The 60,948-nt window shown below is 45.3% G+C and overlaps 1 long non-coding RNA gene across 1 annotated transcript; it reads left to right on the plus strand.

Annotated features, from left to right (window-relative positions):
* The first annotated feature begins 41,849 nt into the window (after positions 1-41,849).
* On the plus strand, positions 41,850-60,668 carry LOC139357939 (uncharacterized). The gene is made up of 3 exons (XR_011612013.1): positions 41,850-42,287; positions 46,939-47,104; positions 51,008-60,668. It is a non-coding gene; the product is annotated as an uncharacterized lncRNA (long non-coding RNA).
* The last annotated feature ends 280 nt before the right edge of the window (positions 60,669-60,948 follow it).

The following is a 60,948-nucleotide window of genomic DNA, read 5'->3' on the forward strand; positions in this document are numbered from 1 at the left end:
GCAGCAGCATTTCAGAGAGGCCACTCTTCTGGGGATCCCTCCGGTCAAACCAGGTACGTAGGTGATTGTTTACTGTATCTCAGCAGAATTTCAAGGGATTCAAAGGTGTGTGGTGAAACAGCACACTGTGTAGTCATTAAGGAGACAAAAGAATCAGAAGCTCAGGGACTGACTGGCCTTTGTGGTTCCTAAAGGAGAAACTTTCACTCAACTAAAGGTTGTGAAAAGAAAATAAATCTCAGGACCCCAAAGTCACTCAGCCAAGAGAAAAGTCAAGCTGGGAACGATGTCAGGCAAACCTGCCTCCTATTTTATTCCTAAATAAGATAGCTACAAGGATACCTCCCTCACAATTTGCCTACAGGAAATTCCTTGTGGACAAAGGGCAGACAGAACTCTAGAAGTCATCCCTCTAAGGCTCACCCAAGACACGTGTGTATCTGATCGCTTCTTCTGCCCTATTGTTCATGTAAAAATGCAGATTCACTGAGCCAGATTAAATTGTGTATTCAGTGGAAGGCTGATCAAGGACTCAAAGGAATGCAACCTTTTGTCTCTTATCTACTTCTGACCTGGAGGCCCCCCACTTCCCACCTTACCAGGCCAAACCACTGTACAGCTTACACGTACTGATTGACGTCTCATGTCTCCCTAAAATGTATAAAAGCAAACTGCACCCCCGACCACTGTGGGCACGTGTTGTCAGGACTTCCTGAGACTGTGTCACGGACGCGACCCTGGCAAAATAAAGTTTCTAAAGTGACTGAGACCTGTCTCTGATATTCTGGGTTAACAAGGTTCAAAGGGAAAATCCCTATAAGAGAAAATAATTTGTTTTTTCCGACTCGCCTTGTATGAAGAAACTGCCCCCAGTTGCAGGAGGAGCTCCTCAGGGGGTTTGGGGTCCTGTGCTTGCATCCTGCCTCTGCACAAGGGGACGGATCTTCCCAGTCTCTCTTTCTGTAAAGCAAGCGGCAAGGCTGAGCCCGGAGCCCGTCTCCTGTGAATGCGTCTCCTGCACCTTCAGCCACTGCTTTCCCTCAGCCACGAGAGGCTGTGAGGTTGAACCTCCCTCCTTTGTAGTTTCTAAAGTTTGTGTCATTCACAAACACTCTTTTGCCTTTGCCTTTCCCTAAACTCCCCGCTTTCCTCCCACATCACCTTCTGACCTGTTGCTGGGCCATGTCCTTCCGGGGAGGAGTCACCACATCTGCCCTCTAATGATATTGACTCCTCGGATCTGTTGAGTTTTTCCTTATCTTCTCTGCTTGCCGAGTCTTCATGAGAAGTTTTGTATTTGCATGGGCTCCACGAGGTTTACCAGCATCCCCCATAAGACTGCCACGTATTCACATTTGGTTGCAAGTGTGAAAGGAAAATATCTTGGACCCCCCAAATCACTAAGCTGAAAGGAAAATTCAAGCTGAGGACTGCTTAGGGCAAACCTGCCTCCCGTTCTATTCAAAGTTATCCCTCTGCCCACTGAGATAAATGCATATCTGATTGCCTCCTTTGGTAAGGCTGTTCAGACACTCAAAAGAATGCAACCATTTGTCACATATCTGTGACCTGAAAGGTCCCTCACCGCTTCCTTGCAGTCTCCCTGCCGTCGCTTGGAGTTGTCCAGCTTTCCAGACCAAACCAATCTACTTCTTACATATATCGATGTCTCTTGTCTCCCTAAAATGTATCAAATCAAGCTGTGCCCCAACCACCTTGGGTACGTCATCAGGACTTCCTGAGGCTGTTTCACAGCCTCACTGCTACCAACCTTGGCAAAATAAACTTTCTAAATGAACTGAGACCTGTCTCAGATTTTCTGGGTCCACACAAGTGTGATCATTAATGTTTTTACTGACCTTGAATGTAATAAAAAACATTCCGGACACTACACACTGCTCAACTATAAATGGACTTAAGATTTATTTTTGGCAAGAACTTTTTAAATGGGGAAAAACAACATAAAAGTAACCATTAAAAAATTATCCAGAACGTCAGCCTCTAAGATAATCTGCTACAGGAACTATCTTCCTGCCATAAAAACTTAAACAAACAAAATAAATGAGTGCTATTTTCAGAGATTGGGCAACAGGCAGTGCAAGGAAGCAATTCCTGAGAGAAGAGAAACAAACCAGATAAGCTCTATGATGCCTCGGCTTACTTCCCGGAGGCAATGTCTAGGCTGCAGCACGGGGCGGAGAAGCTGAAGAGCCATCCCCTCCGCCAGTCCCCCGCCGAGGTCTCACTGAGCCGAGAAGCTGAGAGAAAATCACAACACAGCTAACAGTTGACCCCGAACAATAAGGGTTTGAGCTGTGCATGCCACACATAAAAGGATTTTCTTCTGCCTCTGCCACCCTTGAGACAATGCAACCAACCCCTCCTCCTCCTTCTCAGCCTATGCAACATGAAGATAATGAGGATGAAGACCTTTACGATGATCCGCTTCCGCTTAATAAAGAATAAATGTATTTTCTCTTCCTTATGATTTTCTTAGAACATTCTTTTCTCTAGCTTACTCTATTGTGAGACTACAGTATAAAACACATATGACACATCAAATATGCATGAACTGTTCTGGTCATTGGTAAGGCTTTTGGTCAACAATAGGCTATATTAGTTAAGTGTGGAGGAAATCAAAAGTTATATGTGCATTTCTGACTGCACAGGGAGGCGGGTGGGGGTCAGTCCCCCTAACCCCGCATTGTTCACGAGTCAACTGTAGAATGAAGAGACCAAGACAACTAGAGTACACAGAGCAGAGTACTAAAGAAAATGCGCAAAGAAAGGGCGTTCGGAGCTCTGCAGAGGCGTGCCCTCGATCCTTTGAGAACTGACTAGTGCACGCATGGAATGACATTCCACGGGCATGAGAAAGAACTGCCAGAGAGCAGTAGGTGACACGACTGCCACAACCCACATAGGCACGTAAGGAGGCTTCAGAACCTGGGACACAGAGTCCTCAGAAGAGGCACACCTTACAACTGGGGTTAAAGTGGCTCTAGAACAAAGGCTGCCTTACACTCACTCAAACAAACCTTTCCAACCAACCCACAAAAATATCTGCAGGGAATTTAACTGCTTGCCAAACAAAGTACAATGCTTTTTTTTTTTTTTTTTTTTTTTTTTTTTTTTTTTTTTTTTTTTTTTTTTTGAGACAGTCTCACTGTGTTGCCCAATCTGGCACAATCTTGACTCACTGCAACCTCTGCCTCCTGGGTTCAAGAGATTCTCCAGCCTCAGCCTCCCAAGTAGCTGGGACTACAAGTGCGTGCCACCACGCCCAGCTAATTAATGCTCTTTAAAAGAATACAAAAAAACTCCAGCATGTAACAATGTAAAATTCACAAATACAGCACCTAAATTTAAAAAACAAAAAAGCTGTCATGCAAAGAAGGTAAAAATGGTGACCCGCAACGAGGAGGAAAATCTCAATTAATACAAACACACCAGGAATTGACAGAGATGATGGAATGAGCATGCAAGAACCTTAAAATGGGTAACTCTAAATATTATAAATATATTCAGGATCTGTAGAGAAACATAAGTAGAAAAACACAAATTTTATTTTATTTTATTTTTTTCTGAAATGGGGTCTCACTCTGTCATCCAGGTTGGAGTACAGTGGTGTGATCTCGGCTCACTGCAACCTCCACCTTCCAGGTTCAAGCAATTCTCCTGCCTCAGCCTCCTGAGTAGCTGGAACTGTGAGCTCATGCCACCACACCTGGCTAAGGGAAATAAAATTTTTAAATTTCAAAGGCATAAGTGGACCATTTGACACAGTGTCTAAAATGAACAAATAACACTAGGTTAGATTAACGGCAGATTAAACACTGCAAAAAAAAAAAAAAAACTGGGTTAATTTATAGACACAGTAATAGATCCAAAGTGAAGCACAGGCTGGGCGCAGTGGCTCATGACTATAATCCCAGCACAAGGAGGCTGAGGCAAGTGGATCAGTGAGGTCAGGAGTTTGAGACCAGCCTGGCCAGCATAGCGAAACCCTGTCTCTACTAAAAATACAAAAATTAGCTGGGCATGGTGGCACATGCCTGTAATCCCAGCTACTTGGGAGACTGAGGCAGGAGAATGACTTGAACCTGGGAGGCGGAGGTTGCGTTGAGCCAAGATCGCACCACTGCACTCCAGCCTGGGTGACAGAGCGAGAGTCCATCTCAAAAAAAAAAAAAAAAAAAAAAAACCCACAACTTTAAACTAACATCACACTTAATAATGAAAGAATAAATGCTTTCCTCCTAAGATAATGAATAAGGGAAGGATGTTTTCTCTCACCACTTCTAACTAACATTTTACTGGAGGTCCTACCTAGTACAACAAAGCAAAGCAAAGAAAGAAAAGGTAAGCAGATCAGAAAGAAAAAGCGAATACCCTAATTTGCAAATGGCATGATTGTCTATATAAACCATTCCAAAGAAGTTACAAAAAAAGATACTTAAACTTTTGAATTTGGCAAAATCACAAGATACAAAATATTTACACAAAAAATCTATTGTAGTTATATATACTAGCAACTAACATTGAGAATTTTAAATTCAAGGGAAAAAAGCCTTTTTTTTTTTTTTTTTTTAAAGACAGAGTTTTGCTCTTATTGCCCAGGCTGGAGTGCAATGGCACAATCTTGGCTCACTGCAACCTCTGCCTCCCAGGTTCAAGAATTCTCCTGCCTCAGCCTCCCAAGTAGCTGGGATTACAGGCATGCACCACCATGCTAAGTTTTGTATTTTTAGTAGAGACAGGTTTCTCCATGTTGGTCAGGCTGGTCTTGAACTCCCAACCTCAGGTGATCTGCCCACCTCGGCCTCCCAAAGTGCTGGGATTACAGGAACGAGCCACCGCGCTCATATTCATACACAAATATGAAATGCCTAGGGCTAAATCAAACAAAAGAAGTGCAAACCTGTACATCGAAAACTTCAAGACACTGAGAGGAACTTTTTTTAAATTTACATAAATGGGGAAGTGTAGTGGCTGACACCTATAACCCCAGTACTTTGCAAGGCCAAGGCAGGAGGATTGCTTGAGTCCAGGACTTCTGGACCAGCCTGAACAACATAGTAAGATCCTATCTCTACAAAAAATGTAAAAATTAGCTGGGCATGGTGGTGCACACCTGTGGCCTCAGCCACTCAGGAGACTGAGGTAGGAGGATCACTTGAGCCCAGGAGTTTGAGGCTGCAGTGAGCTGTGATCATGCCACTGTACTCCAGCCTGAGTGACAGAGTGAGAGTCTGTCTCAAATAAAAGATTTATATAAACGGAGAGGTATACCATGTTCATGAATTACAATACTCACTATTGTTAATAGGTCAATTCTCTCCAGTTGATATATAGATTTAATACAAATCTGATAAAATCTCAACAGGTTTTTTTAAACTTAAGCTTGCATGAAATTGTAAAATATTTAAAATAGGCAAAACAAGTTTGAAAAAGAACAATGGTTGGAGGAATTATACTAACCAATTTTAATATCAAGAAGCTAAGGTAGTTAAGACTTTAGGAATGTCATAAGAGTAGGCATGTAAATCAATGGAACAGAACAGATTCCAGAAATGAACCCACATATTTCATCTCTGACAATTACGCCAAGGTGACACAATAGGCAAAAGATAGTCTTTTCAACAAATGGTGATGAAATAATCAGATATCCATAAGGAAGCAAAATGAAACTCAACCCTTATTTCACATATATAGAAAAAGTAATTTGAAATATATCATAGACCTAAATAGAAGATATAAAATTATATACTTCTGAAGAAAATCTGGGCGGAAGTCTTTATGATGTTGGTTGGGCTTGGTGGCTCGTGCCTGTAATCCCAGGACTGTGGGAGGCTGAGGCGGGCAGATCATGAGGTCAGGAGTGTGAGACCAGCCTGGTCAACATGGTGAAACCCCGTCTCTACTAACAATACAAAAAATTAGCCAGGTGTGGTGGCAGGCACCTGTAATTGCAGCTACTTGGGAGGCTGAGGCAGGAGAATCACTTGAACCTGGGAGGTGGAGGTTGCAGTGAGCCGAGACCGGGCCACTGCACTGCAGCCTGGGCAACAGAGTGAAACTCCATCTCAAAAAAAAAAAGAAAGAAAAAAAGAAAGAAGAAGAGAAAGAAAAAGTGAGAAAGGAGGAGGGAAAGGGAGGGAAGAGAAAAGAAAAGGAGCTGAAGGAAAAAGAGAAGGAAGAGAAGTTCCCCCCAAATCCTGTCCTCCCTAAGTAAAGTGCTGAGGAAAATGTGGCCTAACAACAAAAAAACCTTTTCGGCAAGTTCTACCACACTCCAGCTAAAAGTTAATGGAAAACCTGCCCCTGACAGTTTTAGCAAAACTGAGTAAGAAGCTGGTCTTTCCCCCATACCTCTGTCCCGTGGAAGAAGGTGTCAGTGCTCCAATTTCCCTATCTAGTGGTGTCAGCAGAGCTGAGCAAAGATTTGATAGCTGAAGCAAAAATCATTAATTTCTATCTATCTCCTATCTGATAGAAGTAGGTGATACCCTGATTTTCCCACCAAGGTAGTATCAGTGGGGTCCAGCATCAATCAAGCTGAACCACCACCCCCACTGGTAGCACCTGCTGGTTCCATGTTTGCTGAGATGGTGTTGGCAGGACCCATGGGAAGCGGAATTCACAATCATAACCTTTCATGCTGCATCTCAGCCAGGGACTACTGGGTAAATACAAAGAGATTACGGAGGATCCAGAGTCTCAAAATGAGTATCCAAAATATCCAGGATAGAGTTGAAATTATTAATCAAACCAAGAAGCAGGAAAATCACAACTTGAATGAGAAAAGTCAACAGACATTAACACCAAGATGAAGCTCACGTTGGAATTATCTGACAAGGGTTTTAAAGCAGCCAATATAGAAATGTTTCAACAAGCAATTAAGAATTCCCTTGAGAAAAAAAAAAAATCTTTACACAGAACGATAAATTATAAAAAGGATTCAAATGGAAATTATGGAACAAGAAAATACAAGAAATGAAATTTTTAAAACTCACTGAGTGGGCTCAACAGTATAATGGAAATGAGGGGAGATACAATCTGAGAACAAATCAGTAGAATTTACTCAATCTGAGCAATAGAGAAAACAGACTGGAAAAAAAGGGGAACAGGGACCCATATGACAATAACAAAAGAACTAATATTTCTATTGGTGGAGTCATAGAAGGAAACAGAAGGTGGAACTGAAAAGTCTTTGAAGAAATAATGGCCAAAAACTTCCCAAATCTGTAGATACACACACACACATACACACATACATCCCTATGGCTATATACATACAGATTGAGTATCCCTAATTAGAAAATCCCAAATCCAAAATGCTCTAAAATCCAAAACTTCTTGAACGCCAACATGATGCTGAAAGGAAATGCTCACTGGAGCTCTTCACATTTCGGGTTTTCAGATTAGGGATGCTGAACTGATAAGCATAATGCAAATATTCCAAAATCCAAAACTAACACTTGTGGTCCCAAGCTTTTCAAATAAGGTGTAATAGGCTGTTCTCACATTGCTCTAAAGAAGTACCTGAGACTGAGTAAATTATAAAGAAAAGAGGTTTCAGGATGGGCACAGTGGCTCACACTTGTAATCCCAGCATTTGGGGAGGCTGAGCCAGGCAGATCACAAGGTAAGGAGATTGAGACCATCCTGGCCAACATGGAGAAACCCTGTCTCTACTAAAAATACAAAAATTAGCTGGGCGTCAGTGGTGTGTGCCTGTAGTCCCAGCTATTCAGGAGGCTGAGGCAGGAGAATCGCTTGAACCCAGGAGGCAGAGGTTGCAGTGAGCTGAAATTGTGCCACTGCACTCCAGCCTGATGACAGAGTGAGACTCCATCTCAAAAAAAAAAAAGGTTTAGTTGACTCACAGCTCTGCCGGCTGTAGAGGAACCATAGCAGGCTTCTGATTTTGGGGAGGCCTCAGGAAGCTTCCAATCATGGCACAAGGCAAAGAAGAAGTTTACCTGTCACATTGCCAGAGCAGGAGCAAAGAGAGTGAAGGGGGAGGTGCCACACACTTTTAAACAAACATAGTGAGAACTCATTGTCCTGAGGAAACTACCAAAACAAGATCCTAACTCTCTTCAATTCTATGAAGGCTGAGAGAGGTGAGGAAACCACAGGAAAATCTTTGAAGCTAGCAGAGATTGTTCATGAGGTTTAGGAAAAGAATCCATCTCCATAACACAAAAGTGCAAAAGGAAGCAGCAAGTGCTGATGTAGAAGCTGCAGCAAGTTATCCAGAAGATGTAGCTAAGATCGTCGATGAAGGTGGCTACACTAAACAGCAGATCTTCAGTGAAAACAAACCACCCTTCTATTGGAAGAAGATGACATCTAAGACTTTCATAACTGGAGAGGAAAATATTTAAATGACAGCTTGCATCCTAATATATCCATAATTGCCTTAAATATAAATGGTCTAAATATACCAATGAAAAGAAAAAGATTGGCAAGTGAATTTGAAAAATCATATAATATGTTGTCTACAAGAAAATCAAATACAACATAGGTAGGTAGAAATAGGCGTACCATACAGAAATTAATTTTTTAAAAATCAGGAGTGCCTATATTAATATCAGATAAAGTAGACTTCGGAGCAAAGAAAATTACCAGAGAAAAAAATAGACATTGCATAATGATAAAAGATTCCAGAAGGAAGACTTAATAATCCTAAATGTGCATGCACTAAACAACAGAGCCTCAAAATACTGACAGAAGTAAAACCTGAAAGCTGAAAGAGAAATAGACAAAGCCACAATTACAGTTGGAGACTTCAACATCTCACTCTCAGCAACTGATAGAATTATTACACAATCAACCAACAGAATCAAATTGACCTATATAGAACATTCTATCCAACAACAGCAGAATATATATATATATACATATATATATATATATATATATATTTTTTTTTTTTTTTTTTTTTCTGAGAAGGAGTCTTGCTCTGTTGCCCAGGCTGGAGTGCAGTGGTGCGATCTTGGCTCACTACAACCTCCACCTCCTGGGTTTAAGCAATTCTCCTGGCTCAGCCTCCAGAGTAGCTGGGATTACAGGCATGTGCCACCATGCCTGGCTAATTCTTTTGTGTGTTTTTAGTAGAGACGGGGTTTTACCATGTTGACCAGGCTGGTCTCAAACTCCTGCCCTTATGATCCACCTGTCTCACATTCCCAAAGTGCTGGGATTACAGGCATGAGTCACTGCACCCGGTCCCAGAATATACTTTTTTAAAGCACCCATGGAACATTCACCAAGAGGAAGCATATCTTGGTGTCTTCATCTATTTTCTGTTGCTATAACAGAATACTGGAGACTGGGTAATTTATAAAGGAAAGAAATGTGTTTCTCACAGTTCTGGAGACTGGGAAGTCCAAGATCAAGGGACAGACATCTGTGAGGATCTTGTTACTGCATCATAACAAGCGGAGGACATCACACTGCAAGAGTGGGCAAGAGTATGCCAGTTCAGGTCGTTCTTCTTGAAAGGGCCCCACCCTAATGACCTTATCCAATCCTAATTACCTCTCAAAGGCCCCACCTCCAAATACCATCAACACATGAATTTGGGAGTTAAGTTTCCAACATACGAAATCTGGGGGACACATTCAAACCATAGCACTTGGGCCATAAAATAAAAGTCCATAAATTCAATAGAAATTAAAACATAGAGTATGTTTTCTGACCATAATGGAATCAAACTAGAAATGAGCAAAACAACAGAAAAATCTCCAAGCATTTGGAAATTAAACAATGCACTTTTAAATTATCCAAGCATTAAAAGAATATCAAAAATAATTTTATAACACATAGAATTGAGTAAAAATGAAAATAAAACATATCTTAATATGTGGGATACAGTTAAAGCAATGCTGAGAAGGAAATGTATACTATTAAATACTTGAAGAAAGTTCTCAAATAAATGGACTAAGTTTCTACCTCAAGAAACCAGAAAAATAAGAGTGAAAAAAAAAAACAAAAAAAACCCTCAAAGCAAGCAGAAGGAAGGAAATACAAATAAGAGTTTGGCCAGGCATGGTGGCTCACACCTATAATCCCAGCACTTTGGGAGGTCAAGGCAGGAGGATTGCTTGAGCTCAGGATTTCAAAACCAGCCTGGGCAACATAGTGAGATCTCATCTCTACAAACAACAACAACAAAATTAGACAGGCATGGTGGCATGCGCCTGTAGTCCCATGTAGTCCCAGCTACTCAGGAGGCTGAGGTGGGAGGATTACTTGAGCCTGGGAGGTTGAGGCTTCTGTAAGCCAAGATTGCACCACTACACTACAGCCTGGGTGACAGAGCAAAACCCTGTCTCAAAAATAATAACAGGCCAGGTGCAGTGGCTCATGCCTGTAATCCCAACAATTTGGGAGACCGAGATGGGTGGACTACTTGAGTCCAGGAGTTCGAGACCAGCCTGGGCAACATGGTGAAACCCCATCTCTACAAAAAATACAAAAATTAGCTAAGCATGGTGGTGCACGCCTGTAGTCTTAGCTACTTGGGAAGATGAGGTAGGGGATCACCTGAGCCCAGGGAGGTCAAGGCTGCGGTAAGCTCTGATTGCTTACTGCACTCTAGCCTAGGTGACAGAGTGAGACTCCATCTCAAAAAATAATAATAATGATAAGAGCAGAGATCAATAAAATAGAAATTAAGAAAGCTATAGATAAAATCAACGAAACAAAAAGTTGGCTTTTTGAAAAGATTAATAACATTGATATGCCTTTAGCAAGACTGTCAAAGATTAAAAGTAAGACACAAATCACCGATGTCAGAAATGAAAGAATATCAGGAATGAAACACTTCAGATCCTGCAGATGTTAATAGGATAATAGCAACTGCTACAACTTCATGTTCATAAACTCAACAAATTAGGCCAGGCACAGTGGCTCACACCTGTAATCCCAGCACTTTGGGAGGCCAAGGTGGGTGGATCACGAGGTCAGGAGTTTGAGACCAACCTGGACAAGATGGTGAAATCCCGTCTCTACTGAAAATACAAAAATTAGCCAGATGGGGTGGCAGGTGCCTTTAATCCCAGCTACTCTGGAGGCTGAGACAGGAGAATTGCTTGAACCTGGGAGGTGGAGGTTTCAGTGAGCCAAGATCATGCTACTGCACTCCAGCCTGGACAACAGAGCAAGACTCTGTCTCAACAAAAATAAATAAAATAAAATAAAATAAAATAAACAAATTAGAAATAAAACCTATTCCTGAAAAACCACAAAGATAAAATAGAAAACTTGAATAGTTCCACAATCATTTAAAAACTGAATTCATAATTTAAAAGCTCTCAAAAAAGAAATCTCCACCCCTGGATGATTTTGTTGGAGAATTCTACCAAAACCAAAGTAAAAATGAATTAACACTAACTTTATACAACCTCTTTCAGAAAATAAAAAAGGAGGGAATACTTCTCAACTAGTAATTTTCTGTCACCTAAGCTAGAGTGCAGTCACACAATCTCGGTTCACTGCAGTCTCTACCTCCTACGCTCAAGTGATCCTCCCTCCTCAGCCTCTCAAGTAGTCAGGACCACAGGCACATACCACCACACCCACCTATTTTTAAAATTTTTTGTAGAGATGGGGTCTCATTATGTATGTAGCCCAGGCTGGTCTCAGACTTGGGGCTCAAGTGATTCTCCTACCCTGGCCTCCCAAAGTGGTGGGATTACAGGTGTGAGCCACTACACCTGGCCCAGCTAATTTTTTGAGAGGGACGTTAGCCCAATACTCAGCACAATAAAGACAGGACAAAAACAGAAAACAATACACCTCTCTCTCTCTCATGAATTAGATGCAAAAATCATCAATAAAATATTAACAAAAAGAATACAGCAATGCATCAAATGCATTATATACCACAAGCAAGTGGTATTTATCCCAGGTATGGAAGGCTGGTTCAATGTTCAAACATTATTGTAATCTACCGCATCAACATATTAAAGACAAATAATTACATATTTACATTAATTGACATACAAAAAGCATTTGGCAAAATTATTATAAAATTATTATAAACTCTCAGCCAATGAAGAATAGAGAGCAATTTATTCAACTTGATAAAGAGCATCAACAAAAATCCTACCGCTTACATCCCAGTTAATGGTGAAATATTTCCCACAAACAGAATGCTTTCCCCCTAAGACTGGGAAAAAGCCGAGCATGTCTGTTCTCCCCACTTGTATCTATTATAGTTCTGAGAGTTCTAGCCAGAGCAGTAAGGCACGAAAAAGAAATAAAAGGCAGAAGCCTAGAAAGGAAGAAATGAAACTGTCCTACCTGCAAATGACAGGATTGACTACATAGAAAATCCCAAGGAATACACACACACACACACACACACACACACACACACACAAATACACTACATAATTGTTTTGTTAGACATGTAATTCTGTACCCTGAAAATTACAAAATCCTGATTTAAAAAATCAAAAAATGACCTAAGGAAAAGGAGAGACATGCTGTATTCAAGGATCAGAAGGCAAAACATAGCAAAGATGTCAATTCTCTTCTAATCCATGTAGCAGTGCAATGCAATTCCTACAGAAATCCCAGCAAAGGTTTTTACAGATATAGAAAAATGTATTCTAAATTTTACTTTTTATTGTATTTATTTATTTTTTAGAGATGGAGTCTCTCTCTGTCACCCAGGCTGGAGTGCAGTGGCATGATCACAGCTCACTGTAGCCTTCAAGTCCCAGGTTCAAGTGATCCTCCCACCTCAGCCTGCAGAGTAGCTGGGACTACAGGCATGCACCACCATGTCCAGCTAATTTTTTAAAATTTTTTATAGAGACAGGATCTTGCTATGTTGCCCAGGCTGGTCTCAAGCTCCTGAGCTCAAGCGGTCCTCCTGCCTCTGCCTTCCAAAGTGCCGTGATGACATGAGTGAGCCACTGTGCCCAGCCTATTCCAAAATTTAGAAGGAAACATGCAGGATGTAGGATAGCTAAAACAATTTTGAAAAAGAAAATAAAGTAGAAGGAATGAACCTGTCTGACATTAAGGCGTAATCTGTAGCTATGATAATGAAGACAATCTGACATTAATGTAGTGATAACTATATAGATCAATACAACAGAATAGAGAAATCAGAAATAGATGGGCACCCAAATGTGCCCAAATAATTTTTTACAAAGGTAGAAATGCAATTCAAAGGGGGAAACAACCTTTTCAAATGCTGCTGGAGCAACTGGGCATCCATAGGCTGCACCCCCAAAAAAATCTCATTCTAAAATTAACTCATAATGGATCACATACTTAAATGTAAAAGTGTAAAACTTCAAACAGTTTTGAGAAAAAGCATGGGAGAAAATCTTCAGAACCTAGGGTTAGGTGAAGTGTTCTTAAACGTGAACCCAAAATATGATTCATAAATGGAAAAATTGATAAATTCGATCTCATAAAAATTAAGTTTTACTCCATGTGATACTCTGTTTATTTTTTTTTTTTTCTTTTTTGAGATGGAGTCTCACTCTGTCACCCAGGATGGAGTGTAGTGGCCAGATCTCAGTTCACTGCAAGCTCCACCTCCCGGGTTCACACCATTCTCCTGCCTCAGCCTCCCGAATAGCTGGGACTACAAGCGCTCGCCACCACGTCTGGCTAATCTTTTTGTATTTTTAGTACAGATGGGGTTTCACCGTGTTAGCCAGGATGGTCTCGATCTGCTGACCTCGTGATCTGCCCGCCTCAGCCTCCCAAAGTGCTGAGATTACAGGCGTGAGCCACAGTGCCCGGCCTCTCTGTTAAGAGGATAAAAAGACAAGCTGAGGAGAAAATATTTGCAAGCCACATATCCAACAAAGGAGTTGTATGTAGAATTATAGAATATATACATAACTTTCAAAACTCAACAATTAAAAAAAATCCAACTAAAAAATGCCAAAAGACATGAAAGACACATCACCATAGAGAATATACAGATACATGACATGAAAAGATGTTCGGCATCATTAACCATGAGGGAAATCCAAACTCCCAACACAATCAGATACTGCTACACACCTATCAGAATGACTAATTTAATATATTAAATTTAAAAAATTATAATACTAAATGCTGGTAAGGATGTGGAGGACACTGGGTCACTCCTTGCTGGTGGTAATATAAATGGTACAGTCACTCTGGTTTTAAAAAGTATGGTAATTTCTTTAAAGCTAAGCATGTGTTTACCATATGACCCAGCAATCGCACACTTGGGCACTATCCCAGAGAAATGAAAACTTATGCTTACACAAACACTTGTACACAAATGTTCAGAGCAGTTTTATGTGTAATAGTCAAAGACTGCAAACAGCTCAATGTCCTACAGTTGGTGAGTGGTTAAATAAACCATGGTACACCCATCCCAGGGAACACTACTCAGCAAGAAGGAGAAAACAATGAACACACACAACCTGGACAGATCTCAGGTACCACACTGGATGAGTGAGAGCCAGCCTCATAAGGTCACACACTGCATCATTCCACTTACTAAACATTCTTGAAATGACAAAATTATACAGGCAGAGAAGTGATTTATGGTTGCCAAGGGTTGAGGAAGAGTGGGGGAGGGGCAGCAGTGAGTGTGGCTGTAAAGGAGTAGCACAAGAGATCTTGGCCAGGAAAATGTTCCATGTCCTGACTGTGTGGTGTCACAGGAATCTACATGTGTGATAAAATTGCAGAGAACTAAGCATACACAGACAAATGAATGCCTGTAAAATTGGTGAAACTCGGCTGGGTGCAGTGACTCATGCCTGTAATCCCAGCACTTTGGGAGGCCAAGTCAGGTGGATCACCTGAGGTCAGGAGTTTGAGACCAGCCTGGCCAACATGGTGAAAACCTTCTACTAAACATACGCTGGGTGTGGTGGTGCACGCCTGTAATCCCAACTACTTGGGAGGCTGAGGCAGGAGAATTGCTTGAACCTAGGAGGCAGAGGTTCCAGTGAGCCTAGATCATGCCTCTGCACTCCTGCCTGGGCGAAAAAGCAAGGCTCCATCTCAAAAAAAAAACAAAAACAAAGAGCAAAAAACTGGTAAAACTCTAATAAAGTCAATAGATTTTATCAATGTCAATGTCATGGTTGTGAAGATGTTACCATTGGGGGAAACTGGGTGAGGGGCATATGAACTCTGTAGTATTTCTTACAACTGCATGTAAATCCACAAATTATCTCAAGGTAAAAAGTTAAAAAGAAAACAATTCATCATTGAAGTGTATTTGACTCTATAAAAATGAACTTTTAAAGCATAACTATAGTTAAAAGTGGAGAGAAATAAATATTTGTAATCAAAGGTTAATAGCCTTAGTAATTACAGTTCTTGTATACCCTTAATTTAAACATAAAAATCTAAAAATACGTGTAAAAGATATGATTAGAAAATAAAAATGTGAGTCATTAATAAACACATCACCTGTTTTAATACATAGTCAACTTAACTATCAGATTGGCAAAAATGTTTACAAATGCCAGAACTACCATTGGCACAGGTGTAAGGAAAGTAGCCTCTTGGTGAAGGCTTTTTGGAAGGTAGACTGTGCGTGTGTGTGCACGCATATATAATTATATAGAGTTATATAATTACATCTGTTAATAGCTAATGTATGTATCCATTTGATCCAATAATGCCACTCTTAGGAATTTCTTCTCTGGAAATATCCAAACAAGTGTCAAGGCCTGATGCTCACGGCAGCACCGTTAATCCAGTAGTAAATGGGACCCAGCCTACATGTCCCTCAGTTGGGCTTAATTAGTTCATCCATTCAATGAATTATCATGTGATCATTAAAAATGTCTGTGTCAGCATGGTGGCGCATGCCTGTAATCCCAGCTACTCCGGAGGCTGAGGCAGGAGAATCGCTTGAACCCAGGAGGTGGAGGTTGCAGTGAGCCAAGTTGCGCCACTGCACTCCAGCCTGGGCGACAGAGCAAGACTCTGCCTCGAAAAATAAAATAAAATAAAATAAAAATTGTCTATGTCGAACTGTATATACTGACATGAATAGAAAGAAGGTTATGTTGTTAAATTTTATTTTATTTTATTTTATCTTTTTTTTTTGAGAGGGAGTCTCACTCTGTCATCCAGGCTGGATTGCAGTGGTATGATCTCGGCTTACTACAACCTCCACCTCCCAGATTTAAGCAATTCTCCTGTCTCAGCCTCCTGAGTAGCTGGAACAACAGGTGCACACCACCACACCCAGCTAATTTCTTTATTTTTAGTAGAAACGGGGTTTCACCATGTTGACCAGGCTGGTCTTGAACTCCTGACCTCAGATGATCCACCCACCTCGGCCTCCCAAAGGCTGGGATTACAGGTGTGAGCCACCTGTAATTGTTAAATTTTAACAATTTAAAATTGTATTTTACAATTTTTTTACAAAAATTGTTTACAAAACAGTATTGTTTACAAAAATTGTTTTTGTAACAAAAATTTTTTTTTTACAAAAATTGTTTACAAAACTGTAAAAAAAAAAATTGTGGAACATGACCCTGTCTCTGGATTAAAAAAAAAAAAAAAAATCTGTGTACATATGCAGAGAAAAAGCCTGGAAATCAGGACAACCAAACACCAGTAGCATTTTTGAGTGGCTGGGGAATAAGTGATTTTTTTATTTCTGTATTTTCTGAAATGTTTGCAGTGGACATAGATTATCTTTATTAAAATAAAGCCATAAAACAAAGAAATAAATGATATTACAATAAGTATTTGATTAAGGATACTTCCTTTTAAAGATATGAGATGTATGTTTCCTAGAACTAATTATTTTTGTGATATATTATATACAATATTAATCAGAACCTTGATGAGGAGTACAGAAGTTACTTTGACTAAATTTAGTGTTACTGACTGAAATTTGGATGTAATCCACTGGCAGAAGGGGACATTCACAGAAATGCCTGATGAGTTTACAGTGAATTTATTGGGAATACATTAAATCATATTTCTAACTCTATCTTTTTTTCAATAGCACCCACATCCATGAATCTTAAAGCCCTTCACTGCCATAATAAATAAATCTCCACATTATTCCTTCAGAGGGAAGAAAAAGAAATGCTGTCACGATTTGGGGGGTGTTCAGTCTGAGAGGCAGGATAGTTAGACCTGGCTGGTTGGAGTGTCCTGGCCCGTCTCCTCCATCATTGACACGTCCAGGGTCTGCGGGCAAGACCCCTAAGCTTGGATTTTAATTCTTTGTTCATAAAATAATGGAAATAATCCTTCCCATTCCTTTCCTCACAAAGGCGTTGAAGGGGTGGTCTTAGTGGCTTGAATGAAGGTGCCATTTCAATATATTCAATGCTGGACTTTGTCATTAGAAGTACATGGAGGTTAGTACTGGCGATTGGCTCCAACTGTGGAACTCACAAAGTGGGCCTTCTCCTTCACATCACTTCACCATTTTTGTCCCTGAATCCAATCATAATTCTACCTGAAACCTCAGCGCTGGATGAGGGGCCTTCCAAAATACACAGTGAACAACTCGAATCTCCGTATTCTTGCCTGCTTCTTGGAGACAGCCCTGATAATTACCTGATCTCTGTCTGAGGTGCTAAAAGACTTGAGCCTGAAACACACTTTTTTGTTTGTTTGTTTGTTTGTTTTTGAAACGGAGTCTCGCTCTGTCACCCAGGCTGGAGTGCAGTGGCGCCATCTCGGCTCACTGCAACCTCCGCCTCCCAGGTTCAAGTGATTATCCTGACTCAGCCTCCTAAGCAGCTGGGATTACAGGTACCCACTACTAAGCCTGGATAATGTTTTGTATTTTTAGTAGAGATGGGGTTTCATCATGTTGGCCAGGCTGGTCTTGAACTCTTAACCTCAGGTGATCCACCCGCCTCCGCCTCCCAAGGTGCAGGGATTACAGGCGTGAGCAACCATGCCTGGCCACCTGAAACACACTTGGAACTTCTTGCTGAGAAATAGCCATTTTTAGTTTTGAATTATGACCAGAACATCCACAGTGAAAATACGTGTTTCTTGGCAGTGAGCATATTGGAAGTGTAGATTAGGGAGAGAGGGGAGACACAGTAGCCAAGAGCAGGCCAATGGGGGGAGGAGGGGAGAAGGAAGGGTGAGGGGACAGAAGACAGGGAAAGGAGGGCTGTGTCACACCGAGCTGGGCTCCTTCTGCCAGAGCCTGCCAGGCTTTGTGCACACCTCCTGCAGCCTGCATCCTCCCTGCATTCTGTACAGGGCTTTGGTATCCATTTTGGTACCTAAAATGAAATAACAAAGAATTTTTTTTTTTTTTAAAGATGGAGTTTTGCTCTTATTGCCCAGGCTGGAGTGCAATGGTGCGATCTCAGCTCACTGCAACCTCCGCCTCCCAGGTTCAAGTGATTCTCCTACATCAGCCTCCCAAGTAGCTGGGATTACAGGTGCCTGCCACCACGCCCAGCTAATATTTTTTGTATTTTTAATAGACACGGGATTTCTCCATGTTGGTCAGGCTGGTCTTGAACTCCCAACCTCAGATAATCCACCTGCCTCGGCCTCCCAAAGTGTTGGGATTACAGGCATGAACCACTGCGCCCGGCCTCAAAAAGAATATTTTTAAAGAGTCGGCCCAATATATGTGCTGAAAGACAATTAAGAGAGTCTTTCTGTAGCCAGGTTGGGGAACACTTCTCTCCCTCCTTTTCTGGGCTTCACCAGCAATGGGCCAAATAGCCCAAGAACAGAGAGGCTGCCCTGAATTTCTTTTTTTGAGATGGAGTCTTGCTCTGTCACCCACGCTGGAGGGCAGTGACGCGATCTGGGCTCACTGCAACCTCCATCTCCCAGGTTCAAGTGATTCTCCTGCCTCAGCCTCCCCAGTAGCTGGGACTACAGGCTGACTTTTGTATTTTTAATGGAGATAGGGTTGCACCATGTTGGCCAGGCTGGTCTCGAATTCCTGACCTCAAGTGATCCGGCCTCCTCAGCCTCCCAAAGTGTTGGGATTACAAGCGTTGAACCATCACACCTGGCCTGAATTTCCCTGAGTCTTTGTCTGCCTCAAGCCAACACTTCATCTGTTTCTGTTTCTGGGATCTTGGTATTGCCCTTCCTCTTGGGGTTTTCTGGGTGTAACTAATTATCCTATTTTTAACTACAACAATCACAACCCAGGGAAGCATTTCCTAAATGAAACACTGTCAGAATATTCACTCTCTGGCCTCAGTCTATTATCACTTGATCCAACTACATCCACCCATTTTCCTCTGGAAAAAGTAAGTATCAAAGGCAGAACGATGCTTCCCCAGCAGGATGGGTCATGTTCCTGGATTATAAGACCTGGGCAGGGCAGGACACGGGTTTCCAATATCTCAGGCATCCTCTTCTTGCTAACGCTCTGTCTAATCTTTGCAGTGTCTGCTCGGAGAAAGCCCCAGTCCCAAGCCCAGCCCAGCTGTCCTCAGCAGAGGGACACAGCTCCACTTCCACCCCAGCCCTCTGCCTCTGCAAGGCCTCCCTGGCATGAAGTGACAGGAATAGGACAGGATGTGCTCGAACTTGAGAAAATTCCCCATGTGTGTAAAGACTAGTGATGCTGAGGGCTGCAGGCCAGGAGGTCAGAGGATAAGACCCATGGGAGCCCTGATGAGCAGCACTTTCTCCCCACCAGGCATGGGTGTGGGAGTCCTCGAGGAAATGACGAGCCTGGGCTGGGTCCCGAAGGACTGAAGGCCGTGGGCTGAACTGGGAGGGAGGGGCGGAGTGTTCCAGGCAGCAGCGGGAGCTAAGAAGTGTGGGCACTAATTGAGAGGTTTATAACCAATGCAGGCCAGTGGGCACTTGGCACAGGAAAGGGAGCAAGCAAGGCTGGGTCAGGAGGGCTTAAATACCATGTCAGGGACTCAGACTGCCCGCGTTGGTGAGACATCAGGAGTTTTTAAGTCAGGGAGGGTCTGATTGTTTGTTCTTTCGTTTCTTTTCTTTCCTTTTTCTTTCTTTCTTTCCATCTTTCTTTCCTTCTTTTCTCTTTCTTTTCTTTCCTTCTTTCTTTTTTCTTTCTTTCTTTCTTTCTTTCTTTCTTTCTTTCTTTCTTTCTTTCTCTCTCTTTCTTCTCTCCCTTCCTCGCTTCCTCTTTCTCTCTCTCTCTCTCTCTCTCTCTCTCAGACTCTCACTCTGTCGCCCAGGCTGCAGGGCATTGCCATGATCTCAGCTCACTGAGACATCTACCTCCCGGTTCAAGCAATTCTCCTGCCTCAGCCTGCCAAGTAACTGGGATTACAGGTGCCCACCACCATGCTCGGCTAATTTTTTGTATTTTTAGTAGAGACAAGGTTTCATCATGTTTGACCAGGTTAGTCTCGAATCCCTGACCTCAGGTGATCCACCCAACTTGGCCTCCCAGAGTGCTGGGGTTACAGGCATGAGCCATCGCGCTGGGCCAATAAAAGACTTTCATAACCAACTCGAATTTGGCTTCCTCCATTAAGCTTTCCCAACCCACTGCAAAATGAGGGCCGCCCTACACTATGGATGGACCCACTTTGACTGCAGTGAGACCACAGCACCCGCACACCCAGAGTGCGGTAGATTTTTGAGCCCATGGGTTCCCGCCTGTGGGAGTTGAATCATCCAATGACGGATGGCCCTGGCTGGCGTCACCCACTAGGCACTTGGGAGGCAGATGACAAAGGAATTTTTCCCAAAGTCTGCAGCCTAGACCTAGAGGTGTTTCCAGTCTTCTCATAACCTCATCCTAGATGCCAATTATCATCCAAGTGTGAATTCCTTTCATCTAATTTGGTTTTCTTCCTAATCTGTCTATGGAGATAGACATACCAAAAAGAGTCAGCAAACTAGGTTTCTTTTTTCTTTTTTTTTTTTTTTTTTATTTTTTTCTTTTTGAGATGGAGTCTTGCTCTATCACCCAGGCTGGAGCGCAGGGGCGCGATCTTGGCTCACTGCAAGCTCTGCCTTCAAGCGATTCTCCCACCTCAGCCTCCTGAGTACCTGAGATTTCAGGTGCCCGCCACCACACCCAGCTAATTTTTTTGTGTTTTTAGTAAAGACGGGGTTTCCCCCATCTTGGTCAGGTTGGTCTTGAACTCCTGACCTCATGATCCACCCGCCTCGGCCTCCCAAAGTGCTGGGATTACAGGCGTGAGCCACTGAAGTCCGCCTCAAACTAGGTTTCTTAGAAACAGCCCTCAGCCTGTCTTCCAGGAAAGGGTGCATGGATCACCACTTGGGGTGTTCTCAGCTGCAAGCAACAAAGAGCTGCTCTTACAGTGGCTCTGACCACAAGAAAATGGACTGGCTCACAACCGAGGAGGCCCAGCAGGGCAGCTCCAGGCATGGCATGATGGAGCCTCCTCTTGGTATCTCTGTCCCTCTCCCACTGTGGCTTTGTCTTCGGGCCTCCTTGCTTCTGCCACACCCACCCTAACATACAAGCCCTCGTGCTCCCCACCAATTCTCACACCAACAATAGCAGCTGGAGGAATGCCACGCCCTGACCGGCTGAAGCCCAGATCCCTGCACCCCTCACAAGCAAGGGGCGGTGGGATTAGCAAAATGGTCAGATCCTCTGGATGGATCAGAACGAGCTCCTGGAGCTTGGAGCTCCTGTGGTCGCTTCTCAGTCACTGCAAAATCCAGATTCTAACTGGAAAGAGGAAGAACACAAAGGATACTTGGCAGACACTGAGAGCTTCCAGTACCTTCGGAAGAGCAGTAACCATTATCTGTCAATCCCCTTCGTTCTTAATTTCTGTGTGCCCCCTGTGGGGGGTCTTCCTGAGACTTTTCAATAGTACCCCATGGAGGTTCCTCTCCTCAGTGCTGCTCACCAAGTCTTTGTCTGAACAGAATCTTGCTTCTGCTGTTATTTCACATGTTGTCTCTCAACTCAAATGTTCACTGTCTGAAGACAGGGCTGGGTCTCATAAAAACAAATGCCTTGGCAAAGAGCATGCTTTCCAAAGACAGTGCACAGTAACTAACACAAAACCTCAGCCAAGAGGTGGAGAGATATGAAGCATAGGGTTGCAGTCTAGAACAAAAAGCCCATCGCCAAGACAGCTTTAGAAATCAGGAGTTGCAGGCCGGGCGCGGTGGCTCATGCCTGTAATCCCAGCACTTTGGGAGGCCTAGGCAGGTGGATCACAAGGTGAGGAGATCGAGACCATCCTGGCTAACATGGTGAAACCCCGTCTCTACTAAAAATACAAAAAATTAGCCGGGCGCGGTGGCAGGTGCCTGTAGTCCCAGCTACTCAGGAGGCTGAGGCAGGAGAATGGCGTGAACTCAGGAGGCAGAGCTTGCAGTGAGCCGAGATCACGCCACTGCACTGTAGCCTGGACAACAGAGCGAGGAGTTGCAATTCTTTAGCTCTCTTTATGCTAGATTGACCATCAGATGCTTAGCTCCCATCATGCCACCCTCCTGCTCAAAATCCTTCCCTTGCTTGGGCACCTCTGAGCCTGTCCTCAAAGACTTTGTCCTCACTGATCTTTCCAGCCACTTATGCAGGCCAAGCAGCACTCACCCCTGCCTCCCTGCCTTGCCTTGTACCATGCCTGCGTTGGAGGCTTCCTTTTCCATCACTCCTCTGTGAAGTCTTCAAGGCTCAATTCAAATGCCATGTCTTCCCTGAGGAGTGGGGCTGAGACACAAGAGTATGCCTTCAAAATCACGCTCTGTACATGCATATTCTACATTTAGTTTGTGGACACAGGGAGAAGATAATTTTATGTAAATAAATATGAAGCTATTTCTTGATATTTAATGTAAGGAATTTAGCAACATGGATTTGGTCCAAGATAATATAACTGATTTAGAGCGGTTTTCCCTTTATAATTTTCCTTTCTCATAACTGGATAGTCACCAAGAATAATCACAACATGTATCTGATATGGATAGTCACAAGTACTTGTCAGTGAGTTTGCGTCTTCCGAACCCACAAAACAAAATTGTAAATAAGATTTCTCGACTGGGTGCGGTGGATCATGCCTGTAATCCCAGCACTTTGGGAGGCCAAGGCAGGCAGATCATGAGGTCAGGGGTTTGAGACCACCCTGGCCAACATGGTGAAACCCCATCTCTACTAAAAATACAAAAATTAGCCAGGTGTGGTCGTGCACGCCTATAGTCCCAGCTACTTGGGAGGCTGAGGCAGGAGAATCGCTTGAACCCTGGAGGCGGAGGTTGCAGTGAGCCTAGACTGCGCCATTGCACTCCAGCCTGGGCAACAGAGCAAGACTTCATCTCAAAAAAAAAAAAAGGACCAGGCATGGTTGCTCACACCTATAATCCAGCACTTTGGGAGGCCAGGGTGGGTGGATCATCTGAGGTCAGGAGTTCCAGCCTGACCAACATGGAGAAAACCCGTCTTTACTAAAAATACAAAATTAGCCAGGCATGGTGGCGCATGTAATCCCAACTACTCAGGAGGCTGAGGCAGGAGAATCGCTTGAACCCAGGAGGTGGAGGTTGCGGTGAGCCGAGATCGTGCCATTGCACTCCAGCCTGGGCAAAAATGAAACTTCATCTCAAAAAAAAAAAAGATTTCTCATGAACACTTTTTCTGTAACTTTTCAAACTAGAGAAACAACTTTACTGGAGTTTCAGAGAAAAATAATCTCGTCGTCTTATTACTGTGTATTTGCTTTGTGATATATTCCAACCATGATTCATCTGATTAATGGTAGCAATGGGCTACCCAACCAGATCATTGGAATCAATTTCCGCAACATTAACCCAACATGAGTTAGCTAGTACTGGTTCAGTGTTTCCTGAATACAAAATATATTCATCGATAATTGACTTTCAGTAAATGAATCTTGGAGGTAAGTTCCCAAGAGAGCAGAAATAAAAAGCTCCTCCTATTTTATGTTGTTTCAAACTAAGGTAGTTTGTGGTTTTTTCTCACAAAGGACAACATTTTATTCTGTTTTTTGTTTGTTTGTTTGTTTGTTTGTTTTGAGACGTGCCCAGGCTGGAGTGCAGTGGCACGATCTCAGCTCACTGCAAGCTCCGCCTCCCGGGTTCACGCCATTCTCCTGCCTCAGCCTCCCTAGTAGCTGAACATTTCATTCTTTACCAAAAAGTGTATACAATCTTGAGTCTTCTCTGCATCAATTGTACTAGGGAAGAAAAAACACTTTCGTTGTTACATATGTCAGCAAGGATAGGAACAGCTTCAGACAGAAGATTCTGCAGTTTAGATCCGGTCCTCCACTGATCTCCTTGGAAGCAAGGATGAATCACTTAGCATCAGGGCTCTCTGGCTCTGCCTTTGGATTGTCAACAAAAAGAATCTAACTCTGTAAAATATTTGAAGAGGTGTATTCTGACCCAAATATGAGTGACCAATGGCCCATGACACCATGACATAGCCCCAGGCGATCCTGAGAACATGTCCCCACGTTTTCTTTTTTTGAAATGGAACCTCGCTCTGTCACCCAGGCTGGAGTGCAGTAGTGCCATCTTGGCTCACTGCAACCTCTGCCTCCCAGGGTTTAAGCCATTGTCGTGCCTTAGCCTCCCAAGTAACTGGGATTACAGGTGTATACAACCATGCCCAGCTAATTTTTTTTTTTTTTTTTCTGGCTGGAGTGCAGTAGCGCGATCTCAGCTCACTGCAAGCTCCGTCTCCCCAGTTCACGCCATTCTCCTGCCTCAGCCTCCCGAGTAGCTGGGACTACAGGTGCCCACCACCACGCCTGGCTAATTTTTTTTTTGTATATTTTTTAGTAGAGATGGGGTTTCACCATATTAGCCAGGATGGTCTCCATCTCCTGACCTCATGATCTGCCCGCCTAGGCCTCCCAAAGTGCTGGGATTACAGGCGTGAGCCACCACACCCGACCTAATTTTTGTATTTTTAATAAAGATAGGGTTTCGCCATGTTGCCCAGGCTGGTTTCAAACACCTGGCCTCAAGTGATCTGCCCATCTCAGGCTCCCAAAGTGCTGGGATTACAGGTGTGAGCCACTGCACCCAGCCGGTTGTATACACTTTATGGAGACACGAGACATCATCAATCAATACATATAAGGTGTACATTGATTCTGTCCAGAAAGGTGGAACAACTAGAAGTAGGGGGCTTCCAGGTCATAGGCGGATCCAAAGATTTTCTGACTGGCAATTGGTTGAAAAAGCTATTATCTAAAGACCTGGAATCAATAGAAAGGAATGTCTGGGTTAAGATAAGGGATTGTGGGCCGGGCATGGTGGCTCACACCTGTAATACCAGAACTTTGGGAGGCCGAAGCAGGTGGACCACTTGAGGCCAGCCTGGCCAACACAGGGAAACCCTGTCTCTACTAAAAACAGAAAAAACCAACCGGGCATGGTGGCACACACTTGCAATCCCAGCTTACTCGGGAGTGTGAGACGTAAGAATCACTTGAACCCAGGAGGTGGAGGTTGCAGTGAACTGAGATCGTGTCACTGCACTCCAGCCTGGGCGATAGAGTGAGACTCCCTCTCAAAAAATAAAAAATAAAAATAAGGGGTTGTGGAGACCAAGGTTTTGTCAAGCCAATGAAGCCTTCAGGTAGCAGGCTTCAGAGAGAATAGACTGCAAAAGTTTCTTACCAGACTTAAAGAGTCTGCTCTATCAGTCTTAAGGTCTCTTTGTTGATGTTAATGCTGGTAAGCTGTGCCTGAATTCCAAAAAGGGCAGACAGTATAATGAGACATGTCTGACCCCCTGGCGGGCACCTGTAATCCCAGCTACTTGAGGGGCTGAGGCAGGAGAATCGCTTGAACCCGGGAGGTGGAGGTTGCAGGGAGCCGAGATCGTGTCATTACACTCCAGCCTGCGGGACAAGAGTGAGACTTCATCTCAAAAAAAAAAAAAAAAAAAAGAAATACGAGTTGAATGAGTGACAGTTAAAAGACGAGGAACGAGACGCATGTGGGCCCTTCACTCTGCCATAAATTCAGAGGTGAATTTATGCAGGCAGCCACTTAGCTGCTTCTTGGAAACCCAAATGATTGACTTAGGGAAAGGAGAAATGGCACCGGGCCGCAGTGGGGAGAGTGGGCCTCCCTCTCGCAGTCTTCCTCGCTTTCTCCCACATGGCCTCAGCCTCCAGCTGAGCCAAAACCGAACAAAAAACCAAGGACTTTCCTAACAAGGAGAGACGTGGACGGCCTCTCAGCTTGGATTTTGTTCCTCTCAGGTCTGCTCTCACATTTGATTTTTATTGAGATATAATTCGCACACTATAAAAACCACCCCCTAAGGTAAACAACTCAGTAGTTTAGAGTCCTTCTCAGAGTTGTGCATCTGCCACCACGGTAACCACTTTAGAGCACTTTATTACCCCAGGGAGATCTGCCACCCCTCTGCTGTAACCCCAGCGCCCTCCCCACCGCCCCCAGCCTGAGGCAACCCCCTCTCTGCCTTCTGTTTTGTGTGTTTGCCTGTCACGGACAGTTTCCCCAAATAGAACCAGGCACCATGTGGCCTTTTGTGTCTGACTTCTTTCTGCTGCCACATTTGATCCACTCCTGATTCAGAACCCAAAAACCTAAAATGTGTAAGGGATGGATTTGGGTTTGATAGGCAGAAATTGAAAACTGATCACGGGCCGGGCGCGGTGGCTCACACCTGTAATCCCAGCACTTTGGGAGGCCGAGGCGGGTGGATCATGAGGTCAGGAGTTCAAGACCAGCCTGGCCAAGATGGTGAAACCCCGTCTCTACTAAAAAATACAAAAATTAGCTGGGTGCGGTGGCGGGCACCTGTAATCCCAGCTACTAGGGAGGCTGAGGCAGGAGAATTGCTTGAAGCCGGGAGGTGGGGTTTGCAGTAAGCTGAGATCGTGCCACTGCACTCTAGCCTGGATGACAGAGCAAGACTCTGCCTCAATAAAAACAAAACAAAACAAAACAAAACTGATCATGAACTTTCCAGTGGGCCTACGGATGGAGGCGGAAACAGGGCTGCATGTGTCCAGGGCCCCCACAGAGGCTCTGCTTTACTCTACAGATTTGTGTTCTAGTTGCTTGTCCCTTCCTATCCCCTCCTTACCCTTTCTGGGGGCAGGTAGGGGCAGAAAGAACCAGAGCTTGCAACCCAGGAGACCACCTGAGGTACCCCCAAGTCCCGTTTCTGGAGGTCTGGCGGAACTCTCGGAAATTCATTCTAGACCTGGCCTGGCCTCTGAAGCTAAGTTGCCCTAGCCAAGTGCAGGGTAGTCCTGGGCGTTCCTGCTTGGATCCAGCTCAGAGCAGAGCTCTGGAAACAGGCCTGGGTGAGCTCAGAGACCAGCCCCACCAGGCCCCGGTCCACCCAGCCTTATGCCTGGCAGCACTGATTGATCGCCGACCTGTGGCTCTGGGTGGCTCTGTCCGCATGTCCCCGCGTTCAGACCGAGACCACTATTACTAATGTGGTATCCACTAAAAACCTGTCATCTAAGGGAAATTTATCTCCCGATAATCCATGGCCGATGATGAGGCCTGGTTGTGTTGCTTGAGCATCAGTGCAGTTTTCCATTTTTCTTTAAACACACTTGCTAGCTTCTGGCAAGGGCTATCGTAAACACTTCCCATCATTCCTATGTATTTTTAGCCCCAAGTTCTGCAGTGCCAGGAGAGACCCAAGATCTTTGCTCTGTCATTTGTAAAGAACCTGCCTTGCAGCAGGACAGAGCCGATTGCTCTGGTGTTTATGGTTGAACATTGTCAAACCTGCAGAACTGGCTGTCCCTGACCAGGAGGTGCCCTGTCAATGACACGAGAAAGAGAAAACAAAGCCAGGACTAGGCTGAGAAGAGATAATCACAAGGTCAATGTCCAGAACTCCCTGGTTACTGAGTGTACAAGAAGGAAGAAGGTGGGGCAAAGGGAAAAAACAAAATCAGGAAGGGTAGGCCTAGGCTTAGCAGAATTCTATGCCCACCCCCACCCCCCCAACCCCAATCCAGCCCGGCACTCTTCTTCGATATCCAAGGTGGCTCTCCTGAGCTTAGTGATGGTGAATGCCTGGAAGGCAGGCCTGGCTCAGTCCCTCACTCGCTGTGCCACCTTAAGCAACTTGCTCATTCTCAAGGGACCCTGGGATTCCTCTGCCCCTGGGTGGCCTTCTTTGTCACATGTGCCAGGAGCATCGTAAGAACTTAATTAATAATTGTATTATGAAAGGAAAATAAATCTTGAGGTCCACAAATCACTAAGCTAAATGGGAAAGTCAAGCTAGGAAGTGCTTAGGGCAAACCTGCCTTCCATTCTATTCAAAGTCATCCCTCTGCTCACTGAGATAAAAGCATATCTGATTGCCTCCTTTGGAAAGGCTAATCAGAAACTCAAAAGAATGCAACCATTTGTCTTTCATCTACCTATGACCTGGAGGTGCTCCCCCTACTTCGAGTTGTCCCACCTTTCCAGACCGAACCAATGTTCATCTTGCATATGTTGATTGATGTCTCCTGTCTCCCTAAAATGTGTAAAACCAAGCTGTGCTCTGACCACCTTGGGCACATAGCAGGACCTTGTGAGGCTGTGTCACTGGCATGCGTCCTTAACTTTGGCAAAATAAACTTCCTAAATTGGCTGAGACCTGTCTCAGATGCATTCCGGGTTCACAGTACCATGGTGGTTACCATTTTCGCTCGTTGGACCAGTAACTCCTGGAGAACAGGCACCAAAGAGCCTTGGTCTTTGTACCCTGTGTGCATACCCCCAGTAGGTACATAATCCAGCTCAGGAAATTTCATAAATGCTGGTTAAATCAAATACAATTTAGGAAAGGAGAGAGAGTGAACACAGATACTACTTTTTGGAGTTCGGTTATCACTTTTTTTTGGAAAAACATTTTGTTGTTCAGAGACACTTGGCAATGGAATAACTCTTAAAAAAGAGCAGCGTTAATGAGTTAAGTGTAGATAATCCAACCCATATGGATGAAATTTCCCTTTAAGTGCTTGACTATGCTTTCAGGAATTGAGCAGAGATGAGGGGGGAAGGGAGGAAGAGAGCATTTGGCAGAAGGAATTTTAGAGTTTGCTGAACCAGAATGTAGCAGGCAAAAAAATCCCAGTCGAAGGCCTGGCTGGATTCTGTCACTGCTAATGAGAAGCAGATATTGAAAATATGCTACAGCTCCTTGCAAATCTCGCCAGGAATTGTTGCCTGCTGACCTCTCTGCTCTTCTATGCCTGCTGACCCCAGATGCTAGCATAAGATAAAGGTGCCCAGTTTAAATGTAAGTTCAACCCTGTTATTTGTCCTCAATGGATTTGAAAAAAAGATGTTAGAATTCAGGCTGCAAAGGTCCATCTAGGAGGCCTATGGAATGTCGCATGTCTCCCAACCCATGTGCACCTATTTAGCAAGCTCTCTCTGCTGCCCAGGCATGCTGTTCTGGTTCTTTCCAAAAGCCTGTCTGCAGCTCCCAGGGCTGTTCCTAACTGCCTACCAGATTTTCAGGCAGAGGTAACGTTCCTAGAAAATGTCATCCAGGCCGGGCGCGGTGGCTCATGCCTGTAATCTCATCACTGTGGGAGGCCGAAGTGGGTGGATCACCTGAAGTCAGGAGTTCAAGATGAGCCTGGCCAACATCGTGAAACCCCGCCTCTACTAAAAATACAAAAATTAGCTGGGCATGGTCTTGGGCGCCTGTAATGCCACCTACTCGGGAGGCTGAGGCAGGAGAGTCACTTAAACCCAGAAGGCAGAGGTTGCAGTGAGCCAAGATCACGCCATTGCACTCCAGCCTGGGTGACAAGAGTGAAACTCCGTCTCAAAAAAGGAAGGAAGAAAGAAGGAAGGAAGAAGGAAGGAAGGAAGGAAGGGAGATAAATAAATGTAGGCCAGGAAAGGAAGCTATAGACAGCGTTGAGGAAGAGGAAACAATTTTACATTGATTGCTTTATTTATTTATTTATTTTGAGATGGAGTCTTGCTTTGTCACCCAGGCTGCAGTGCAGTGGCACAATCTCAGCTCACTGCAACCTCTGTCTGCTGTGTTCAAGCAACTCTCCTGCCTCAGCCTCCCGAGCAGTTAGGACTACAGGCCTGCGCCACTACGCCCAGCTAATTTTTGTATTTTTAGTAAAGACAAGGTTTCACCATGTTGGTCGGCCAGGATGGTCTTGATCTCTTGACCTCGTGATCTGCCCACCTCGGCCTCCCAAAGTGCTGGGATTACAGGCGTGAGCCACCATGCCCGGCAATTTTACACTGATTCTAAAGGAAAAGTAGGGCTCCAATGGGATTCTCTTTTCAGCACACAGGAGGCTGCCCCTGTCAGGGGACTACAGGGGTCACGCTCCTGAGACTGTGTCCAGGAAGGACAAGTGTTCACTGGAGAGCCTTCACAGAGCCAAAGCCATTAGAGGGTGTCCTCTGAGGAACAAGGCCCAGTCTATACACCAACTTGTCCCAGGAAGGGGTTGCCGAGGCCCGGACCCCAAGATCTCATCCACAGGGCACCGTGGCCTTGGGAGGGTCTTTCCTGCTGTTTCCCCGAGAAATTTGCAAACTCTGTGACTCCTTGGGACTGAAAACCAAACAGAACGGACACTCCAACAAGACAGGTCACAGTCACACATGAGGAGCGTTCCCAGCCAGGCATTGCTGGTCCTAAGACCCTGTGGCGTCATTTTCCTTCTATCTTACCACCCTCCCCTACCCAGGCTCTCCTTTCCTATTACTATTTTTCTGTTTTCTGGTTTGTTCGTGTCATCATTAAAATCTCCTGACCCAGACTGGGCAACACGGTGAAAACCCCATCTCTGTTAAAAATACAGAAAAAGTAACTGAACATAGTGGCGCATGTCTGTAGTCCCTGCTACCCAGGAGGCTGAGGTGGAAGGATCACCCGAGCCCGGGACGTCTGAGGCTGCAGTGAGCCATGATCGCACCACCGCACTCCATCCTGAGCAACAGAGTCAGACCCTGTTTCAAAAAAAAAAAAATCCCCTGACTAAGGAACTTTGGAAGGCAGTTCTATGACTGGATCCCATCAGGCCAGGACCATAAGAATGGCACACAGATGCTACAGAGCAGGTGTGGATTTTCTCCTCACAGAGGCAGGTGTACACTCAGGTTGAGGACAGTAAATGTACTGTGGTCGAGGAGAGCCAGGTTTTCCACAGCTGGAGAAATAAGTTACAAATGAAGCTAGGTTGAACTTGTGGTGCGAGATCGGCCTCACAGTTGTGGATATGAGTTCATGGAGTTTTAAATAGATACACACGGGCCAGGTTCAGTGACTCACACCTGTAATCTCAGCACTTTGGGAGGCCAAGGTGGGAGGATTGCTTGAGGCCAGGAGTTTAAAACCAGTCTGGGCAAGATAGCAAGACCCCGTCTCTGTATTAATCTTAAAAAACAGACATACATAGATAGCAATGACAGATGTGCATACAGATATGTGAGCATGAGTCACTGTAGATATAGGCATTGCTAGGTCTGTTGACTGAGAAAATCTAGCAGTGACACGTTAGTAACACAAGCACGCCCTGCTCCCAGATATTGTTTCCAGAGCCCATTCTCCAAGAAGAGAAACCAGGGGCTCCTCAGAGAGGAGCTGGTTCTAGGGACGGGGCAGGGAAAATACAAGATGGGCCTGAACGTCTAATGGAGCCAAAATATAAGATGTGCTCAAAAATCAAATGGAGACTCTCAAAAGAATACAGGGCTCAGCCTGCAGGAGCTCATGACGTGCTGAATTATAACCCCCCAAATAAAAGTCTTTGTTGATATAAATAAATATCTGAATGAGCCACTTAATTGAGTGCATCGAGCCCTATAAGTGCCCGGCAAGGCACACAGACCCAGATGCGTCGGCTCATGGCAGCTACACAAAAAAAAATCCTCCTGAGTGAAAAACAATCAAACGTTCTCTATGCGGGAGAAGAGGATGCATTTAAAGGACAAATATCTTTTATAAAACATTTATGGGACTATGAGTATTATTTTATTTACATAGGCATATTTAAGATGTAAGCTGTTTCCTGTTCAAACCAGCAACTTTAGGATTAAAAATGAAACAACTTTATGTACATTATCACACCTACAATGGGTTTAAATTAAAGTACTGAAACTGACCAGGCACAGTGGCTCATGCCTGTAATCCCAGCACTTTGGGAGGCAGATCGCTTGAGCTCAGGATTTCAAGACCAGCCTGGGCAACATGGTGAAACCCCATCTCTACAAAAAATACAGTAAGTTTTCTGGGTGTGGTGGCACGCACATCTGGTCCCATCTACTCAGGAGGCTGGGACAGGAAGATTGCTTGAGCCCGGAAGGTGGAGGTTACTGTGAGCCGAGATCATGTCACTGCACTCCGGCCTGGATAATAGAGTGAGACTCTGTCTTAAAAAAAAAAAAATAGCAAGAAGCGGGTCGCAGTGGCTTACGCCTGTAATCCCAGCACATTGGGAGGCCCAGGCGGGCAAATCATGAGGTCAGGAGTTCAAGACCAGCCTGACCAACATGGTGAAATCCCATCTCTACTAAAAATACAAAAATTAGCTGTGTGTGGTGGCAGGCGCTGGTAATCCCAGCTACTCAAGAGGCTGAGGCAGGAGAATCACTTGAACCCAGGAGGCGGAGGTTGCAGTAGCTGAGATCGCGCCACTGCTCTTCAGCCTGGGAGACACAGCAAGACTCCATCTCAAAAAAAAAAGAGGAAGAAGAAAAAAGTACTGAAACCAGTTGACTTAAACATGATATGAGCTTGATGCTCCAGTTTCACCTAAAAAGTGTCCAGCCTCCCGTAGAACTTCCAGTGGCCACTGGCTCAGGGCTAAACTTGCTTCAACACAAACCCAGGGCCCTCCCGGACGTCCTCCCAGCTCCCCACACACTGCCAGTGGTCCCCAAGATGCCGATGTTCAGTCACCAGATGACTGAACAAAAAAGGCGAAACCACCTAAAACCTAAAAATAAAAAGGTATTGAGATGTGAAAGCCAGATGCTGGGAGACAAGGAAATTCTAAAATTTATGAAATTAACTACAAATCCCTTTAAAATAACTGTTCTGTGAAATTTTCCAGGCATTTTTAAACACTCATATATCTTCCCTCATGGTTTAGATTTTATTTTGGGGGATTTTTACCCAAAACTCTCTCTCCTCCTTGTGTTCCATGCTCTTCCCCACTCTCCAGCAACTGATGACTCCAGAAACCATTCATCCTCACTCTGCCCCGTCCCTCCCTTGCCCTCTGAATCTGAACCATTTCCTCCTTTCTTTTGTGACCTTCATATAACCCTTCCCACAAACTGACAGCCATTTAAAATAAACCAGAACCACAGCAAACCAACACCCCCAATCCACACACCCTCTGTGAACCTCACTGACTTGAACATTGCTGCTGATCTCATGGGACTGCTCTGCCCAGCAGGGGAGGGCCACCAGGCCGCCCGGGGGGCAAGGGCTGCTCCCTGTCACAGCCTTCCACATGCTCCCAGCACCCAGCAGAATGCCATGCATAGGCTGAGTGTTCAGCAAGCAGCTTTTGCCTCAAGATCAAAACACACACTAGGTTTCTGAGGGTGTGAGAAGCATGACACTTCATATGTTGCTTGTCACTATGTAAACTGGTACAACCTCTACAAAGGCAATTTGACAATATTGGCCAAAATTTGAAATATACGTATGTACCCTTAGATCCAGGGATTCTATTCTTCAGTAATTATCCTATATATACTGGTGTAAATATAAACCTATGTACTCATGAACAGATTCATTGTGACACTGTTTGTCCCACATGTTCATCAGTGGTGGCCTGGCTAAATGATTATGTGCACATCTGCACAATGGAACAGTATGCAGCTATTAAAAAAGAAAGAGGGCTGGGTGCGGTAGCTCATGCCTGTAATCCCAGCACTTTAGGAGGCCGAGGCAGGAGGATCATCTGAGGTCAGGGGTTCAAGACCAGCCTGGCCAACATGGTGAAACCATGTCTCTACAAAAATACGAACATTATCCAGGCATGACGGTGGGTGCCTATAGTCCCAGCTACTCAGGAGCCTGAGGTAGGAGAATCGCTGGAACTCGGGAGGCGAAGACTGCAGTGACCCGAGATTGCACCACTGCACTCCAGCCTGGGTGACAGAGCGAGACTCCATCTAAAAAAATAAACAAAATAAAATATTAAAAATATGTAAGGCCAGCTGGGCACGGTGGCTCTGCCTGTAATCCCAGCACTTAAGGAGGCCGAGGTGGGCAGATCACCTGAGGTCAGGCGTTCAAGTCCAAGTCCAGCCTGGCCAACATGGTGAAACCCTGTCTCTACTAAAAAACACAAAAATTAGCCAGGTGTGATGGTGTGTACCTGTAATCCCAGCTGCTCAGGAGGCTGAGGCAGGAGAATCGCTGGAACCCGGGAGACAGAAGCTGCCGTGAGCCAAGATCGTTCCACTGCACTCCACCTGGATGACAGAGCAAGATTCCATCTCAAAAAAAAAGAAAAAAAGGCCAGGTGCAGTGGCTCACGCTTATAATCCCAGCACTTTGGGAGACTGAGGCAGGTGGATTACTAGGTCAGGAGTTCAAGACCAGCCTGGACAAGATGGTGAAACCTCATCTCTACTAAAAATACAAAAATTAGCCAGGTGTGGTGGCACATGCCCCTAATCCCAGCTACTCAGGAGGCTGAGGCAGAAAATGGCTTAAACCTGGGAGGCGGAGGTTGCAGTGAGCCGAGATCTCGCCACTGCACTCCAGCCTGGGCGACAGAGGGAGACACCACCTAAAAAAAAAAAAAAAAAGGAAGGCTGGGCGTGGTGGCTCACGCCTGTAATCTCACCACTTTGGGAGGCCAAGGCAGGTGGATCATTTGTGGTCAGGAGTTGGCAACCAGCCTGGCCAACATGGTAAAACCCCATCTCTACTAAAAATATAAAAATTAGCCAGGCATGATGGTGCGTGGCTGTAATCCCAGCTACTGTGGAGGCTGAGGCAGGAGAATCACTTGAGCCTGGGAGGTGGAGGTTGCAGTGAGCCCAGATCGTGCCAGTGTACTCCAGCCTTGGCGAGAGAGTGAGACTCTGTCAAAAAAATTATATATATATATATTTGCTTCTAATAACATTTGGGGGAAACTAAAAGCATTATTAAACTTTAAACCACATGAAAGAGAAATATGAAATGTCTCCACGCAGAGTGAAAATGATGGATAACAGTTGGCACACAATATCAGTAAAGACACAGTGAATTGTGAGAAAGGGAGCCCCAAGCGACAGTGCCCTGAGGAGTCACAAAAGGTTGGGTGGAGAGTGCCGGGCCTGGGCAGGAGGTTCCTGGAAGTGATTTGGGCAAAGGATCCTGGAAGGTCAGCCAGATGGGGAGCGCGCTTAGTGGAGACCACGAGTTCAGCTCTCGGTGGAGCAGCACGGCCGGCCAGGCGCATGGTCACTGACCAGAGGAGCCCAGGCCCACAGCCAACAGGAACACAGGAAGTGACTGGTGCATGTACTGGAAGTCGTATTTACTCTGTGTCTGGTCTCCTGAGAGTCTACCTCAGACCCCCTGCCCATGGCCATTGCAGCCGGGAAGCTTCCCCTTCACCCTCAGAAGGTTCACTGAAAAATCAACTCACAAAAAGGCAGGTTAATAAGAGAAAAGGCATGCAAATGTATCAACCACCGTGCACACCAGAGAATCACAGTGACAGCCTGACATCCTAGTGGGTACAGATGCTTATGCACCCTACTTCTAGGCTGGGCGCAGTGGCTCACGCTTATGATACCAGCACTTTGGGAGGCCGAGGCAGGCGGACTACCTGAGGTCAGGAGTTTGAGACCAGCCTGGCCAATATGGCGAAACCCTGTCTCTACTAAAAATACAAAAATTATCTGGGCCTGGTGGCAGGCACCTGTAATCCTAGCTACTCAGGAGGGTGAGGCAGGAGAATCGCTTGAACTCAGGAGGCGGAGGTTGCAGTGACCCAACATCGCGCTGCTGCACTCCAGCCTGGGCGACAGAGCAAGACTCCGTCTCCAAAAAAAAAGAGAAAAGTATACACCCTACTTCTTAGGGAAAAGGGAGATGGGGAAGTGTGGATGATTTTGGGGGGATGGTAAATGATTTTTAAGGGAATTCAGTGGCATTGAAGAACATACAATGGTCTGTGACAAAGTCAGGCCCAGGAAGTGGACAGTGCATTGTGACAAAATGTCCAGGCTTGTTGACAGTCTTCAGTCTTCCTTCCTGTGATATGAATTGGGTTTTTTGATACATGTACGTAAATAATAGAGATGGGACCTGCCATGTTGCCTAGGTTGGTCTGGAAATCCTGGCCTCAAGCAGTCTTCCTGCCTTGACCTCCCAAACAGGATTATAGATGTGAGCCATCACGCCTTACTATGAGTTCAGTTAATGAAAACAAAGGGACGGGGCCAGAGGTACTTGGGGAGCAATTTTTCTCCTTGGCAGGTCTGTCCAGTCTTCATGGAGGTAGGGAAAAACTGTCTTCTATCATCTGCTGATCCCCAACGGCCTTTAATACAAAATACCATACCAGAGAGCCATATTTTGGGTGAAGTTCCCTGTGGCCCTTCACCATTCACAGACGGCTGGAGCAAGTTTCCAAAGCCTTTTCAGCCTTTCCTGGACATGCAGCCCCCATCTAGCAACTACAAATACAGAGTACCCAGCTACGTCTGAATTTCAGATAAATAAGAAATTTAGTGTAAGTACATCTGGTGCAATAATTAGGAAATACTTATACTAAAACATTATTCATTGTGCATCTGGGATTCACATTTAACTGGGCATCCTGTGTTTCTATCCAGCAACTTTACTGCCAGGCTCACTGTCAGGGTCCCTCCCCCTTTTCCTTTTTCCCAACAGGAAATTATATTTTGACAATATCTTGGATTATTTTCAAAACATTATCTCACTTTTTACAGTAATGTGTTTATTCTTTTTAAAAAGAATATCCCCTTGCATGAGAGCACTGTTTCCTCAAATAGTCTGGTTGGAAGAAGAGCCTGGGGTCCCGGACCCCAACTCAGACCAACCAGATCAGAACCTCCAGGTAACAGGCTCGGGAACCTGTGTTTACAGCAAGTGCCTCAGTGATGCCATCACACAGGAAAGTCTGGGAAATGCTGGAAGAGAGGCCACCTCTCTGCTCCAGAGAACACAGTAGATCAGTCCCACGGGGAGGTTTGGTCTCCGCTGGGTGGGAGGAGTCTCTTGGCCCATGGTAAGTGTTCCATGAACCTCTGTGGGCTGAATGCCAGGCAAGAGCACACATATAGCCCAGGCTGTGGGGACACGTTGGGGCCGGTTGCCCTCCAAGGGGATGCCAGGACCCCACAAATGACCTCTAGGGGTCTCACTGCCATCTCCTGAGACCACCCAGGACCCTGCCTCCCACTTACGCTTCTCCAGTCTTGGTGCTGTGGGACTCCTTGCCACTTTTCTTTGAATTCTTGGGTTTCTGTGCTTAGCCTTTTAAAATCATTAGAGGTAAAATGTTCTTTTAAACTCCTCTAAAAGTTTTCTGCTCTATTTTTCAATACTACTTCATTATTCTCCATCTTAAACATCTCTCCCCACCTCCAATCAAAGACATGTTCGTAATCCTGCCTTTTTAAATGTGAACTTTTACTGAAATATAATGTAAATTTAGCAAAGTGCTTGAATAAGTGTACAAATAAAAAGAATTTCCAAAAGGTACAGACGTGTTTATCAGCAGCACATTACTGAGCACAATCTGGAAACCCTCAGTATCCCCTTTCTAGTCTCAAGCGCCCCTTCTGAGAGACCCTCCTCTGGAGTCCTAACTTCATACATTAGTAGTTTTACCACTTTTTGAACTTCACATAAATTGAACCACTCAGCATGCATTCTTTAGTGTCTGTCTCCTCCCACATAACCAAGTGTTCATGGGATTCCTCTGCATCCAGAAGACTGCAATGAGTCCACACTAGCTGCTTACCATCCCCCACTGCAGGGATACAAGTTCTGCTCTTGATGGACATTTAGTTTGCTTCTAGTTTTTTATTCTTACAAATCGTATTTTTGTATGTCTTTCAGTGAAGGTATCTATGTATTTAGGAGAATTGCTGGGTCACAGTGTGTGTGAATGTTTAACTTTCACAGATAATGTCAAAAAGTTGGACAAAGTGAAATTTATATTTCCAGCAGCAAAGGCCCCAAATCCCACTAGCTCTGCGTCCTTGCCAACACCGGGTGCTGTCATTTTTATAGTAGCCATCCAGGTGGGTGCACAGTCCTACTTTTCTATTAAATACTTTTTTTTACAAAGTAATCATTTGAAAAAGAAACATCCAGACTGAAACAGGAAAGGTCTGAAAAAAGGTGAGATTCCGGTGGCTGAGAAAGTGAGCATGAGGAAAGAGCGTGCCTCTGGGGTCAGCTCAGGTCCAGGGGACAACAGGCGATGGTGATAATAATAAGTGGTTGTTAACTGTTCCTACGTGGGAAGTGCTACTCAACACACATTTTTAACATTTTTGACAACCTTAAGGGATAACTACTATTACTTTCACTTTACACATGAGACACAGGGATGTTACATAACTTTCCCTGGGTTCCCAGCTTAATTATGTTTTTCCTCTCATTAAGCACACACCATTCTTTTCTTCTCTTTTCTTTTTTCTTTTCTTTATTTATTTTTTTAGACGGAGTTTCGCTCTGTCTCCCAGGCTGGAGTGCAGTGGCGTGATCTCGGCTCACTGCAAGCTCCACCTCCCGGGTTCACGCCATTCGCCTGCCTCAGCCTCCCGAGTAGCTGGGACTACAGGCGCCTGCCACCATGCCCGGCTAAATTTTTTTTTTGGGGGGGGGGTTTTGGGGTCTTTTTTCGTATTTTTAGTAGAGACCGGTTTTCACCGTGTTAGCCAGGATGGTCTCAATCTCCTGACCTCATGAATCCACCCGCCTCAGCCTCCCAAAGTGCTGGGATTACAGGCATGAGCCACCATGCCCAGCCCTATTTTATTTTATTTTATTTTATTTTATTTTATTTTATTTTCCTCTCTAGGTTACCCAGCTTTAAATGAAACTGCCCACGGTCTTTCACGAAGCATACAACACTTTTGACTGATTTCATCTGCTCACAAGAGGGGCAGGGTGGTCCACACTGGTGATTTGCCTCTTGTCCCAGGGTCAAACAGTGTCAGCCGCTGATTTCTCCAGCTGGCTGGGAACTTATTCACAGTGATTCTCAAACTTGAACTGTGAGCTTTGTAAACCGTGTTAAGTACACATTTACATTCCAAGGCTCCAGCCTTTCCTCCCTTAGATTCTTCTTGAGTAGGTCAGGAATGGAGTTAGGACCCATTTGTAACAAGGTCCCCTGGGAATTGCTATATAAGCAAGGATGGTCTGATTGAGGCAGGTGGGGTTTGGAAATGTCTACTCCAAGGAGCCTTGAAGCCAAGTAACCAGAGATTGCTGCAGGCAGCTGGAAAAGGCAGCACTGAGGGGAGGCTTAGGGTCGTGCCTCCTCATCCATCCTGGAGCAGGTGGGTGTAAATGCATTTAAGTTTTACTTTTTAAATACATACATATGCACAGAAATGTATGTGTGTACATGTTCAACTTTCATAGACAATGCCATATATGTACACACATACATATGTACATACATATAGTCTATCCACATTAGTCATGGATTCCACATTTGCAAAGTCACCTACTCTCTAAAACGCATTTGTAACCTCAAAACTGAGTACTCGTGGTGCTTCTGTGGTCATTTGCAGACATGTGCAAAGCTGTGAAAAACGTGAGTTGCCTGACACGCAGTTCCCTGCCGAGGTCAAACAAGGCAAGGCTCTGCCTCTTGTTCTTTTCTTGGTCCATTTAGTGCCACATCTTTTGCATTTTGTGCTTTCGGGTGGTGATTGTGCTGTTTAACGTGGTCCCCAGGCATAGTGCTGAAGCGTTGTCTAATTGTTCCTAAGTGCAGGAAGGCTGTGATGTGCCTTCCGGAGGAAACACACTTGTTAGAGATCCCTCATTCAAGCATGAGCTACAGTGTTATCCAGTGTTCAAGGTGCATTTATAGGACACAGCTACTGCCAGCTTCCCAGCCAGACTAAGAGCTCAGGGTGTGGGCAGCGCCTCCTTCCTGCATTTGTACCTCCAGTGCTGTTCAGCTTCAGTGGAACCTGGGGAGCACCGCCCTCGGCGGGCTGAGCTTCCAAAGGCTCTACAGCCACATGGGGCCTTCCCTGTACCCACAGAGACTAGCAGGGAGCTCTTCTTCAGCCACTCGTGCAGCCTGGACTCCCCACCGCCTGCGAACCCTCTCCCGTGTAAAAGCTAGTAGGAACCAGAAGGGAAGGAAAAACAGTCACGGAGCTTAAATTCACATGTGCCTTTTTCAGTGCAAATATTTCAAGGAACTTATGTTCATACGAAGGTTTTCTGCGTTATAGATGGGCAATGAATCCAAATGTTCTTTCTGGGCTAAGCTGGTTAGAGAAACATCAGCCACATCGAGAGAGCACCTCTGTCCTTGGTGACCAGCTGGGCTTTGTGATCCCCGGTAGGGCCAAGCCAGCATGCAGGAGGGATGCAGGGAGCACCCCAGGCCCAGTGGATAGCCGGCTACAGCTAAGTGAAGGGTCCCTGCAGGGAGCAGAAGGCAGGCTGTGAACTCTTGGCAATTCTCCCAGTGTCCCTCTGATACACAGTTAACCTGCTAACAACAAAGTAGATCTTGGGTGTGAATATCGGGGATCCTCCATGTTTTTTTCCCTTGTGATCCTTTAAAAAATTATGTAATCTGAGCTGAGACAGAAAGATATTTCCTGCTTTTAGCTGAAATAGGTCAAAAGACTCTTGCTGTAAGAATTGTTTGGTGCTGTCCATTCTGAGTGATGGAACAGTGGGGAGGTGTTGCTAAGCAACACTGCACATCCTTCCGAAGCCATCATCTCCTAGCAACAGGCAGCAGGGTGCGACCCCCCTGCTGTGCGAGCCACGGCGGGTGCGCTGCCTGAGGCCCGTTTCACTCCCCTCTGATCACGGGCATTCACTCTTGCGACAGCTGGACTTCTTGAGCGCCTACAAATCCCCTTACCAGGAACCAGGGATACAGAAATTCCAAGTTGAGGTCTCTGCCTTCAGCGGGAGTCCAGCCGGGAAACAAACAAAAAACGGTATCATCTCAACAGTTGACCTCAGAATTCTTCATCAGGAAGGCACTGGCTTTATTTAGGAAAGATCTTGATAAACTTCTGCAGCACGGCAATTTGGTTCACGAGGGCATGGATGTTGTCAGAGACAGGGATTGGTGGTTGGAGTTCCTGAAAGAGAGGGGAAGAGAAGGCAGGACATGCACAGGTGGCCCAGCTGCGAGAAAGCCTGGCTGGAGGGCCGCTTTGAACAGTGATACGGATTTTTAAGTGCTTTGCTTTTAAAAGTACCTCCAGTGACCCATAAAGCTTCAGTAAACATTCTGTGGCTCCCAGCAGAATTCTGTTCACTGTTACCACGGAAGCAATGATCAAAGAGAAGGGGCTCTGTTGGGTGCATGCCGTGGCAGAGGTCAAGGAAAAGCCATGGATAGAGACAAAGAACAGCTTGACCCAGGCTGAAAATTGGCACAAAGGCGACCTTGAGAACACAAGCCTCATACCCCCAAAATTCAGAGAAACGTCGGGCAGGACACTGACTCCAGTCTGAGAAGCTGGGTGGTGGGATCTGAATTGGTCCAATCCAGGTCTGAAGGGTGGGGAGCCCCCACCGACTCCTGGCTGTCTGGTGACAAAAGTGAGGGGAGGAGCTTCCAGTTCTGCCTGGGAGGCAGGGAAAGGTGCTCAGAAGAAGCGATGCCAAGCAAACTCCCACAGGATGAGACAGGAGGAGGTGCTGATGAGAGGGCTCCAGCCAAGCAAAGGCAGCAAAGGCCCATCTGCCCATCGGGTGTCAAACCTCTGAACATGGAGAAGTTGTCATTTAGGGAGGTGTGGGGCAAAGGTGAAAAACCTCAGACATGACACCCCAGCTTCGGAAAAAGACTACATTTTTTTCTCAAATTCAAATCTCATACCAGGATGGCCCTGTCTACCTCCAAAAGTGGTGCCGTATCCAGAAATAGATGATGGCTGGATGGATAGACAGACACCAAAGAGAAACCCATTACCCTCTCTCAAGAAGATTGTCTAAGAGCGTGTTCCAGAGCAGCCTCCGATGCTGGGCGTGGCAGAGCTCACAAAGGACTCAACTTTTCAAAATTCACACCGTGCTATCTGGCCTGCTGCGTCAGTTTGCAAAGCACTTGTGTTGTTAGTATCTATCTGGCTTGCCTCCTATTTCAGGGTGACAAAAACCTACTTCTTGTCCCTGGCAGTGCACAACCCCTCCTTCAGTAAGTTTCCTGTCCTGTGGTGGTTGCCCTGTGGTGGTCTGCCAGCTTCCCTGTGTCTGCTCTGCCTCAGTCATCTCAGGGTGCAGGCAAAGCAGACCCTTCTACCTGGCAGTGCTGAACTAGGACAAAGTTTGCTTAACAACACTGAGCAGTCCGCCCCACGGATGGGTGCGTTCAATGTGTCTGCACTTGCCAGGTACATCCGGCTTCTGCTTCAGGACAATTACAGGGCACTCTGCAAAATTACTTACTGAGTTGGAGTGCCTGAGAGCACTTCCATTGTGACAGTGGAGGAGGGCGCTGGGAAAGCGCCTTTAAAGGGCGATGGAGGTGCTAACGGAGAGCCTGGCTCCCAGGCTCTCCCACACCCTCCAGGGCATGTGGGTGGATGTGGAAGTCAGCAAAAAGCAAGAACTTCTCCCAGCGCATGGGTATGGCGCTGGAAGAGGGAAGGGTATGGGGGCCGTCTGGCTCTGGTCCCACCAGCTGGTTGGGAAAGGCTTCTCATGAGCACTTCACACACAAAGCAAGACTGATGGATGTTACGAGGAGCCACCTTGCATGCCGGTGTCTGTTGAAGGAATGGACAGCGCAGGTGCATAGATCCAGTCTTCCTCACTGGCTATGGTGTTCTTGCTGATCCACATGCTCCCTCTGTTACAGGAACCAAACAGTCCATTTCGAGGTGGAACCTCACAACAGCTCTCTGGGCCCTCCCAGACACACCCCGGGGTGGGGACGGGAGTGTGCTCTGGGACCGGGACTGCCTGGGGTTGTTCTGTTCCACAGTTGTCAAACAGACCCACCCTCAGCAGAGAGGCAGGGCGAGGAAGGCAAAGGAAGGAAGGAGGCCTGGGCTACCACTGAGGTTGCCACAGTTTCTTTTTTTCTTTTTCTTTTTTCTTTTTTTTTGAGACAGAGTTTTGCTCTTATTGCCCAGGTTGGAGTGCAATGGTGCGATCGATCTCAGCTCACTGCAACCTCCGCCTCCTGGGTTCAAGCGATTCTCCTGCCTCAGCCTCCCAAGTAGCTGGGATTACAGGCGCCTGCCACCACACCCAGCTAATTTTTGTACTTTTAGTAGAGACGGGGTTTCACTCTGTTGGCCAGGCTGGTCTCCAACTCCTGACCTCAGACAATCCACTTGCCTCAGCCTCCCAAAGTGCTGGGATTACAGGCATGAGCCACCACGCCTGGCCAGTTGCCACAGTTCCCATCTCAGCTAAGGGTTTGGCCTCTGCCTTTGTGGATTTGCTTCAGAAAGTGGTGCTGTTAGTATACCAGGACGGAAGGTGTCTGTGGGAAATTAATTCGCACTCACAGGACTTGTAAGCCAGAAGGCTGGTTTCCTTGTTGACGGTGGGAGGCATAAAGATGACCTCGCCTGTGAGCCCGGTCCGAGAACTTTGCACTTTGCCAAGCTGTCCTTCGAGTATAACGGTGACAGACAAACATTCTCCAAGATCAGAGGGAGACAGCACCCAGGGCCCTTTCAAAATGTAGCTGAACATAGTGAGATCCTGTCTCTACAAAAAGTAAAAATACAAACTTAGCTGGGCATGGTGGCACATGCCTGTGGTCCCAGCTTACCACGAGGCTGAGGTGGGAGGACCCTGTAAATCCAGGAGTTCAAAGCTACGGTGAGCTATGATTGCACCATTGCACTCCAGCCTCGGTGACAGAGACAGACCCCGTCTCTAAAATAAAAAAAGTAGCTGAAAATGAAGTCTGGCCAACTAAGAGATGAAGCAAAATAAGAAATGAAGTGAGGGAAAGGCCATGGGGAAAAGACCGGTAAGAGAGATGACTCCATGTAAGCAAATAGTTAAATCTAGACTATGGAAGAAATTGTGGTTTCAGAATAAAATGTAAATCTTGACAGTAGAAAGCTAGCAAACTCAGGGGGCTGAGGAGAGGAGGGAAGAGGAAATGTAAGAATGCCAATTTCCTTATTCATAACAAGGAGTTAGTAGCTACTGCCTATAATTAAAACATATAAAATAATTGCTACTTATTAATATTTTTCATAAACCCTTTCCTTAATTTTAGCAAGTTATTTTATAAACTAGTATTTTTTTTCTTTTTTCTTATTTTTGTTGTTTTGACACGGGGTCTCATTCTGTCACCAAGGCTGGAGTGCAGCACTGCAGTCACAGCTTACTGCAGCCTCACAACCTTCTGGGCTCAAGCAATCCTGCCTCAGCCTCCCAAGTAGCTGAGACTACAGGTACATGCCATCATGCTCAGTTAATTTTTTTTTTCTTTTTTTTGTAGAGACAAGGTCTTGCCATGTTGCCCAGGCCAGTCTTGAACTACTGAGCTCAAGCGATCCTCATGCCTCACCCTCCCAAGTACCTGGGACCACTAGTATATTTTGTGATGAGGAAATAATTTCTTTGAAATTCAGCAATTTCTACCATTTTACTTCATTTGGCAGGGGGGATTGTTAAATTCAAGTACAATTATCCTCAACATTTTTTGTTTAAAGTAGGACATAGACACTAATCATAAAATAAGAAGCTGTCATCAAGAAACAGTTGTCATCAAGAAACAACATTAAAGGAGTTCAGGGGGAGGCCAATAGGATGTGAAAGGTATTTGCAACATAATACTAACAAAGCAATGAGAAAAAAGGTAAACCTACCCAGTAGAAACAAATTGGGTGAAAGATTTGAACAGGCACTTCACAAAACAGATAGTATCTTAATTGGCCAATAAATACACGGAAAGGTGCTCAACCTCATTAGTCTTCAGAAAAATGCAAATGAAAACCACAAGAAACTATGGTAGTGCACTCAGAATAGCTAAAATGAAGAGGGGGAAAACCTGACAATATCAAGTGTAGACAATGAGATCCTTGGAGCTCTCATGCATTGTTGATAACAGGGTAAATGGGTATAGCTAGCTGGGAACACTGTTTGTTCCCCTCCCCACCTCTCCTCCCTCTCTCTTTCTCCTTCTTCCACCCACCACCATGCCCAGCTAATTTTTGTATTTTTAGAAGAGACAGAGTTTCACCATGTTGGCCAGGCTGGTATTGAACTCCTGACCGCAGGTGATCCACCTGCTTCAGCCTCCCAAAGTGCTGGGACTACAGGCATGAGCCATCACACGCAGCCCCCATCCACAACTTTCTTTAGCTCTCTTTCCCCTACTAATTTCTGATGCTGCCCAAATCAAAAAGGTCAGGTAAAGCAAGGCAAAACAGAACAGAGCCTTAGATTTTGAGAGGGACCTGTCTGCTTACAGCTCTTGGGGTTCCATGAGGAAAACAGAGGTTTCTCCCAAAATGGGGTCTGTGGCACCTTCTGTTTTTCCCAAAGCACCCCAGGTTGTCAGAAATTACCTTAGGTCCTCTCATGTAGGCAGTAAGAGTGGCAACAAGACACACTATGGAAATAATTCAGTCTACTGGGAAGAAAAAGAAACACTTAGTACTGTGCCCATTGTAAAGATGGATAAACTGAGACACCATGCAGTTTAAAAATTCATGTTCACATAGAGTTAGGCTCCACAGCTCACTCTTCACCATCCTGTCATTCTGCTGACTCTATGCCAGGTCACCGAGGCACCTGTATGGTAGCTAATGGCCCCCTTAGAGCTTAGAACCTGGGTTTCATTCTGCTCTACAGCTATGTAATTTAACAATTTTCCTCTGAATTTGTTGGATTCTAACTCTATATATCTCAAATTTTATTATTTCTGAATCTCAAGAGGGGCTGTGATGTCTTTAGTAATATCAAACAACCTATAAACAAAGGACTAAATGAGGTTTAATAGTATTCAAATTTCTATATGCTTTAAAACATTGAGGCAATGTATTAAGAAACACACCTAAGAAACTGCAACCAATCTACCCTGGACAAAAATTTAGACACTATGTCTTCAAAATAAGCTAGCTATTGATACTTATGCATATTTGTATATATATCAACAGTATTTTACATATCATAACCTTAAAATAATTTAAAAGTGTCAAAATTACAGCCCGTATACATTTTTGTGGTCTTGAAAGAAATGATACAATATACCTGTTTCTTTAAAGTAGTCAATAAAATGCATAAACTTCTAGAGTAATCACTTAAAAAAAGAGTTCATACCGAAGGTAGTAATAGGTAACACTAGGAATAAAAGAGGGCCCAACCTGCAGGTTCTTAAAGACAAAAGTTACTAAAGTCTTGTTTTTGGTTATTAACTTTGGCCTTAAAACAATTATATACATAATCCTCCCCTTCCTGTTCTTGTTGCAAAGATGTGGTGATGAACCAGGTTTGCTCATGCAGATGACAATACTCTTGAAAATGGTGGCAGAGAAATAAAATGAAGGGGATATGGTTCACTTAATGATCTCAAAAAGTGGAACTTATTACCCACTCTGCCTCTTGTGTATCTCCAGACCAATATGTGAGAGAGATGAAATGGCTGTTTGCTACCAATATTTTAGTTGATGCTTCATTTTTTGATTCCTTGAATAACAACTTACAATGCATTAACAGAATCAGGAAAGCATAGCTATTCAAGGAACTAAATAATTCTGCAACTAATTTTTTTCCTCTTCTCTAAAACATGGTAATGGACCGATTATTTTTAAAATGCAACACACTGACAAGTAGTTTATTTTTAACTCAGTTTTGGTTTGTTGTTTGTTAAGGCCATTGCTTGGGGAAAAGAAAACAAAAGAGGAGGAGGAGGAGGAGGAGGAGAAGGCGAAAGTATAGAAACAAGAAATAGAAGCACCAGCATAAGCAAATGAAGAGGAACTAGATGATGGTGATGAGAAAAAGAAAAAACAGACTGGAAGAAAGGAGAAAAAACAGGTGAGGAAATCAGATGGCCTATAAGATTCCATTTTTCCCCTTCCCAATTCATGAAATGTGAAAAAGTCCAAGACCACCAACAAAAAACAAGCAAAAAGATACACCCCCTAAAGAGTCACCCCTTAAATTTTGTTAAGAATGAGATAATGCTCCACTCATGCCTGGTTTGGGTGCCAGCAGGAGGAGGGCACCCTCCAGATTCTCTAGGAGATGGGGGAGGACTCCTCCTTGTCCTGGCTGCACCTCCACCAAGGCCCATGGTACAACACCCACAGCTTCCTACCTACCCCAGGCCAGCCGGACCCTGAAGTTCCCACTCCCCTTTCCCGGCCCCCAGACTTGCTGTTGCTGCCACCACTGGCAGCGATGCCAATACAACCACCGCTGCTGTCGCCCTCAATGCACTGGCCCTCCCTACAAAGCTCCTACCACATGGCTGCTGCCACAGCCCTGTGGCCACAGCCGGCCACCTCCTACTGCTCCGGCACGCTGCAGTCTCTGTCACCACCACCAACCCATAGCGAGGCAAGCCACGGGGCCATAGGCTCCAGCCTCCAGCCTCCAACATCCGGCAGGTGGATCCTCCTTCTCCTGGCAGGAAGCAGCAGGGCAGGCAAAGCCAGAAAAACCTGGAACAGGATGCAGAAAGTGGTAGCATTAGAGCATCACCCTGTCATGCTGTCCACTGGGTGGCAGGAGCCGGTTTCAGTGAAGGCACTCACATTGACCCTCCAAAGTCCGACGTCTCCTTTTGGCCCAAGCTGGCCAGGTACTGGGGCCTGGGGTGGGGACTAGAGACACTATAATGCCCAGCTCCCCACCCTACAGGAACCACTGGGCCCACTGGGGTTGCACTGCTTGGGGAGCAGGAGCAGAAGAAACTCAGACCCAGCCACCCCCAAACTGAAGTGCGGTTGCCATTCCTGATGCCTCAACCCACAGGGCCCCGTCCCCTTATAATCCCCCTGACTCCAGGCCCAGAGCCCCCAGGTGGTCTCTGCAAAACAGAGGAAGAGGGTGCAAGCCCTGGGCCCACAGCAGGTGTGGGGACCCTGTCATGCTCAGGATTCCTGTGGAAACACTGTGCACCCCACTGGCTTCCAGCAGCAGCAGCAGGAGGAGGTCAGCCTCTAGAGTTTGGAGACTGGGGAGAGGACAACAGCTACTGCCTTGGAGGCCACTGCTGTCACTGCTGCCTCTGCCACCCGCCGCCGGCAGGGCAGTCCCCGATAGCGCCCTTAATCCTCATAGCCTCCGATACCGCCCCCAGCCCAACCTCTGCCTTGGGCAGTTATGCCCCAGTTAACACACCCAACCCACTCCCCCATGAGCTGCTGTGGGTACTGCAACCTAGATAGTACTCCCAATGGCCCCCCCCAGGGCAGTCCAGTCCCCAATAGCACCCCCAACCAATCCCCACCCCCACCCCGCCACAGGCAGTATAGCCTCCAATAGTGCCCCTAACCTGTCCCCCACCATGGAGCATAGGCCTAGAGGTTTTTGTCTCATCCAATCACAACATGTAGTCCAGGACGCTCATTTGCACATTTTCAGAATGTGAAGGATGCTAAGGGGGCATCACCCCATTCCAGGCTCTTCTGCGGCTGTAGACCAGCTACTCTGTGCCTGGCTTAGAGGAGGAAGAGAAGGAACCATCTGCCACACCCTGGAGGCTGGAGCCTGTGGCATCGCGGCTCGCCTCACTGCAGTTGCTGTCTGCGACAGAGACTGGAGTGTGACCAGAGTGGTAGAAAGGGGGTGGGGTAGGTGCAGGGGGTGGGGTAGGTGCACTATCGGAGGCTGCACTGCCTGTGGTAGGGGGCAACTTGGGGTCGCCTGATGCCTGCAGTGTGGAGCAGGTTGGGGGTGCTATCCAGGGCATGGGAGATGGGGCGGCTCGTTGGGGGTGCTATCTGTGGATGTACTGCCCATGGCAGGGAGCAGGTTAGGTACGCTATCCTGGGTCTCACCTCCCATGGCCCTGAGGGAGGGGTCCAGGCCTAGGCCACTGGCCAGGGAGCCAGAGAGCCAGAGGCGGTGAGGGATGTCAGAACCTTGGAGGTTATCTTGAGGCCTTCTCTGGTTTAGATGTATTTTCTCATTCATGAATGTAGGAACATTGCCTAACAGGCATTCATAGTGGCCATTCGGAATTCTAGTTGTAGCAGGGGTTAAGAGAGTTCTAGTAGTTCCATGTGTCTTCTTTCAAAAAATGTTTATTCAGATCTTCTGTTCATGTTTAAACCGGATTATTTTTGGTTTTCTGGAGGTTTTCTGGTATTGAGTTGTTTGAGCTTATTATATATTCGGGTTTTGAATCCCTTCAGGGGTGGAGAGTTTGCAAATATTGTTTCCCCTTCTGTGTGTCATCTCCTTTCTTTGTTGTTTCTTTTGCTGTGCTAAAAGATTTTTAGGATGACAGAATTCCATTTGTTTATTTTTGCTTTGGTCTCCTGTGCTTTTGAAAACCAAAAACTTTTGCCTAGACCAGCATCCTGGAGTGTTTCCACAATGTTTTTTTCTAATAGTTTCATGGTTTCTGGTCTTCAGCATAACTGTTTAATCCATTTGATTTTATTTTCATGTATGATGAGAGATAGGGGTCTAGTCTCATTCTTGTGCATGACGTTTCCCCATTGTATGTATTTTGTTGGTGTCTTTGTCAAAGATGAGTTAGCTGTAAGTCTGTGCATGTATATCTGGGTCCTCTATTCCCTTCCACTGATCTCTTTGTCTGTTTTCAGGACATGGCCATGCAGATTTGGTTACTACAGCTTCCCAGTACATTTTGAAGTCAGGTAGTGTGATAACTCCAGCTTTATCCTTCCCATTCATGAATGCAAGATCATTGGCTAAGAAGTGTTTATAATGGCCCTTTCAGATTTCTAGTCCTAGCAATGGACTGGGAGGGTTCCAGTGGTTCCATGTGCCTGCTCTCATTTTGTATCTCCCAGTATCAAATACTTATTTGGTTTCATTTGCTTTGACATTTATTTTCTATATTGTTTGTAACGTTGATAAGCAAAACTGGCCTCTAGTCATCAAATTATCTTTAAATTGGATCATTGCCTTCATTTTGCTTTCTGTATGTAAATTGTTGCTTTCTTCTCTTTCCTTAGATTGCATTAGAACGTGACACATCCATTCCGTCTTCATTTCTCATATGTGCACACTGAATGCACAGCCTAGCATCCCACTTTCTCTGGTAGCCCCTCAGCAGCACTGTACAGTGTTGCCTGCGAGATTTTCATTGCTGTTGCTTTACATAGGTGTCATGCCTTCTGTGATGTATTGACTTGAGAATACTTTGTAGTTTTCAATTTTCGAAGCATATATGCTTTGAGGTGATGATTTTACTGCATTTTTCTAGGATAAACAATTATCCACAATCCACTGTCAGGCATTCACCCCTGATGAAACCCACTAAGCTAAAACTAACAGGAAAATGTTTTAATTATATTTTCATAGTACAAAATAATTAAACTGAGGCAGGCAGAAAAAAGTAAGAGAATCCACATAACCATAGTTTACATCACTTTAAATGTTGGCAGCTCCACATGCTGAAAATGAACCCGGGTCCTGCAACTGCAGGCTTCATTTCTCCTCCCAAAGACACAGTCTGTATGATGTGTCCAACAAGAACATCTTTTGGGCTCTCGCCCCCTGACTTGTTAGTCACAAACACCGTGATGTTTGAAATCGCCCATTTCTGTAGATCTACGGCCAGTCCTCCCATTCCAAAGGCTCACTGCAATTGCTCCTCAGCCCTCTTCAGACTGGATTTCTGCCTTCTTCTTTCCCTCTGACTCTGAATTCAGAAGAGTTTCTTCTGAGGTCCTCTTGCTGCTTCAGCTTCTCCTCCTCCTGCTTGAGGAGTGCTTTGAAGTGCTCTTTATTTTTCAGGTGCCACTGTTTCTTGGCCTTCTTCACCCTCTGACTGTGAACTATACTCAGAGCGTCCAGCAGTGCAAGGACCTGACAGAGACAAAACCTGGTAAGCATCAGAATACTCTCACAGACACCGCACACTCCCATCCAGGCACCTCAGCTGACGGAATCCAAGATAGAGGCAACCCGGGATCCAAATGAATGTTAATGACTTAAAAATGCATCCTGAGCTAGGAAATCATTGTTGGCGTGGAAATACAGGTGTGAGCGTATTTACTTTTACCACAAAACCACCTCTGTTCATCATCACTCTATGGGCTCTGTGTGCCACTAACCAGGACACAAGAGTTCCCCAGCTGTGCCTATGACTCCACATTAAAATGCACAGGGCAGAACAGGGCCAAGCAAAGGACTGGAAGTAGACTCCAGCTCTGCCTCTAACCTATAGTTCTAGTGCCATGAATAACTCTGGCCTTATCCCCTCCTGATCAAAACTGAGTTACAGTAGAAACACAAAGTGTACTGCCAAGAGTGTTATTTTCCTATCTAAATGGCCACAGGACCTTCCTTTCACAAGGCTTGTGTGTGAATGGCTGGTCTCTGCCTGTCCTTCAGCACCTTGCCTGCCTTTGCTTGGGTCTCGGGCTTGTTCTTAAATGGTAAGGCTTTCTGCAAGGCTTTTGGAATGTGCAGTGAATTAAAATGTTTCTTATGCCTCAGGATTGGCTGAAAAGTAAAACAAAACAAAAACTGGGACCTATTTAGATTATGATCTATGTGTATTTGAAACCCACAAAACCTTCTCACTGAACTGACTTTTCCATAAGATCATTAACACTTGAGTCAGCTGACTCTCAGAAATCAGGACTGAATCATCCATCAAATATGGACTGCCTCAGTGGACACCCACAATTCTAGGCAGACAGAGGAACAAATACAAATAGCTTATACTTACAACTCTTCCAGAAAACCAACTGTGCCCATTTCTATAGTATAAAACTATGAGGTCTCTACACAGCAGGTGCATAGATCCAGTTTCCTCTAATGGAAAATTCAGACCTTGTCTTTGGGCCAGTGAGGTGATTATTTTTTTTCAGCCTAATGAGTATAATAATCTGGCTTTTCATCTTGACTGTCAACCTCTCTGGATTTAAGGACATAGTTTTTCCTCCAATTAGCAGCCAACGTGTCTTCATCCCTGGTTCTAATTAAGAGCTTTAACTTTATTCTGTTTCTGATGGGAGCCTGGCTTTAAAAAGTGAGATTTGAACAACGGACAAAGGCAAACACTGTACATTGAATTTTCAGATTAATTTAAGTTTTATGTTTCATTAATTAAGATGATCAAAATTCTTTTTTTTTTTTTTTTTTTTTTTTTGGCGGAGTCTCGCTCTGTGGCCCAGGCTGGAGTGCAGTGGCCGGATCTCAGCTCACTGCAAGCTCCGCCTCCCGGGTTCACGCCATTCTCCTGCCTCAGCCTCCCGAGTAGCTGGGACTACAGGTGCCCGCTACCTCGCCCGGCTAGATTTTTGTATTTTTTAGTAGAGACGGGGTTTCACTGTGTTAGCCAGGATGGTCTTGATCTCCTGACCTCGTGATCTGCCCGTCTCGGCCTCCCAAAGTGCTGGGATTACAGGCTTGAGCCACCGCGCCCGGCCTAAGATGATCAAAATTCTTAACTGCCTCAGAAACATTATTAATAAGTTGAAAGTTGTGCCCTAGTCATTTCACCAAGGTCAACTATATAGATAATATTTCTCCTACGCCCTTAAATTTATCATTAAGGACATCATCCACAATAATATTCCATATTAACTGTTTAGGAACATATATTGCTTTAGAATTAAAGAATTCAGATAAATTTCCTTCTCACAAAAAAGAAGTGGCACCACAAGCTGGACAATGGGCACCACATCCTAAGTATGTTTTAATAAAAATTCATGTAAGGTGTTCCAAAATTTCATTAACTATTTTATGGAAAGAGTAATGTCTGTGAGGCTTCTGTTTCTAGCAGAAACAGATGTATTTATTTTGCAGTAATTTTTTTTTTAGTTTCTTTTGTTTTGTTTTTTGTGACAGAGTCTGTCTCTTTCGCCAGGCTGGAGTACAATGGCATGATCTTGGCTCACTGCAACCTCCGTTTCCCAGGTTCAAGCAATTCTCCTGCCTCAGCTTCCTGAGTAGCTGGGATTACAGGCATCCACCACCATGCCAGGCCAGTTTTTTTATTTTTAGTAGAGACAGGGTTTCACCATGTTGACCAGGCTGGTCTCGAACTCCTGACTTCAGGTGATCCACCCGCCTCGGCCTTCCAAAGTACTGGGATTACAGGCATGAGCCACTGTGCCTGGCCTTTCTTAGGTTTTTACTATTTATTTATGACAAATATTTGACATCCGTGATTCTTTCCAGTCAAAAGTTCTTTAATACAGTCTTTTGGGCTTGGCCAATTGAAAAATAGAGTCGTGTGACTCACCCATCCTGCGAATGGCCCCACAGGTAGCATACATTTTAAACTGGCGTTAAACCTGCCTGCGATCAGGCCAGGAGCGGTGGCTCACGCCTGCTATCCCAGCACTTTGGGAGGCTGAGGCGGGAGGATCACCTGAGGTCAGGAGTTCAAGACAAGCCTGACCAACATGGAGAAACCCTGTCTCTACTAAAAATACAAAATTAGCTGGTCATAGTGGTGTGTGCCTGTAATCCCAGCTACTTGGGAGGCTGAGGCAGGAGAATCATTTGAACCCGAAAGCAGAGGTTGCAGTGAGCCAAGATTCCACCATTGCTCTCCAGCCTCGGCAACAAGAGCGAAACTCTGTTTCAAAGAAAAAAAAAAAAACTTGCTTGTGACGTTATCAACCTTGGTCTGGTTCTTCTGGATGGATTTGTGGTCCTTGGCATCAATGATGCAGCTGCTATCGGACCATTTCCATGGCACATACAGGCATATGAACTCACCACTGTCATTCTGCATCTCAAAGCCACACCTGCTGCCACCACATCACACACGAGCAGAGAAAGCCATTTTCTGATAATTATTGCATTTGCAATTTCAATTTGTTCCCAAGCTGGTAGTATGTATGCACGCTGTACTTACGTAAAGGTTTTTTGATAAGGTTAAAATTAAAATTTAAAAGTAGAATTGTGATATCTCATTTTGGTATAATTATTTTTTTCTATGTGCAGGTATGCATTGAGTTTTGTTGTTGTTGTTGTTTTGTTTTTGGTTTTTTTTTTTTTTTTAAGACAGAATTTCACTCTTGTTGCCCAGTCTGGAGTGGAATAGCGTGATCTTTGCTCACTGAAACCTCTACCTCCCAGGTTCAAGCAGTTCTCCTGCCTCAGCCTCGCAAGTAGCTGAGATTACAGGTGTCTGCCACCACACCCAGCTAATTTTTGTGTTTTTAGTAGAGGTGGGGTTTCACCAGGTTAGCCAGGCTGGTCTTGAACTCCTGACCTAAGGTGATCCGCCTGCCTTGACCTTCCAAAGTGCTGAGATTAAAGGTGTGAGCCACTGCGCCTGGCCTACATTGAGAGATTTATTTATTTATTTATTTATTTATTTATTTATTTATTTAAATAATAATTAAAATTCTGTCACCCAGGGTGGAGTGCAATGGTGCAGTCTGTGTTCACTGCAAACTCCTCCTCCCTGGTTCAAGTGATTCTCCCACCTCAGCCTCCTGAGTAGCTGGGATTACAGGCGCCTGTCACCATGCCAGGCTAATTTTTTTATTTTTAGTAGAGATGGGGTTTCACTATGTTGGTCAGGCTGGTCTCGAACTCCTGATCTCATGATCCGCCTGCCTCGGCCTCCCAAAATGCTAGGTTTACAGGTATGAGTCACCATTCCTGGTCGAGAGACTTTTATAAGAATCTTTGCTAAATATTCATAAAGGTTCTTTCTGGATGGTAACATTTAAGGTGAGTTTAAATTCATATTGTTGTTTGATTTTCCATAATGTATGCATCTTTTCTACGGAAGTCAGTAGAAATTTTGCTGCAAAGTAAAAAGACCTTTTTCAATGGGAAGGATGGGTGAAAACCATTAGAGATATTAGAAGAGGAGTAAAAGTAATTGGGGCCTGCCCAGCAACAGAACAGAGCAGCCTGCTTCACAGAGGAGTGATCCACCAGCTTTGGAAGTACCCCGGCAGAAGAGGATGAAGGGCTGTCTGCAAAGATTTCACCCCGTGCCTCCAGCCCTGAGTTCATGCGTCTGAAGCTATGACTGTGCTGCAGTTGGCTACTGTCCAGCGACATTTGGGAGGCACTGGTCTCATTACAGCTTTTCACTCAAAGCCAACTGGAGGAGGGGTTATTTCAGGCAATGATTCCTAGACACGTCTGTTCTCTTTGCTGACGTGTGGATTCTTGTTAGCTTCAAACACAGAGGCTGTTCCCTTTAATTTGGTTGTTCTATCAACCTTCCCACCTTTTGCCTCAAGTGTTCCTGGCCTTAATTTAGGCTAAATTCACTTCTGTTTATATGGTTCTTCTGCAGTTTCTGTCGACATTCCAGCTATAATTCCATTTTATCTTCCTAATATAGTTTTGAGTTTCAGCATTGCCATGAACTCTGTATATGATCAGTAGGGGCATTTAAAATGATGATCTCCTTTTCAGTTATTTAGCAAACTGTGATACACTTGCTCTATGCAAGAGCACAACTCAACATTGGGTATACACTAGAAAGAAGCCAATAGGAGTAGGAATGTTTATCTGTTTTATTGATCTACTTCCAGCACCCAGGACAAGAAGCAGGGCACAGTAGGTGCTCGACAATGGATTGCTGAAATGAATGCACAAATGAATGAAACACCTTCCTTGCCGTCAAATATCCCCAGCTAATGGAGGAGATAGATATGCTCTTAAATAGAGATATACGAGGTACAGAGTATGTGCAAAGTGCTGTAAGAGCCCACAAGAGGGAGGAAAAAGGTCTTTGAGGATTAAGGAGAGTTTTGAGCTGAGCTCTAATGAATGAATATGAATAGGATTTTGATAGAATGAGAAATCATTGGGAGAATTTCAGGTAGAGGGAGTAGCCCAAAGTACCTTCAGGCAAAAGCTAGTTGTCCAAGTGTGGGAGAGGGAAGGATGCTGGGTGGAGGCAAGGCCAAGGAGAGATTGTGAAGGTTAAATCGAATGATGTTTCAAGCAACTTAGGTGGGGTCCATAGATGGCAGGTGGGAGCAATGGAAGTCTTTTGATCAGCTGAGTGTTAATATCTACTTTGGAAGTGGAGCACTGTGGCAGTACAGATGCTCTGCTTGAGAAGAACCAGATTGGAGGCCAGGGGATCATTAGGGAGCCATGGCAATCACACAAGAGAGAAGGCGGTGGGAATAGAAAAGAGGACAACTTTGAAAACTGCTTTAGTTCACATCCTCTGAGAAGCAGATACCAATGAGGAGTTAGGTTTATTTGCAAGAGATTTATTGAGGGAAACACCTACGAAATACAGAGGGTGAGGCCGGGCATGGTGGCTCACGCCTATAATCCCAGCACTTTGGGCGGCTGAGGTAGGCGGATCACCTGAGGTCGGCGGATCACCTGAGGTCAGGAGTTCAAGACCAGCATAGCCAACATGATGAAACCCTGTCTCTACTAAAAATACAAAAATTAGCCAGGCATGCTTACAGGTGCCTATAGTCCCAGCTACTTGGGAGGCTGAGGCAGGAGAATCCCTTGAACCCAGGAGGCAGAGATTGCAGTGAGCCAGGATCGCCCCATTGTACTCCAGCCTCAGTGACAAGAATGAAACTCCATTTAAGAAAAAAAAAAAGAAAGAAGGAAAGAAAGAAAGAAACATATAGGGTGAACCAGAGAAGGTGGGAGATCTTTTAGACTGCAATGCAGGTCTGACCTTGGTGAAGGAGAGAAAAGGAAGGAGGACAAAGCAAAAGCTCAGACTCAATACAGACCTAAGAAAGTTCTGCCAGGCGATGGGGCGTTCTTGAGCCAAAGTCTCCCTCGGAAAGAGTCCTGCCTGTGGCAGAAATGGGTGTTTGTGCTCAGTCATGGTCCAGAAAGGGTGGTCTGCAAGCAGATACAGAGACGGACCCTGAAGGGCAGTAGCTGGGGCCTTCAACCAATTACAATCCCTGCAGCAGGAGACATGAACTGTGCATCTTTATGGCCACCACCAAGAGCTTACTGGAAGGTAGATCTAGGGAAGTGGGAGAAGTCAAGCTTACTCAAAGGTTTGTAGCTGGGAATCTGGGTGGATGGTAATACTATTATCAGAGGAAGAAATTGAGTAGGAGGAGCAGGCTTTACTGAGGACATTAATGAGTTAGACTTTGAATAGGTTTAGTTTGAGGTACCTGTAGGGCATCCAAGGCTTATATCCTGAAGACAGCTGAAAGTCAAAGATAAATGCAGCAGACTTCCAGCTACTCACTGTGCCCCATGTCTTGCACTTTCTAGGCTCACCCCTGTCTACCTTTTCCAGTATTCCTTGCAGGTAGGTGTGGCCATATGACGGATCTCCACAGTGGAATATAAGCAAAAGCGTGTGACACTCCCATTCCTGGCCCATAAAACCTTCTACTTGGCCAGACACAGTGGCTCATGCCTGTAATCCCAGCACTTTGGGAGGCCAAGGCAAGCAGATCACGAGGTCAGGAGTTCGAGACCAGCCCGGCCAACATAGTGAAACCCTGTCTCTACTAAAGATACAAAAAATGAGTCGGGCGTGGTGGCATGTGCCTGTAATCCCAGCTATTCGGGAGGCTGAGGCAGGAGAATCACTTGAACCCAGGAGGTGGAGGTTGCAGTGAGCTGAGACCGTGCCATTGCACTCCAGCCTGGGCAACAGGGTGAAACTCTGTCTCAGAAAAAACAAAAACAAAAACAAAAAAAACCCTTCTACTAATGCTCCCTCATGCCCCTTCACCTTCCATTAGTCTGCATTGACAGGGCAAACAGGAAGCTTCATGTTGAAGGTGGCAGAGCTTCCATAAACCTGGGTCCCTGAGTGACTTCATGGAAGAGAGTCCCTCGGCCTATAGCCTTGGGCTTTTCAGCTGAGCAGGAAATACATTGCCTTTGTGTTCAGGCCATATCTATTTTATCATTTATCTGTTTTAGCAGATCAGCCAACCCTAACTAACCTAAGGATGCCTAATTAGTACACTGAGGTCTGAAACAGAGGCCAAGGCTAGAGCTGTAATGTAACTATAGGAGTAGAGATAATTCAGGCAAAAGCACAAAATCAGAGAAGAGTGCTTAAGACAGACAGTCAGCTAGCACCTTCTCTACACCCAAGGGCCAGATGGATCACCAGGAGCTGGGGAAGGAAACCGACACCTTAACCCAGACTGTTAGGAGGAGTTGAAGTTATTATCACTGTTTTTCAGAAAAGGAAAATGAGGTTCCAGGAGATTTGGCTAAGGTCTTGTGATGGCATAACCAGCACTCTGCGGCTCAGGCTCCTGGCAGCCGTCAGCCCCTCCCTGGGCCACACCAGGCCAACTGGCTACTTACTACTCATCCAGCAGTCCCCCATCTGCCTGGGGCATGGGGACTACTTGACCCCTCCCTGTAGGCTCAGCTTTTCCTCCCTTTGGTTTTCTGGTGTTACTGGTGGAGGGTCTTGACTATGAGTCATCCAGGTTCTTGGTGTTTTGAGCAAATTGGACAAAACACACAAAGCAAAGAAAGGAAAGTTCATTGAACTATTGAAAAGAAAGTACACTCCACAGAGTGGGATCAGGATGCAGCAAGTGGCTCAAGAGAGCTGGTTACAGAGTTTTCTGGGGTTTAAACACCCTCTAGACGTGTCCCATTGGTTACTTGGTTATATCCTATGTAAATGAAGACTTGGCCTGCAATCAGCCTGATTGGTTGCAGGAGGTGACCAATCAGAGGCCGAAGTGAAGTTACAAAGTTACACATGAAGACTTGACCCAACTAGTCTGATTGGTTGCAGGAAGGGAACGATCAGAGGTACGTTCCATTTTTCATCTGTGACACAGTACAAAGGGAGTAGCTTCTGATCCTTTCCTTACTTGGTGTGGAGAAGTGGGGTTTTCCTTTTGATTCAGTTCTAGGAAATCAGCACAAATTGGCCTTAGTTCTCCGCCTCCAGGCCCTCTTCTCCTGCCTCACCAGGACCAATCCCAGCCTGAGACAACAGCTTAGCACCTGCTGCTCAGCGTGGGCCCCTATCTTGTGCCCCAACTATGCAATCTGGGCATCTGCTTGTGCCTGAGACTGAGCCATAGTTGGTGCCCAACTCTCATACCTGGCCGGGGCCTGGCTGCCTGGACCATCAGCCCTCCCAGATTGGAGATTTGCTTTACTGCTGTTCCCCTTCTAGGAATTGTAGACTGGGGGCCTAGAGGCAGCACACTCATTCAGGGCTCCTGGCCCCACGGTCCCGTCAGTTAAGAGTCCATACCTCATCCAGAGCCCCCTACTGATTTATGTTTATTTGTTTTATTTTCTAACGTAGGAATTGTTTTTGCTCTGGCCCTGGGCTTTCAGATTTGTCTGCCAGACAAAACCTTCCTTCTGCTCAGCAGCTGCTGCAGGGGCTGTCCAGCCCCCAGCCTAGCCCACCATCTGTCCCACCCACAGCTGCTCTCACCGTCCTTGCGAACCGCTGACCACCTGCGCTGCAGCCCTGGATAAATCACAGTACATCCCCCCTCCAGGAAGACAGGGCTCCAGTTGAGATGGAAAGGAGCCTGGGACCACAGGGGTGCTGTTATTTGAGTTAAATTTTTTTTCTGAGATGAAGTCACTCTGTCGCCCAGGCTGGAGTGCAATGGCATGATCTTGGCTCACTGCAACCTCCGCCTCCCAGGTTCAAGCAATTCTCCTGCCTCAGCCTCCCGAGTAACTGGGACTACAGGCACGCACCACCATGCCCAGCTAGTTTTTGTACTTTCAGTAGGGATGGGGTTTCGCCATGTTCGCCATGCCAGTCTCGAACTCCTGACCTCATGTAATTCAACCACCTTGGCCTCCCAAAGTGCTGGTATTACAGGCGTGAGCTACCACGCCTGGCTGTGAGTTTATTTGATTTTTTTATTTGATTTTTTTTGGGGGGGGATGGAGTCTCGCCCTGTCACCCAGGCTGGAGTGCAATGGCTCGATCCTGGCTTACTACAATCTCTGCCTCCCAAGTTCAAGCAATTCTCATGCCTCAGACTCCCAAGCAGCTGGGTTTACAGGTACACACCACCATGCCCAGCTAGTTTTTGTATTTTTAGCAGAGACAGGGTTTCACCATGTTGGCCAGGCTGGTCTCTAACTCCTGACCTTGTGATCCACCCATCTCAGTCTCCCAAAGTTCTGGGATTACAGGTGTGAGCCACCACACCCGGCCAATTTTTTGTTTCTTTAGTAGAGACGGGGTTTCCCAATGTTGGCCAGGCTGCTCTGTTCTGAAACTGATTGGTTGCAAGAGGTGACAAATCAGAGGCTCATGATCTGCCCCTCTCAGCCTCCCAAAGTGCTGGGATTACAGACATGAGCTACTGTGCCTGGCCAGAGTTTATTTGATTTTCTTAACTAATTTCCTTCTTGGAATATCACCAATGTCATTTGCCAATCTCTGAATGGTTTTAATAAGATCCTTTCCCACGAGTCAACCTCATTCTGAAAGGATCTTATCGCTAGATATTGTGGTGTCTGTTTATCTGTTTAAATAAAAAGAGAATATTGTGGTTCTGATTTATATCTTTTTTTTTTTTTTTTTTTTTGAGATGGAGTCTTGCTCTGTCGCCCAGGCTAGAGTGCAGTGGTATGATCTCAGCTCACTACAACCTCTGCCGCCCGAGTTCAAGCAATTTTCTGCCTCAACCTCTCAAGTAGCTGGGATTACAGGCGCCTGCCACCATGCCCCTGCCACCATGCCCGGCTAATTTTTTGTATTTTTAGTAGAGACGGGGTTTCACTATCTTGGCCAGGCTGGTCTCGAACTCCTGATCTTGTGATCTGCT

Source organism: Macaca nemestrina, chromosome 13 (assembly GCF_043159975.1).
Source record: "Macaca nemestrina isolate mMacNem1 chromosome 13, mMacNem.hap1, whole genome shotgun sequence".
Taxonomy (NCBI): Eukaryota; Metazoa; Chordata; class Mammalia; order Primates; family Cercopithecidae; genus Macaca; species Macaca nemestrina.